At 45.4% G+C, this 61,009-nt stretch overlaps 2 protein-coding genes and 1 non-coding gene across 5 annotated transcripts; all 3 read right to left on the minus strand.

Annotated features, from left to right (window-relative positions):
* Positions 1–8,432: 8,432 nt before the first annotated feature.
* Positions 8,433–23,828, minus strand: NOP2 (NOP2 nucleolar protein). The gene is made up of 16 exons (XM_066614995.1): positions 23,660–23,828; positions 21,277–21,322; positions 20,153–20,220; positions 17,424–17,692; positions 15,743–15,786; positions 15,459–15,616; positions 14,511–14,710; positions 13,782–13,871; positions 13,603–13,690; positions 13,362–13,502; positions 13,031–13,170; positions 12,386–12,475; positions 11,158–11,280; positions 10,967–11,064; positions 10,737–10,867; positions 8,433–8,926 (listed from the first exon to the last, which is right to left on the minus strand). Exons 1-16 carry the CDS (start codon positions 23,763–23,765, stop codon positions 8,610–8,612), a joined length of 2,109 nt encoding a protein of 702 aa, XP_066471092.1. The 5' UTR covers positions 23,766–23,828; the 3' UTR covers positions 8,433–8,609.
* A 2,287-nt stretch (positions 23,829–26,115) lies between these two features.
* On the minus strand, positions 26,116–56,546 carry CHD4 (chromodomain helicase DNA binding protein 4). 3 transcript variants are annotated; one of them, XM_066618496.1, is made up of 40 exons: positions 56,466–56,546; positions 55,481–55,648; positions 52,544–52,671; positions 52,199–52,393; positions 51,688–51,806; positions 50,928–51,169; positions 50,583–50,710; positions 50,295–50,430; positions 49,761–49,942; positions 49,424–49,663; positions 48,230–48,433; positions 47,922–48,127; positions 46,766–46,897; positions 46,434–46,530; positions 44,377–44,568; positions 44,060–44,260; positions 43,789–43,926; positions 42,877–42,998; positions 42,611–42,784; positions 42,113–42,254; positions 41,500–41,631; positions 41,262–41,379; positions 40,280–40,404; positions 39,258–39,522; positions 38,974–39,146; positions 38,675–38,855; positions 38,485–38,571; positions 38,201–38,289; positions 37,975–38,108; positions 37,521–37,665; positions 37,162–37,327; positions 36,715–36,833; positions 35,898–36,021; positions 35,133–35,210; positions 34,885–35,022; positions 34,674–34,782; positions 33,631–33,763; positions 31,976–32,171; positions 26,750–26,973; positions 26,116–26,611 (listed from the first exon to the last, which is right to left on the minus strand). In XM_066618496.1, the coding sequence occupies exons 2-40, from the start codon at positions 55,575–55,577 to the stop codon at positions 26,594–26,596; spliced, it is 5,829 nt and encodes a 1,942-aa protein (XP_066474593.1). In that variant the 5' UTR covers positions 55,578–55,648; positions 56,466–56,546; the 3' UTR covers positions 26,116–26,593. The 3 variants fall into 3 exon arrangements, with proteins under 3 accessions (XP_066474593.1, XP_066474594.1, XP_066474592.1); XM_066618497.1 differs by having other exon boundaries at positions 26,750–26,925; positions 35,898–36,024; XM_066618495.1 differs by having other exon boundaries at positions 35,898–36,024.
* Positions 36,969–37,104, minus strand: LOC136643418 (small Cajal body-specific RNA 11). Its single transcript, XR_010794019.1, has one exon. It is a non-coding gene; the product is annotated as a small Cajal body-specific RNA 11 (non-coding RNA).
* Positions 56,547–61,009: the final 4,463 nt, after the last annotated feature.

Here is a 61,009-nt window from a genome sequence, read left to right on the forward strand (position 1 = left end):
TTTTATGTAAATTTATTCAAATTTTAAATATAAATTCTTTTTATCCCGGCCCCCGACACAGTGTCTGATGTGGCCCTCCTGCCAAAAAGTTTGGCAAAACCCCTGTCTTAGACTAACATGCCTACAGCACAGTATCCCTTCACCTCCCTCCCCATTTTACCAACAGCAGCTCCTTCTGACCCCCAGCTTCCATACAACTGGAAAAAGGGGGCTGCAACTGGCAAAACCCTCAAACCCCCCCCCCCCCACAAGACTGTAGACAGGGAATGGGCAGCCAAAACTACAGTATGTTTTTCTTGGTTATCCTGTTCCAGCCTCAAAACTGTTGTCAGCAGGACCCATGAGGGGGGGGAAGGTGCAGGGGTACATCTTACCTGGGCCCAGGGTCAAAAAGGGGCCTGGGAGCCGAAGGAGGGGAGCTGGAAATTTCTTAGGATCTGAGAAGATGTTTGCATATATTGTGTGAAGACTAGCATTCACATTGCACCTAAGCCTATAAAGTTTCTTTTGGGCCCCTTCCCTGCTCTAGGGGATCATAATTTCATACGATCATTGGATCAAAATTTCTATAAATTACAGTAGAAATTACAAGAAATTTTCACCCCAAAAAGGGGCCCACAAGAAACTTTGCACATCCTGATAAAAGATGTCTCAGAGGCCCTAACTGTCAGGGTGGAATGAAGTCCATTATGTCAAAGGGGCTGGAATAAAAAGAGAAATTAGCACTAATGGGCTTTTTGGTTCTTCTCCAGCTCCCCAGCCCAAGCCCCACCACTGGGATTTTAGAAAGGCGTTGTTACTTCCAGAGAGATGCCAACTTGCAGCACAGGACCTGCTCCTCCCCCAGCCCTGTTTTCAGTGAGTTAAATAAACAGAAGGGGGCAGCACTAGCCCAGTGTGCCCTTTCAAAATACAACATAACTTTGTCAGTCTTTTCAGTACACAGCCTGCAGCCAGCATTCATGCACAGTGATACACAAAAACCACATTTTCCATGAAACCTTCCACTTTAGTCTTCAATCTCCTATTGAAACTAAATATGGTATATTTAGTGAAACTGAAAGCAACTGAATGGGAGAAATTGGGACATTCAGCCTTCCTTATCAGTCTTGCCTCAATCTTCCTTCATTCCTGCTGCATTTCCCCCCCCCCCATCAAATTTCAGTTGGCAAACACCTCTAGGCAAAAACATGTCTTATTACTCTGTGAAGTGCCATGCATGGTAGTAGTGCCAATATCTTGGCAACCTTCAGTCTCGAAAGACTATGGTATCGCGCTCTGAAAGGTGGTTCTGGCACAGCGTCTAGTGTGGCTGAAAAGGCCAATCCGGGAGTGACAATCCCTTCCACACCGGGAGCAAGTGCAGTCTGTCCCTGGTCTGTCTCCCTGGCTATGGGCCTTCCTTCTTTGCCTCTTAGCCTCAGACTGTTGGCAAAGTGTCTCTTCAAACTGGGAAAGGCCATGCTGCACAGCCTGCCTCCAAGCGGGCCGCTCAGAGGCCAGGGTTTCCCACTTGTTGAGGTCCATCCCTAAGGCCTTCAGATCCCTCTTGCAGATGTCCTTGTATCGCAGCTGTGGTCTACCTGTAGGGCGCTTTCCTTGCACGAGTTCTCCATAGAGGAGATCCTTTGGGATCCGGCCATCATCCATTCTCACAACATGACCAAGCCAACGCAGGCGTCTCTGTTTCAGCAGTGAATACATGCTAGGGATTCCAGCACGTTCCAGGACTGTGTTGTTTGGAACTTTGTCCTGCCAGGTGATGCCGAGGATGCGTCGGAGGCAGCGCATGTGGAAAGCGCTCATGGCCCTGGACTCCCTTGCCTTTGGCAAGGCACCTGGAAAAGACAGCATCCCTGCTGAAGTCCTAAAATGCTGCAAAGAGATCATCGTCACTGAGCTGCATGAAATCCTCTGTCTCTGCTGGAGAGAAGGTGGAGTACCTCAAGACATGAGGGATGCAAACATCATCACGCTGTACAAGAACAAAGGTGACAGGGGTGACTGCAACAACTACCGCGGCATCTCTCTCCTTAGCGTTGTAGGAAAGCTGTTTGCCCGAGTTGTAGTGCCAATAGGGACCAACAAATCCTGCTCTCTGGTGAAATCTGAGTGCTAAAAGCAAAACAAACAAAAAATCAGCTCACATCCTCTCATTGTCCCAATAATGTGCACACAGGGACTCTGGTGAAGGTGGACTGTGCACTATGGCTGGCTGCAACAAGCAAGAATCCTACATCTTCATCTAGGCTAGGGAAATGAGTAGCAAAGCAGACAGTAGCCCTGTTCAGCACTAAGCCAGGCAATAGGGTTAGCCAAATACTCCACAGCAACGTCTTCTGGGGCTACAGCCCCTGCACTTTCTCCATTTGTTGGCAGACCCCAGCACTGAATCTGGGCAGAGCTCCCTCATTCTAGAGTCCTGGGTTCCAGAACACCGGGATAAGTTCAGTGTTTACCTCTAAAGATAACCCCTTGACAGAGAAGCATAGCATGGAGCATGTAAGCACAGCTTACCAACATGCTTGCATTCCTCCAACATCTGAACAGGGCTAATAATGCAGCCGCTCCCTAATCCTCACCCTTTCTCTTCTGATGGGTTTTGGGCAAGCGACAAAACTGGATCAGAGGGTTGCAGGTACTCAGAGGAGGATGACAATCAGTCCCCAAGCCATATTTTTTTTACAAGACAGCAGAGAAAGCACCGTGGTTTGCCAATACTCATCCAGTGACAAGCTGGAGTAAAGGCATTGTATTTATAGAAGAGGGGCCTCAGTTCAGAGAGAATGAAAAACACTGTTCTAGATCCACAGACTTTCCACAGTATTACCCACATCCCTTCACCCCAGGAAAGAAAACCCCTAGGTGCTGCCAGCTCCTACACATCTACACTATGAGAGGGGTACACTATGGCCCTCTGGATGGTGAGGGAGGGAAAGGGGAGATAAAAGGAGACTTAGAGATGGCAGAGAAATTAAATGAGTTCTTTGCATCTGTCTTCACGGCAGAAGACCTCGGGCAGATACCGCTGCCCGAACGGCCCCTCCTAACCGAGGAGTTAAGTCAGATAGAGGTTAAAAGAGAAGATGTTTCAGACCTCATTGATAAATTAAAGATCAATAAGTCACCGGGCCCTGATGGCATACACCCAAGGGTTATTAAGGAATTGAAGAATGAAGTTGCAGATCTCTTGACTAAGGTATGCAACTTGTCCCTCAAAACGGCCACAGTGCCAGAAGATTGGAGGATAGCAAATGTCACGCCTATTTTTAAAAAGGGAAAGAGGGGGGACCCGGGAAACTATAGGCCGGTCAGCCTAACATCCATACCGGGTAAGATGGTGGAATGCCTCATCAAAGATAGGATCTCAAAACACATAGACGAACAGGCCTTGCTGAGGGAGAGTCAGCATGGCTTCTGTAAGGGTAAGTCTTGCCTCACGAACCTTATAGAATTCTTTGAAAAGGTCAACAGGCATGTGGGTGCGGGAGAACCCGTGGACATTATATATCTGGACTTTCAGAAGGCGTTTGACACGGTCCCTCACCAAAGGCTACTGAAAAAACTCCACAGTCAGGGAATTAGAGGACAGGTCCTCTCGTGGATTGAGAACTGGTTGGAGGCCAGGAAGCAGAGAGTGGGTGTCAATGGGCAATTTTCACAATGGAGAGAGGTGAAAAGCGGTGTGCCCCAAGGATCTGTCCTGGGACCGGTGCTTTTCAACCTCTTCATAAATGACCTGGAGACAGGGTTGAGCAGTGAAGTGGCTAAGTTTGCAGACCACACCAAACTTTTCCGAGTGGTAAAGACCAGAAGTGATTGTGAGGAGCTCCAGAAGGATCTCTCCAGACTGGCAGAATGGGCAGCAAAATGGCAGATGCGCTTCAATGTCAGTAAGTGTAAAGTCATGCACATTGGGGCAAAAAATCAAAACTTTAGATATAGGCTGATGGGTTCTGAGCTGTCTGTGACAGATCAGGAGAGAGATCTTGGGGTGGTGGTGGACAGGTCGATGAAAGTGTCGACCCAATGTGCGGCGGCAGTGAAGAAGGCCAATTCTATGCTTGGGATCATTAGGAAGGGTATTGAGAACAAAACGGTTAGTATTATAATGCCGTTGTACAAATCTATGGTAAGGCCACACCTGGAGTATTGTGTCCAGTTCTGGTCGCCGCATCTCAAAAAAGACATAGTGGAAATGGAAAAGGTGCAAAAGAGAGCGACTAAGATGATTACGGGGCTGGGGCACCTTCCTTATGAGGAAAGGCTACGGCATTTGGGCCTCTTCAGCCTAGAAAAGAGATGCTTGAGGGGAGACATGATTGAGACATACAAAATTATGCAGGGGATGGACAGAGTGGATAGGGAGATGCTCTTTACACTCTCACATAATACCAGAACCAGGGGACATCCACTAAAATTGAGTGTTGGGCGGGTTAGGACAGACAAAAGAAAATATTTCTTTACTCAGCGCGTGGTCGGTCTGTGGAACTCCTTGCCACAGGATGTGGTGCTGGCGTCTAGCCTAGACGCCTTTAAAAGGGGATTGGACGAGTTTCTGGAGGAAAAATCCAATATGGGGTACAAGCCATGATGTGTATGCGCAACCTCCTGATTTTAGGAATGGGTTAAGTCAGAATGCCAGATGTAGGGGAGAGCACCAGGATGAGGTCTCTTGTTATCTGGTGTGCTCCCTGGGGCATTTGGTGGGCCGCTGTGAGATACAGGAAGCTGGACTAGATGGGCCTATGGCCTGATCCAGTGGGGCTGTTCTTATGTTCTTATGGGTACATATCCTCCCCTTCAGTCTTGCAAGTAATGAACATATTGCAGCATTTGTCATATATTCTCAGCCTTCCCCCCAGCACGAATCCCCATATTTGTGTCATCAGAATCCCCGTACTCTGCCATTTCTTTCTACTGAAAGTCTCAACTGGTTAATCACCACAGAAAACAAACATTCTTAAAGCTAGAGAAAGTAAATCAAAATCATAGGTAGCCTTGAGGGAAACTAAGGGAAAAAATCTACAAGAAAATTAGGGTAAACATTAACCGATCGTAGATTTTTCTTCTAATAGACGGATATGGCTTCCTATGATTTGGTGAATGACACGACTGATTACTGAATCGAGGAATTTTTGAAATTAGGAGATTTGGCACCCCAAATCTGCCACTTCCTCCACCACCCACTGCTGACGCAAACCACATCATTTGCTTCATGGATGGGCTGGCCCCCGAGTCCAGCCATAGGCAAGTCAGTCTCTTGCACGTACACACAATGGGCAGAATAAGACAGACCAAGAATCTCAAGGTAACAGAGGGGAGTATGACAACTGGCCTCAGTACTTGGAGGAGGAAGCCAAATCACCACAGTAGGTGGGATTCAGGAACTACAGAAAGCCTGTTTATGGTCAAGTTTGCCCTGGGTTTCCCTGAAGTCTGGTTAATTTACAGCACAAATTAGTTCAGTCTTAACTATAACTGCTTTCCTAAGAATTCCATCAAGTCTTTATCTGAATCCTAGGCACTGAAAACTCTGTCCCACCTACCTACTATAGCAGTGGTTCACATCCTCCTGGCCCTTTAAGACAGAGTTGGGAACCTACTAAGGATCCATAGGCAATGGTGCCTGTCAATTCCGGGTTCTCCCCACCACCACTGATTACAGGGATGTAAGAAGCCCTGTATAAACCCCCAACCTCCCTGGAGGAGGAAGAGCCAACAGTGGATGAACAGACATGTCTCCAGGGGCTCCTGAGAGACAGTCTGTTTCCCCCCAAAAAACTACAGGTCTGAAGAGGATCTGTAGATCTTTATCAGGAGAGATAAGATCTTTCCATGGTGCAGGTACCAGAGACTTTGAAAGCCCGACCGGGGGGGGGGGGGCTTTCTTCTCGGAAACCTAATTGTCAGGGACAGTATTGGGGGTGCAGTGTCTGCAATCAAGCTGCTGGCTCCGTGCTAAGATACCATATGGAAGAAAAAGCATGAAGCGTAAAGTTTAAGTTGGAAATTTAAGACAATTATGTGTTAATATTGTCCCTGGCTTTGATTGACTGATTTGGCTAAAAGCCAAACACTGAAGGTGTTAATGAGAAATTTTTTTAAGGATGTTGAAAGTGCTCTTTATCTCTGTAGTGGAATAAATCAGTCATGGATTATAATTATAAATATAATTTGGTGTGTGGACTAAAATCCAGAATTACTTGTGGACATAATTTTTATTAGACTTGAAAGAGTTTTGTCTCCTTGAGGCTGTTTCTTTTGTTTTGTTTTTCTCCATTAATCACACTGTTATCTGTAAGAAAAATTCAAAAAATGCCTGACTGAAAAAACATGTGATGGAAGTAAGGAGAATAATACGCTGTGGACATCTTGTGGATCAGAGAGAAGTTGCAAGATGGAGCCTGTTCCAGATATTTGGACTCATGATCCTCAAAAATTTGGAAAAATTGTTCACAATGAGAAGTCAGCAGTTGAGTTGGTCCTTGCAGATTCAAGCCAGTTTAAAGACTCTCTCTCAACAGATAGATGTGTGCAAGGAGCAATTGGAAGACATGAAGAAAACAGAAGATAAACAGAAGGAGAAAGCGGAAAAGAGGATGGTGAAGGATGAAATCATCATCAGAAGAGTGGATACAGAAATTAGAAGAGTGGAACATCAACAGGATCTAGAGGGGACGCTGATGGAGACTGAAATAGAGAGGATGGACAGAGTAACATGGGTGCACAAAATACAAAATTTGTTGGAAGAAGAAGAAAAACTATCCCAGTTAATTGGAAGAATGAACATACCTTATACAAGAAAGTGTGGGCTTATTGGATTATGTTATGGAGATAAATTACTAAAGATATTACAGGAGAAAAAATGGAAAGAAAGAAAGAAAAAGAAACCTGAGGGTTAAAGAAAATTGGAGGATTTTATTTAGTTAATAACTGGTTTAAATTTACTTAAAAATAAATATATACAAAATTGATATATATGAATTAGAATGAATTAGAAAAAATAGCAGGAAATGTTAGCATGCGGATGAATTGTTTTATAGGTGGTTATTATGTTAAAGAAAAAAATGTAATCAGATTGGAGAATTAGATTGGAGAAAGGTAAGGAACATATTATAAGAGATTGTTGGTTTTATTATAATTTGGAAATTAGATTACTATTTGATATTAATGAGTAATTGAACTAGTTGAGATGATAAAAAGTGAATATTTAGAAAAGATATTATAGGGAATTAGGAAAAATCTATTATATTTGATATAAGAAATATGTAAATGAGTAGAAGAGTTAGAAGTAGATGGAAGAATTGTTTTATATGTTGTTATATTTTGGTAATTAGATTTTGTTTTAATGTTAATGAGTAATTGAAGTAAGTTTATGTTTGATAGAAAGTGAAAATTTAGAAAATATAGTACTGGGTATTAGGGGAAATTTAGTATATATTATATAAATGGATAAGCTAATAAGAGGCAGAAGTAGATGAGTAGCAGATTAGGAGATATAGTATGATTAATGAGTAATGGTATATGGTATTTAGCACTCCTAAATGTATGTTATATGTTATATGGCAGGAGGTCTGGTCTAGAGGGTAGAGCCTCCGTCTGCCTGAAGATAACATCCACAAGGTCGCCAGTTCGAGGCCACCGGCACCGTGCGACCTTGGAGCAGCTGACAAGCTGAAGCCGAGCAATTCCATCTGCTCTGAGCGTGGGAGGATGGAGGCCAGAATGTGAAGCCAGATCGGAATGAAACACCTTGAATGTAGTGGTTCTTGAAAGAAAGAACCTTCTTTCAATTGTAAAAATCCCTATTTAATAAGGGATTTAAATAAAAGCCTGCCTATGTAAACCGCCTTGAAAAAAGTCTTGAATAAAGACCAAGAAAGGCGGTATATAAATACCTGTTGTTGTTGTTATTATTATTATTATTATGTTTGTATGTCTGTGCGTGTTAATTCAAAATAAATAAATAAATAAACAACAAACCCCTTACCTCCCTGTCGGTGGCAGTGAGAACTCAAACGTGAAGGACACCATCACCTATGGGTCTCTGCTGGTCACCACCTCCCTTAAGGAGGAAGGATTTTTGAAATGTGAAACCTGGGGGGGGGGGTCACAACCCCCAGTTTGGGAACTGTTGTACTCTAAGTACAAATACCTATACTATAGGTACTGAAGGTACAAATGTTAATCCACAAGGCCTCTGCAAATTACTGCCAACATACAACCCTGCATTGCTTTCCTGATAATAAAAAGAATTCTGCCCTGCGAGGTTAATATAGCAAAAGTGAAAGGACACAGCATTCTTTGGAGACATTTCAGATCAGGAGGAATAATGTCTGAAAATAACCCCACCTATGCAGAAGCCAGACTGGAAGTGGACACTGACAGTTAGGCAGGAATAGCAATAAAATCCTATGCCAGACATAGAATACAATGAAGAGATAAAATCTTTAATGACTGATGGTCTCATTCAGACAGTCTCTACTCTTAAACAGTACTAAGTCAGTCAAGATATTGGAGGTTGACCAAAGCATGAATGGGAAAGTGCCTTACACCAACCCAGCACAGAGAAGCACCAAGCAATGCCACTTGCTCTACTGGGGGCTTCAGTGCACCCTGCGCTTCTTGCTGGGGGTTGGCCGACTTCTCAGACCTCCAGGGGATGGCCGAGCAGTCTTCAAGGACTTGGACCGCTTCTGGAAGGAGCCTCGCCGTGAGACAAGCAGCTGTTTCTTCTGCTTATCACTTTTCAACTTTCCTTTAGGCTGCAACTTGGTTGCAACTGCTGCAGAAGATTCCTGTTTTGCAGTCTGTTTCTTCACAGCTGTCAACTCCTCTTGTTTCTTTCTTTTAGGTGGATTCCCAGGAGGTGCACACCCCTCTTTTGCTGTCTGCACATCTGGCTCACCCTGAGGTTCTTCGTCTGGAAGCAGAAGCAAGTATTAGACCAAAACACAGGCGAAGCAACACTGGGAGGTGGCGGGAAACAAAGTGGGGTAGGGGGGCACTAGCAAGTGAGCACAGCCAGTAAAATAAAAAGGTATACAATACTAATGCCCTATTTTGCATTAGTACCTTTGCTTACTACTGCAGGAGTGCCACAATGCACAGCATCTGGGTATCCAGGGCATCTGATTCCTGACAATTCCAGCATTTATTTGGTTTAAACAGGTTGTTTCTGCTAAAGGCTCCAAGTCTAAAGCCTAATCCCAACTATTCTACTTACCTCTATGCTTATCCAATTGCTCCATTGACAATAGAACATACTAGTAGTAGAGGTGTTTGTAAATAATTTTTCAAAGATTTCATAATTTGAAAAAAATGAAAAAGGCAGAAAGCGGTATTATGTGTTTTTATTCTAAGCTCATTTTTATTAATTTCAAACGCTTTATACTAGGTAGGTGATATGCAGCCATGGTATTATTTCTAACTGGAAAAGTAATCTACTTTAATTTCTGGAAAATATCTTAAACACCAAAATGTAGTGTTGTGTGTTTAACAAATACACCCATCTCTAACTATTATTCTAGTAAAAATGCATGCATTTTCAGTTGATTCATCTGTCTTTCAGCAGTTGAACTGAATCACATGAAACACATTTGCATTACATCAGATTAGCAGGTGTCTTTTTGCTAGTTTTAAGTTCAAGATACCACACACTGTCAGATCGAGAAACCATCTTTAACTGTTTCGTCCATTCTCGATTATATTAAAATAGATTTAAAAGATAAATGGACTATCCTAGAGCAGGGGTCAGCAACCTTTTTGTTAAAGGTTTCCCAAGCTGAGCTCTGCATGGATTGCATAACTTTGGCTTGCAGGCCACATCCAGCCAACCCATGTCTAACAGAAGCTCATAACCCTATAAAGTACTTATACCCTAATCTGCTTACTCCCAAATCAGAACCACTCAGTAGAGTGCAACTTCCTTCCTAAAAAAAGGAGCTGTATTCAAACTGTATTTTATGCAAACCATTTTTGTGCTTCACATAAACTCAAGAATGACGTATTATCACAGCCAATGCTTAGCAACTGTAGCTAATGCTAAAGAAAATCTCTGCCTAATAAATTAATGGTGTTGATACGGCACTGTTCACCAATAGTTTAGCATAGCTGGCACTAAGAGAAGTTATTCTGCTTACGGAGTTGCTAATGGATGTGACTTTCCCAGTTATAGTGCTGGGGGTGGGGGGGTTGGTTTAATTTGGTAGCAAATGGGCAAACCAATCCAATGTAAATCCTTGTGCGGTGATGCAGCGGTGCCAGCATGGGTTATGCTGCATCCTGTGAGGAATTTCCAGCTGCTGGAAGTCTCCTTAGGGAAGGGGACATTTGGCTGCTTGCACCAGGGTAAGCCCCAGCAACAGCAATGGGTCAACTTGGACCTGTGCCAGTGATATCACTGATGCATGTCCGCACTGATCCAAGTAAGTGGATCAGACCCAGGAAGAGGGTTTGAGTATAGTGCATGCCAGCACTGCTGATCCTGCCCCCTCCTGGGCCTGATCCATCCACTCCCATCGCTGCCCTGCTTTGCCCTCCCACTGCCCCATTCTACCCCTCTCCTGTGCTGGTCTAACCTACTCCAGCAGGCGTTCCCGCTGGCACACTTGGGCTTGCGCTGTTGCAAAGCACTTTATGCCACTTTTGCGACAGTGCACGCTGGTGGAATGTGTGCTCTCAACAGGATTGGGCTGTAGGATTCTGATCAAGACAGTTCTCTGAACTGTTACCTTTCAGAGGCTTGGGAATGGCATTGGAAAACTTCTTGAGTTTGGCGACAAAAAACCCATCCATATTGTGGGTGTGAGGGTAGAAGCGCCGGGTACATTTCAAGGAAGGGTGGAAGCGGCGCTCCTTAAACCTAGAGGAACAAGAAGGAAATGTCATGTTTCCAAATAGAAGAAGCAATCAGAACAATGGTCTGCTCTCACATTCCAATTCTCTGAAGCGGAGAACACACCTGGTAAATCCTTCCTTGCCAAAGTCCAGGCCTGTCATTACCAAGCGGACGTTGCGTTTCTTCAGGGCATAATCCACAACCCACTCATTCTCCTCCACCTACCAACACAGAAGAGGAGCTGTCAGATTCCCCCTTTTCACAGGGAACAGCAACTGCTGCTCTGGGCCATGGAAGAGAAGGAATAAACTCACCGTGACCGAACACGTGCAATAGACCACGTATCCCCCAGTTTCGGAGGCAGCATTGACCGAGTCAATGGCACTGAGAATCAGTTCCTTCTGTAGGTGAGCACAGCGCAAAATGTCCTTCTCATCCTGACAGACACAGATCAATAACTAGTGATCATATTATACTTTTGAAAGTTTGAAGCATGTCATGAACATTATTCAGTATCACCGCCACCCTGTACTAAGTTCCCCCTACTGGAGGTGGGAGGACTAAAGCCAAGAAGTGGCTTGCTCAAGGCCACTTTTCTACTTCTCGAAGGAAGGACACCCTCTGATATGCAGAGCAACATATTTTATACTTGGATTTCTCTAGATTTGCATTGTGTCCTACAGATTCACTTCATTCCATCAGGTTTTTACAGTACTCACTATGTCTATGTTCTTGCTTGGCAGTAAGCATGCTATCTCTCCAACTTGCCTTGGAGGCTTCCTTCCTCTCCAAGTATCCTTTGAATCTACAATTTCCTCAGTCTCTCATCTTTCTAAATCATGTCCTGCTATATACTCATTACTAAGCTCCACCCTATCCCTATGTAGAAGACCTAGAGAACTTACACTATCTTCCCTTCAGGAACCGAGTTATCCTGAATGGGATAACTTTGCAGCTTCTATTTTCTCCATTTAAAGTCAATGTCAATTTAAATAATAAAACAGAATTTTAAAAAATCTAAAGCTGCAGAGCAAAAAGCAAACTCATCTCCTTTGTAAAGGCTGTGTTCCAAAAATGTTTCCAAGTACACAGCAAATCTAAACATAGCAAAGCACTAGACAACAGTTCTAAAAGTGATTCCTTGGGGGGTCCTGGACATTAACATCCTAGCTAGCAACCTAAATTTGGCTCCTAGGGCTACACAACTACGTTACCCAGCATCACTGGTCTCAGCATGCAACACAACCATCAACTTTTTTTCTACATAGATTTCACACCAGGCAAACAAGACATCACATATTTAAGATGTGCACAGTGTGTCTCTCACTTCCTTCCACCATTATAAAAAAAAAAGATACCTACATAGATATTTTTATAGTAAATTTAATTGGCTAATAAGAGGGGCGTGTGTGCTGAATTCTTTAATCTGTCATCAGCTCTCAGAAAAGAATCCAGTGTGCAGTTCTAAGCTTCTCTTCCCCCTACTTTCTGCATGCAAATTCAGACCCCAATGTCCTCCTGCAGCAATCACAGTTCAATCACCTTATTAGTTTTGACTGTTGGGTCCTTTGAAATCACACCTGTGCCACTACACGGAGCATCAAGCAGGACGCGGTCAAAGCCACCCAGCACCTTGGGAGAGAAGAGAGATACATTCAGAAGTAAGTTTCTCCCTTTGTTCTACATGAATTCTTCTCTTTAGAGTTGTCGCCTGGAAGCCAAATGCAAACTTTTAAGTCCCTGAATGCAGCAGGAGACAAGGCTGGTGCAGTTGCTCCCTGCCAACTCTTCTCCCTGACCCACCACACTGAAATCCTGTTCACCACAGCGGTGAAGGGTGGGCACAGGTGATTGGACTGGGTAGGAGCAGTTATGGCTGCCTTGCTTCTTCCTGTTAGCTCTGAAAGCATGTGTCCATATTCAGTGTTCCCCTAATTTTTTGTGCCACTGCGCAGAGCCCTTCCATAATTGTGCGGCAGCATCTCCGGATGCTCTGCAATCACATAATAAGCCATTGCCAGCTTCCAGAACAATGAGCTCAGTTTCATGCTGTGCGGCCAAGCAGCTTAGAGGGAACACTGCACATGTTACAAGATGGCAACCTTTCTCCCCTTCCCACACCAAGGAACTTAAGGATGCCTTTGGCCAAGTACGGTCTGACCCACATATAGTCTCTTAACCATATACCTTGGGAAACTGGCGCCCATCACAGTGGCTTACGACAGTGTTTGTGACTCCCAGACGATGCAGGTTTCCTACCACACTGTGCAATCGCTCGGCATTGCTGTCATTAGCAAGTATCACACCGGTGTTCTTCATTAGCTGAGCTGTCAGGGTGGGGGGAGGACCACACAAAAACATTAGAACTGTTAGACAGTGCACCTTACCGCCTTCCAGCCCCAATCATAAGAGGCCTGAAAATTCCTGCCATTCATTTTTCCTTTGCTGCTCTTTTTCATTTCCAGCCCTGAGCCTCCATACAAAATAGAGCAGACTCCTTTCCTCAACCCTCTGATACCTATGTAGCTGGTCTTGCCGCCGGGAGCACAGCACATGTCCAGAATACGTTCATTCTCCTGGGGGGCCAGAGCCATGACTGGGAGGAGGCTGGAGGCTCCTTGCAACATGTAATGTCCAGCCAAGTACTCTGGGGTGGCACCTGGCAGTGAAGGGGAAGCACAGATAAAGCTGTGAGAAACCAGACAAGCTGCTGAGAAACTCCAAAAAAAAAGGGGTGAGGTTGGTAGTCCATCACTCACCTATCGGCACAGAGGAGTCATACACAACCAGTCCGGTTTTTGACCACTTTCCTAAAGGGTCTAGATTTACTCCACGGTTTATCAGGGCCTGAAGAAGAAATGGTGGAAGAGAATGAAGCCCTTTCACTAAGACAGGAAAGGGCTAGGAGAAGCCATGGAGGATGCAATCAAGTTCTCACCTGTGCTAGGTCACGGCGCCGTGTCTTGAGTGTGTTGGTGCGAAGGGTCACAGGTCGAGAAACCTCATTTGACTCCAGGAAGTCAACCAACTAAAAGGGGGGGGGAAGAAACACAGTATAATGATAAGAATCAGTGACATCAAGAAAGAGCAACTGGGGGGGCTAGAGTACAGCTTTACCTCTGCAAAGAGAGGAAGCTGGGCTTCCAATTCCACTCAAGGGCTTAGTAGCTGTACGAATTGTAGTCTGAAAAAGGCCAAACAAACATAAACTTGCATATGAATAAAACAGATTTGTTTATTTGTGAATTCTTCTACTTGTTCACTGTTCAGTGGTCCAGACATTGGGTGGTCTCCTCTCCACTAGGAGGCAAGTTATTTTCTTAGAAGACAGAATTGGTTGAGAAATGGATTAGGAAGCACCACCCACTTTCTCAACAACTTTGAACCCCCCCCCCCCCCCGTATGGGTTAAGGGTGCATTGGTTCTGTGTATGTAATAGTGGTGACTATGCTCTGTAGTAGAACATGACTTGATCTTTCACATGCTTTAAGTTACATATAAGCCTCTCCATCCAACTTGAAACAGCACACAGATTTATACATAGGGATATGGATAGGGTTATTTCGATTTCGTCTGCCTGCGCAATGGGATATAAAGGGACCAACTGGTAACAAGAAAAATGAATTAATTGGGCAACAAACTAATTGGTCTACTAGAAAAATAGTACCTCAGACAGTGGGAAGAGGTCCATCAACTTCCCAATCAAAAAGTCACTGTAAGAGTAATAAGCTGAAAGGTCTTGACGCAGAAGGGCCAGGTATTCCTGCCGGGAGCGCCCCTCCTCTCGCTTTGCCCCAAAGTTCTGGAGCACCTCTATGTTGTCCTTGATGCGCTGATGAATGAGTTGAAGGTCAGGTAGCTGAGCAGGTGATAAGGTCGTTAAGGAGCAACTGCAAACAGATGAAGCTCTTACACCAGGTTGAACCACTGGCCTGCTAACTCAATATTAGTGGTTCTAACTGACAATAGCTCCAACACCTCAGGCAGTGCCTTTTCTAAGTCCCAATACCAGAGAGTCTTGTAAATGGGACCACTGAGTTATGGTCCTCTCCCCAAATGTTCCACACATCCACAAAATAAGCTCTGCCTGTTGCCTGTGCAAGAGGCAACATGGCAAAACATCAGCAGTGGCTGGGGTGTTCACTTGCATGTGACAAAGCAGTCTGCCACTTGCAGGTGCAGTCTAGTCATGACAGAGTGAGACATCAGTTATGCACAAGACAGGAAGAGATTCCTAATGCTTCAAAAGAGAACTATATAAATGCCAAGTGCGCAAAGACATAATGCAGACTCTTGGGAACCCCTAAAATAGGCCTGAAAAGCAATGCTAGGCTGCCACCCCCCTTTATGGCAGATGTTTAAGTCAGAGAGTTGGTAACCTTGGGGCACCTGGTGAGGTCATAAAACCTGAGCCTGGAACTTTAGAGCTTACATCTGCATTAGAACATGCCAATGCTCTGACATGCCACAAGGGGAGTGCAACAGGGCATGAAGGTAAAGATGTACAAGGGAGCTTGCAACTGCCAGTCCAGCATAGCACCACATATTCCCACCTGCAGACATGCATACACCCCCATCTTAACCTGTACTAAGCACCCACTGAGAGGAAGGATATCTTTCTCTATCTCCTGCCCACTGGGCAGCACAAAGCGCTCATCGGCATCCAGGTTAAGCTGCAGGTCTCTGTCCTCCTTTTGCTCCTGGTCCACATCCTGCCTGCATTGCGATGGCTCTTCCTCCTCCTCCTCACTGTCATCTTCACTAAAGCCCTGCCTGCATTCAAGAAAAAGAAACATGTAAAGCACAAGATTCTATCACTAACCCCTCTACCCCAAGCATCTCCTGTAAAGGACAAGGGTCTGCCAACCAACAAAGCCTAATATCCTGAATTTCACTCACCTGTCCAACTTCTGCTTCTGGGCAGCTTTCTCAATGGGTAAGAGCTGTTTTCAGAAAAGAAAAGGACAAGAAAAGCAACATGATCAGAAATGCCACCACACTTCTTCAAGGTTCAGGATGCATATACAGAGAAGAAAGCATGGGGAAGAGAAGGTCAGGAGCATATGCACTTCAAGTCAGTAATAGTTATATTGCCCCAATACAACCATGCTAGTTCATTTTACATTAAAAAAAATTATGAAGTCAGTAACAGAAGATTGCCGGCATTTATGTAATTTTTTTTTGCATTCCACTATTCATCAGATGGTGCCTTTGTTTGGGAAGGATCCCATTTCAGGGGCTGAGCCAGACAATAAGTATGGAAACTTGGTTTACCAGGAACAGGTTGGACCTTGGTATCCGCAGGGGATCTGTTCCCAGATCCCCCGCAGATTTGGAACCCACAGAGGTTCAAATCCGCAGATTCCAAACCTGCAGATAAGGAAGACCCACTGTAGTTGCAAAATTGTGGGGATGAAGAAAAGTCTGGTTTTTAGCACAGGGGAAGTGGTTAAGAGCAAGAGTTCAACCTGCCCCTTACCTTCTCCCATGATGCACAAGCACACGCTTCTAACCCTAGCTGGGTTAAAAGCAGCAAGCAGAGGGAAGGTGAGGCACCACCCCCACCTCTCATCCCATGTACATATTCACCCACTGCACCTGCTAATGATATGGATTCTCAATACACTCGTTTGGTATCAAACACCTAGTTCTACTGTACGTGTCTCCACTGACAAAGTCATTTGTTAACTTGTACACATATGCAGAGTCCCACAATTCATCTTCTGCAAAAATAAATAAAGCTAACCTATTTTAAGGGATGTCCAAGAACAATCTATTCCATATATTTAATAGTTTTGCAATGTTAAGTATTCCTACATTCCTCTAGATCAGGGGTGCACAAACCCTGGCCCTGGGGCCACATGTGGCCCTCGAGGCTTCCCAATGCAGCCCTCAGGGAGCCCCCAGTCTCCAATGAGCCTCTGACCCTCCAGAGATTTTTTGGAGCCCGCACTGGCCCGATTGAACTGCTCTCAGCGTGAGGGCGACTGTTTAACCTCTCGCGTGAGCTGTGGGATGAGGGCTCCCTCCACTGCTTGCTGTTTCATGTCTGTGATGCAGCAAAGGAAAGGGCAGCCTTGCTTTGTGCAAGGCCTTTTATAGGCCTTGAGCTATTTCCAGACCTTCATTCATTCATATAAGTTCATCTTTAATATATTCAGTTATGCAAACTTATGCAAATTTATTCAAATTTTAAATGTAAATTAATTCCTTTTTTCCCCCGGCCCCCGACAGTGTGAGAGAGATGAAGTGGCCCTCCAGCTAAAAACTTTGGATACCCCTGCTCTAGATCTACCCAATTTTTCCCATTCACAGCAAAACATACAGAAATAAACTGGCTTGGTGACATTCTGTTCAGACCCAGTGTTAATCCAATGTCAATCCAAACTAAATCATTAGTATAATATAGAAGTTTAATACCAATAAACGATCTTTTTGTTTTATTTTTATAGCATATTTCTTCACATTCTTGGACACGTATAACACCATATGGAACTCTCTCTCCCTGCCCCTAAGTGCTAAAAATCTCAACATCTTAACCTAATGACAGCAACTAAGCCGAAGTGCCGAGAGTGCTTACCTCCTCGTCATCTTCAGAAGACAAAGCTCCATAGTCATCCACCATCCCGTTCTCACTTCCATCATCCCCCTCACTCTCCAAAAATCCCTCATTCCCATCACTGCCACTGAGGGCCACACTGTCTTCATCACTCTCTTCAGGTCTGGATCTCTTCTTCCCAGAGGCAGAAGGAGTAAGCCATCTAGCGTTGTTATCACTAAAGCCAGCTCGGCTGCCATCTTGTGACGCTGATCTCTCATTTGCACCTGTTTGTGATGACTTCTTTGTAGCTGCAAAACAGAACAAAGAAGGGCAACCTGAAGCAAGTGTCCAAAAAAGCTGTCTGCCACCTGAGGTACCAAGGCTGTGAACTGGGACTTACACCTGTTCTTTTGGAGTGTCTTGTGCTTTACAGTTTCCCCAAGGAAAATGCAAATATTTGAGACACTCACACAATCAAGTAGTTTTTGAAAAACAGCTAATAGGTATTGCAACAATGAAACAAAAGGATTAAATAGTTTGGAGGCCCTCACCCCATCTCATGCATGTAATCCCAAACTTCTTGGAGGAAAGTTCTCATCATATAAATGTGGTAAGCTTGAAATGCCTTCTGCAGCATTTCTTGAATAGAGGATTATAGCCTGGGAATGCCAAATTTTAATAGGCCTGCCACATGCCCCAGGAATTTAGCCATAGGGATAAGGTAAGTGAAGCCCACCTCCATTGCTTCTTAGCAATCCCCCTCCTCCTACCAAGGACTGAAAAAAGCCAGGTCCCTCTTCCACTCACTGAAACCATGCCTTGCACAACTTCCCAATCTATCCTGCTGCGTTTCCAACTGGAATAGGGCTGCAACCAGCGGTAAACCCACCCAGCTGCACACCCGGGGCAAAGGTCCGTGATTCCACCCGCCCCATGCAAAGTGGTGCCTCGTGCAGCTCCAGGACCGACTGGAAAAGCCTCCTAAAGCTTCCCCGTGGTCTTAAACTGGGCTTTCAGCAAACCAGAAGCACCGTTTCCAACCATGTAAGGAGCCTCAATGAGGCTTCTCGAGCAGTCCTAAAAGCACGCAGACTCAGTGCCCGGGGTATTTGTCCCATTCACAAAGTGCTAGGTCAGCTGCTGGCTGAGACCATTAACCAACAAAAATTTGAGTTGATTAATTGAAGGGGCACATTTTAATCTATAAAGGCCAAAAGAATACAGCATACAGTACGTGTTTATGTTAGAAAGTCACAAAAATCATGCTTGATATATATTCCTAGGTTGTGTCTGGCTGGGATCAAGATGGAATCCTTAGGAGATAATAGATGTAATGTAATTCTCCCAGGATCTGATGAAGTAGGCTCTCACTTATGGAAGTCCACACAACAATAAACGTGCTGATCTTCAGAGTGCCACTCTGTTTCTAACACTGATAGTGGAACTTATTAGAAAAGTAAGACTGGTAAATGATATTAATATTATTGAATTTTGCAACAGGGGTTGATCAATGGGAGAATACACCGTCCATATTGAATTGATGGTACCAGTCAAAGTAGTGCAGGCACAGAAGGGGCAATTGGCCGTATCCCCCAACAAAGAGGAAATGGCTTTTCTGATATAGAAGTAGCTCAAATGGACAGAATTACATGCTAAGGGCCCAATCCTATCCAACTTTCCAGCATTGGTGCAGCCACAATGCAGCCCCGAATTAAGGGAACAAATGTTCCCTGACCTTGAGGAAGCCTCTGTGACTGCCTCCCCACCACAGGATGCTGTGCACACCCCATTGGCACGGCTGCACCAGCACTGGAAAATTGTAAGGGCCCAATCCTATCCAATTTTCCAGTGCTGGTGCAGCTGTGCCAATGGGGCATGCACTGTATCTTGTGGTGGGGCAGCAGTCACAGAGGCCTCCTTAAGGTATGGGAACATTTGTTCCCTTACATTGGGGCTGCATTGCAGCTGTACTGGTGCTGGAAAATTGGATAGGACTGGGCCATTAGTGAAACAGACAATTAAGAGATTCTTCATTTTTTGAGAAGCAGGTAACCTTTTATTCTGAGATGAAATTTATGGAAATGAGAAATGGCATCAATTTGGTTCTTTTGGCAAGAAATAAAAAAAAAATTGACAAACAATAGTACCTTTTGGGGATAAGTCTTCCTGCATAGAACTTTCCAAATACCAAGGCAAGCTGAGGTGAAAAGGTGTGAATAAAATAATGTAGCAGGGGGTCAAAGAACATTGCCCTGCTCCTCCCATGAAGTGGCACAAAACCAACCATGACAGGTGAGGGAAATGAGATCCTGTGAATGATGGTTGGGGCGGCAGCTTTTTAGGATATTTTCTGCAGAGACACTGGACAATTTAGCTGCCAATGGCTTGGATCCAGGGAAGCAAAGAAAAGCTCCAGTCATGCAACAGGGCTCTTTTTGCCACCATTTGTTCCTTTCCCCTGCACCCCCCAAAAAGACACTTCTAGGACTCAAGAGGCCCTCTGGAACAGAATGATTACAGCCACAGGGGCTCAGGTTAGAGAGTGGAAACAAACGCTGTGCTCATGAAAGCAGCAATCTGGATCCCAGTCCTTGCCTGGAGTGGAATGCCCCTCCTGGTCTCTACAAGTAACAAGAATGAAACAGTTGTCTTGTAGCTGTTCTCTACGTCCATCAGCACCAGGCACTGAACAGCAGCAGTGGAGTCCTGATCTCTACAAAGAGGAATGTGTTCAATGTCCACCCTAGCCCTCTCAGCCACTCCCTCACCTGTCAATTCCTGGAGCTCATTCTTGCCTGTTTGGGGCTCTGCCAACTTGATTCGCCTCTTTGCAGCTCTAAAAATAATAAGAATGAGCAAAAGTAACCGGGTCAAACACAGTAAAAATACTAAGGGCAATAAAAGTTAACTCCATTTAAGGCTGCACTTCTATGTTCACAATACACCAGTTGGGCAGCATTGGGTTTGGTACAAGACTTCTATGCTAGCATCTCTTGATACATATCATGAACCCCACACCCAAGCAACCATGCTTAGACCAATGTACTGTTGTGTCACTACACCCCTACCACTGGCACAACTCTAGGGGGGAGAGGCTAATATGAGGCAGCATCAGGGCTACTATGAGGCAGCATCATGTTGGGAGAGGAAAGGACTTAGGCTAAATCTTAATTAACCTAAACTTGGGTTCTGGTCCCTATGCTAGCACACCATTTCTGGTGTACACCGACCCCAGAAATTATGCAAGTTAAAACTCTCGGTGAACTCAATGGAAAGCCAAAATACTGCTCCCTCTACACCACCATGACAGAGCACAGCATTCAGACTAATGTGGCAGCCAACTGCAGGATTCCCACACCAGCATATAAATCCCTGCCACAGTGTTCATAATCAGATGACAGATGAATCCATCTTGAACTGAACCAGACTACTGGTTTACCTAGCCAAGTATAATCTACACCAACTAGCATTTCCAGCAATTCTTTAACTGAAGATAACCAGGAATGAACCCGGGGCCTTCTACATATAAAGCATGTGTTTTTCATGTTGATGCTCAGTGATCATTGGCAGCTTGTGTCTACTGATTGGAAACTCTCACACTTCCCTCAGTATTCTCCAAAATGAACCTACATTAAAGGTCAAAATGTAACCAATTATATAATTAAAAACCAGATAATCAACTATTATCCCAGGGAACCGCTCAGCAATCACTTGGTAGTAGCGCTCTGCACCCAAAAGATCCCAGCATCCATCTCCAACATTTCAGCGCAAGGCTGGGAAGCTTCCTGTCCAAACCTCTGGAGTGCCACAGTCAGTTGTTAGATGGACCCCAATGGTCTGGCTGAGTTCTGGACAGCTGTCTATGCGAACAGCCTTGATCTCTGTCACTCACCTTCGCCGAGCATTGCTAGAGAGCTTCCTTGTGCCATCTTCAGGAGCTGGGGGAGAGAAGAAATCCACAGGAAGCTGAGTAATATAGAAAACAAGAGCAGGAAAGCCTCAAGCACTTCCAGCTGTATTGAGGACACAGGTGAAAGTTTACCAGGTATAGATGTTAGGCTGACCTAAGAAAGGCTGTTGTTTTAAGCAACCTCCATGCACTCTGGAGAGATTAGACTCTTTTAACCTTCCCTTTCAACCTCCTTCTAACCAGCCTCCTCATTTGAAGGAAGTCAAGGATTTTTGTGAGAGATTTGCCCGGTATTCTTCCCCTGACGTGCATGTCGAAACAGATCGCAGCATGATCACTATTCCCCAATGGCTCTGTAACATTGACATCTCTAACCAGGTCCTGAGTACCGCACGATATTAAATCCAGTCACCTGTGCTCTGGTGGGCTCCATGACTAGCTGCTCTAAGGCACAGTCATTTAGCACATCAAGGAATCCGGTCTCCTTTTCGTGACCAGAACACAAATTGATCCAGTCAATATGAGGATAATTGAAGTCCCCCATGATTACAACCCTGTCCCTCCTTGTCACCTCCCTGATCTGTTTCCTCATTTCAAGGTCCCCTTCCGATTTCTGGTCTGGAGGATGATAGTACGCCCCCAGTATTACATCGCTCCTCAGGCCTGGTAATTTAACTCACAGAAATTCTACGGTGGAGTCAGACCCACCTTCAATCTCTACTTTGCTGGATTCTATCTCTTCCTTAACATAAACAGCCAACCCACCTCCAACACACCCCTCCCTGTCCCTCCTGTAGAGTTTATAGCCCGGGATTGCGGTATCCCACTGATTCTCTGCATTCCACCAGGTTTCCGTTATACCCACTTTGTCAATGTTTTCCCTAGTCACCAGACATTCCAGTTCTCCCATCTTTGCTCGGAGACTTCAGGCATTTGCATAAAAGCATTTGTACATGGAATGCCCCAGGATGGGCTGCTTATTCGCTCCTTTGTCTCCACATCCTCTCATTGTGCCAAACCGTCTATCACATCCCATCACGCTACCATTTCCAATTTCTTCTCCTACTCTACCTTTGTCTTGTTGTTCTCTAACCTCCCCATCCTCGTCCCATAGGGATGAGGAGTCCCGAACCGGATGCCCCTTGGCTCCTGTCGGCCTTTCCCCAGGGATCAGTTTAAAAGCTGCTCTGCCACCTTTTTAATGTTATGCGCCAGCAGTCTGGTTCCATTCTGGTTCAAGTGGAGCCCGTCCCTCTTGTACAGGCCCCGCTTGTCCCAAAAAGTTCCCCAGTGCCTAACGAATCTAAACCCCTCCTCCCTACACCACCATCTCATCCACGCATTGAGACCCCTGATCTCTGCCTGCCTAGCTGGCCCTGCGCATGGAACAGGTAGCATTTCCGAGAACACTACCTTTGAGATCCTCTTTATCAAACTACATCAAAGATCCATCAAGCTACTGATAAAAATGTTAACAAGGACTTAGCCAAGGCCAGTTTTATAGCACTCTGACAAAAAAACCCTTCCAATTTGATGAGGAAGCCACACCATAAGACAGACTCATCACCTCATATTGCTGAGGCCAATAGGCATAGCACTTATCAAAGTTACCTTAAAGACTCAGAGCAGAGATGGAATTCAGACTGGATACTTCTCTACCAGTATTCATATAGTACAATTCAAAACACATTTACTCAGAAGTACACAGTATGTCAAACTATGTTCCCAAACTGTGAGCTGTTGGGAGCCATGGAAACCAGCCAGGAGAGCTGTGGAATCCTTGTGAAAAACCCACCTATACAATATAGGAATGTAGTCCTAATGGGGAGCTGCAGCCAATGCCCAGTAGGACAAGGAAGCCACCAGTCAAAGAAGTTTGGAAACCACTGAAGTATGCGGTTAAGATACCAGCTGAAAGTACCAGCAAAATCAAGAGGTTACTTCTAAGTACATCCTCTGCCACGACAAAGTGGAGTACAGAGCACAGTGCACCCAGTGGTGGTCTACTGACCAACTTCCTGCAGATCAGTACCTGCTAGTTACTAAGAGCCCAAGCCTATGCCCGTCTACTCAGAAGTAAGCCCCATTACGGTCAATGGAGCTTACTCCCAAGAAAGTGCGGTTAGGATTGCAGCCTAGGATTCTTAAAGAGTGCTGAATAGGAGGGTCTTGGTCTGATACAGTCAAGCACACTTGATGTGCCTAGAGGTTCATGAACATGCACTCTGGCTACGCACGTTTCAAAACACATCGCGATGCCACAGCAATTCTAGCAAATTCAGTGGCCCACGGGAATCCGTGCATCCCTGTGCGCCCCACTCTGCCCACAGCAGCGGCATGCCTCCATGCGGGCCCCACAGCTTACCAGGGGGCAGGAAGCGGGACAGCTCCTCCTCAGCCCCGCGCTGCTTGCGAGCCTTGCGCCCCGGACCGCGCTTCACCTTGCGGGTGGGGTCCAACTTGCGCCCCATAGCCCCGGCCTGCCCCTCTCTCTACGCAGAAGGAAGCCTCGCACGTGGAGAGCTGCCCAAGGAACGCAATTTCCTTCCGCCCTGCGCTGGGCTCCCTGATTGGCCGAACGCTTTTTTTTCCTGCTCGCAGCCTGGCGCTTGGCTGGGTGGTTCTGGTCTCATTCCATTCGAAGGACTTGGCTCCCCCTCCGCAGTGCCCCTGTTGGATTGGCCAATGGCTTCCACCCGCTGCGACCAATGAGCAGAGAGAGACGACAAGCTGCCTGTAGGTTCAGGCGGCTTTTTCCCGGGAGCTGAGAGCGGGCGCTGCCCTTCCAGCTCCCGCAAAGGGACCGGCTTGGGCGAAGGTGTCGCTTTCAGGGCATTAGGTTCCTTTTCACTTCCAAGCACAGCTCGATCAAGGTCTACTCATTCCTGACTGCAGATGCTTCTACCGCAGTGAACATCTGAGGTTAAAAGCATCTTGTGCTTTGGTTTAAACTCTTCTTTTATAACAGTGGCAGCAGCCATTGGCTCTCCTGTCTCATGCCCTCTATTTTTATATGCAGCTAGATGATCCCTTATCCAGAACATAAGAACAGCCCTGCTGGATCAGGCCATAGGCCCATCTAGTCCAGCTTCCTGTATCTCACAGCAGCCCACCAAATGCCCCAGGGAGCACACCAGATAACAAGAGACCTCATCCTGCTGCCCTCCCTTGCAGCTGGCATTCTGACATAGCCCAGACATCCATATTATTCCAGAACCCAGACATTTTTGTCCAAATTTTTTTTTTACTTTCTGTACTGTGAGCACTAGAAGGCTTTGTGTTCATTCCTACACATACCGCAGGTACAGGCTATAAGTTTTCTCTGCTTTGGTGTGTACCCATACAAGCTTTGTTGGGAGAATGTCAGAGGCCAGCAGACACCCATATGGGCAACAGTGAAAGAGCAAGAATTTTTATGCAATTCATATTTATGCAATTATTCCAAAATCCAGACACCTTCCCACCCCAAGCAGTCTGGATAAGGGACACTAGCTGTACTACCTTCATCATTTGCTTCATTGCTTGTTTGCATATGAACAGTAACAAGAGATGCCTTTACGGCACAGTAACTAGCAGTACATAGATGAACAGTAGTAAATTCCCTGTAACTCAAATCAGGTAGCAATGGTTTTTCTAGGACAGAGTTCATTCTCTAATACAGCATTCTTCCATGTTGGCGTCATAACCCTAATAGGGTCCTAAAGCCTCAGTTGTGGGGTTACGGCGACTTACAGGAATGAAAAAGGTTGACAACCACAGGACTAGAACACCACCAGGTAAAGGGGGAGGCACCTGGGGTACATCTTCAGGGACCAGGGTCCCAAGTCCTGCTCAGGTACCTTGCAACTGTACTAAAATAATTTTTACTAGTGCCAGGCTTCATGGTAACTTTTTTTACTTTCTCTAAGAAGAATTTTTGGCTACAGTGAACAATGGTAGGAGGGCACAGTGGGGGTGAGGAGTGGATAGCAACAGGGGCAGAGATGGGCAGATAGCAGCCCAGGAGGACCCCACCAGTATTAATGGTGGGGTCAGAGTCTCCTGATTTGTTTATTAGGGTCAAAAAGGTTGAAGCCTACTGCTCCAACAGATTCAGGAAAGTTGCTAAAATGAGGAATCCTGCACTTGTTTTACTATCTCTCTTACCCCAGAACTACTTATGAAGATTACCATTCTACAGCAATGTGCTTGGGAGCAAGCTTCTTCACATGTAGTAGGACTTTCTCTTGCTAACATATACAGCACTTGTACAGTATGATCTGATGCATAGTTGCTTGTGTGGACTGCTACTGTGGTTTGTGACTACTAGCTGTTTTGTCATCTATGAGGAGTAGTTGACAAGCAATAACTACTATTACTGGAAAACCAAGCTGGAAAGAACAGCAGCTAGCAGAGGAAGCCAGGTAGGTACTTTATACTTAGTGTGATTTCCATTTCTGCAGCCAGTAAAAGCAGCATTAAAGAAAACCACTTCCATGAAGTCCCCTTTATACTACATTCAATGACAAACAGCTGAGATCAAAAGCCACTGTACAGGATGAACAATATGTACTGTTCACCTCAAACCCCTACGGCACATAAGCAGACTTGTAGCCAACTGTGTTATATACAAAGCAGCTTTTTATGGAAGACCACAGTGTACATTTCAAACAGAACCTGACACTCTTTCCTCAAATTGGAGCATCATATGTAGGCTTCAAGTCTACAATCCCAAGCTAGAAGACTATTCCTGTTTCTTCTACAAGTAGAATCTCCACTAAGTCAGAAGACACACAAAATTAGAAGAAATACATTTAGCCCAAGTACTCTGACAGAGCCAAATAAAATACAAGGAAACCTTTATTTTCAACTTTTATCAAGATTTTTTTGTCTTTTTTCAGCTGTTGCAGAAGACAAGTCCAGTCAGTTTTTGTATTAAAAGGATCTCGATGGAGGTAGCTGTGTCTGTCCTGACTTTTGCTTGCACTCATCTTGGTAAACAAACTCAAAATAAAATTAAAATCAAGAAAGAGTGGGCCAAGGTGGTGAGTGTTGCAGCCAGGTCTCTGTGTAACAGATGTGGCACTGCAGCCTCCAGTCACTATGTACAAAGTTCATTCAATGTCCCCTCTCACCCAAGTGCAATTGGCAGCCTATGGAGGATTACACTTCCTCCTCTCTCCAACCATGTCCCCCATGCAGAGAGGACGTCATCCGATCAGGAGTGCCAGGCAGAGGAAGAGGGAGGGCAAAATTCAAACAAGGGTATATGTATGTCACTTGAGCTGAATCTCGGGGTTGGCAGCACTGGGAAAGCATCTCACTGCTGCTGAGCCACCTATGTAGAGAAAGAGAAAGAGAGAGGACAGTTTAATACAGTGTACTCCCTCCAGAACCCACCTTGCCGGGCCCCCTCCCCCCAGTTCATGACCAAGGTTAGGGTGGAGAGAAAGCAAAAGCAGGGCTGGATACTTACCTGCTGGGGAGGAGGTGGTGGAGGTGGTTCACTGCTACGGTTTGCCAAGCGGCTAAGGATGTTGCGCTCCGACATCTGGAGACGCACAGCCACTGGAGGAATGCGGGCAATTGTGGCAGGCAGCCGCGTCACATCGGCCTTCATGTCGCTCAGCAACTCCTCCAGCTGCTTCAGCACTGGAAGAGAACAGGCAATTCTGGACTTACCTGCGAATTTCCGTTCTCCTTGAGAGAAGGAGAGAAGCTAGTGTTAGGAAAGGCTCCTCCTCCAGAGCAAGAAAGGCAAACTAAGTTTAAATCAGAGGAGGAAGACGGGTCACTCCCTAAACATCAGCAGCCAGGAGCACTTCCATACCCAAGGTACAGCTAAACATACCCAAGTCATAGCTACCAGATGCAGAGAGTGCACAAGATGGGAACTATCCCCCCATAAGCAATAGTCCCCTAAAATGTTACAATGCACCAGAGAGTTGTGAGAGACCAGCACTGGTGGAACCACCAGCCTACTTTTCCTTAACAGAAATTCACAAACCAGCCCAAAATTTCCTTTTCCCCTAGAACAGTTAAGGTTGGAATGTTCAACCAGTATGTCCTGGGACACAGACACACAGAAACAACAACCTGAAGGCTGTATAACCCTTTGGAAGACCTGTCATTCATTCAGGACAAAAATAATCTCTCCTAGCATCTGGTGAAATCTGGGGAGAGAGGGTTATGTCTACCAAAATGCAATCGAAGTAGTGGCACTTCCTATAAGAATATGCCAGGATAATCTTGGGCACCTGCACGTTACTAGATGACTAGGCCAGGGTAGGGCAATCTTTCATGAAGCAAGTATGCAAGGGAAGCTATAAACACCTTCCTACACAGGGAATACTTCTCGAAAGAGACACAGAGGACTCTTTGTTGCCTAATGAGCATGATCTTTTCCATATAATACTAAACCACTCTAGAGGCACTATGTATACAATGGTAGACCACAGCTAAAAGAATGAGAGAATAAGCTCTTGCATCTCAGGAAAGACAGAGTTAGAGGCCAATCTCCAAGAATGCTCATTCAGCTAGAGGCTTGTCTGTGCATGCTATGCGGTTCAAGTCTTGAAGACAAGCCATCCTGAAGGAAATGTAAAACCTCTTCAGCTCCATCCAAGAGAAAGTTATTACTGGATTTCTGGCACCAGTCAATTAAGGCTTTCTGGATTATGTGGGTGACTATTAGCCAATAGGCATCTGGTTGACTTTCTTGAATATCTATGGATCCTGTGCATGTCTTACTCCAACTACAAAGTAGTAAGTTGCAGAACATCTAAGATTTCAATGAAATATAGGACCTCCATGTTTCAATGCCTTTGAAAGATATCAGGTGCTTGTTACTAACAGCAAAAAATAGAAGAATCAAGTACCACTGCTGAGGATTGTCTTCTACCTATTGCTGGCAAATCTTCTGGACAGTCTTTAGAAGATGGGTTGGCAGAAGGAATAAACACTGTAGTCCATTCAATTTCTCATGTAAACTATTTCTGGTTCTCTCCCCAGAAACCTTAAGAAAAGCCCTACTGATCAGGCCAAAGGCCCATCTCATTCAGTATCTTGATTCCCCAAAGTGCCTTTAGGAAAAGGCCACAACCAGGAAAGAAAGCTATACAGTTATCTGTCTCACTTTGCTCCTCTGCAACTGGAATTGAGGCATGCTGCTGCTAGACCTGGAAGCAGCACACAGCCATCATGACTAGTAGTTATTTAAAGGCCTGTCCTCCATGAATTTGTCCAATCCCTTTTAAAACCATCCAAGCTCATGACAATATCTTGAGATAATGAATTTCATAGACTGTAAAGTACTGCCTCTTTTTGTCTATCCTAAATCTCCCAAACAGTAAATCTTGCACCAAATTCAAGTAGCTTCTCGGATGAATGAAGCATAAAATAACCAGCACTGAGGTTCCGAAACCTGGCTTTCACCATGGAAAAAGATTTATGGGCTCAGGAACCAAGCTGCCGATTTGTCTGACAGTCAAGACTTGCAGGTGTTTTCAAGTCCTCTCAGCTGTTTTGCTATAGGAACTTAGGCATCTTTATCCATGAGAAGAGAGTAGTATATTTTAGACAAAATTCTGAGCAAATGGCTTTTCACTTATATGCAGCTTTCAATTGGGTCCGACACTGCAGGAAAACCCTGGATCAAATGCAAACAATGCCGAGTGCCAGCCTGCTCTTACATTTATGTCCTTGTCCCTTTCAGCATCCTAATCTAATGCTGTCATCAGTGAGGCTATCCAGCCACTAAGGTTGGCACTAGCTGTTATCACTGTGTACTGGTAATTTCCCATCTCAGGTCAGTTGGCAATCTGTATTTTAAAGTCTAGTAGGAAGATCCATGGTGAAACTTTACCCAACAGAGGGAGAAAATAGAAGTCGTCAATTCTAGGAGCTTGGCTAGGCACTGCATGGTAAAGGATTATCACTAGCATGCTTATGGATGTCTGCCTCTTGGCAGAGAACAAGATCCCCAGCCTACAGAAGGTTTGCAACCATTCCCAGGTAAAGTAGTAAGTAACAATGTACATTTCTGGCAATAGATTAGAAATTCATCTCTGTTCAGCATAGAAGCAGCACGTGGCAGAACAATTTCTCTGGCATTGTTCTCAAGATGAACAGACAAGGAGGTCTGTTCCCTTGCCTCAAGAATTCTTCTAGGTATATTAGAAACTTGATGAAGATCCTAAGAGTAAAGGAGATGCCAAGAAGATAGACACAGAATTGGTACTGTTGATCCCAATAGCTGAATTGAAAGGATGAGACTAAGCTGGGTCACATAATCTGAGATGAGACAGAATCAAGAGTCTACATAGAACTTGTGCTTTATCAAGGAACTAGTTGACATGGTTTAGGTCTAGTGGGGTGAGGGGGGGTGATGAACAAAGAGAACTCTAGGCACCTTTTCCGGAAGATAAAGGAACTGTTGGATACAAGCCAGGAAAAGTCTCATTTGGTTCTCCAGTAAATTCCAAACACCTTGGTGCTTGAAACAGATTCCTGTAACTACAGGTGGTTTGGGGGACAGACTTTTTTTTTTTTTTTTGGAGTGTGCTCAGGTTTATATTTGATTTCGTTGCATATGGCCATGACATTGTTAAAAGTGACATTTGTCTACTAAAGAAGAATTTTGAAGAGTAAAATAGAAGGAAGACATTTGGAAAAATTTTCTTCGCCCTTTGTTGAGTAGAGAAGGCCTTAATTTCAGTGTCTGCTAAGACTGCCCCCAGTTACATAGCCAAAGATCCTTTCAAACAACCATGCTGGAGACCGTGAATCTTAGCGATGGTATGTCTAGCATCAGATGCATCAGCAAGACTCCCTCAAAGGAGCCTGGTTTTCCCTGTTCAATCAATCTTTGTTGAAGATCTTATCGGCTCATACAAAAGTGGCTCTGGTAAGAATGGACACCATGGAAGAAAGTTGTCCTTAGGAGGAACCCAATTGTCTGTGTAGGGTAGTTTCAGACATTTGTACTGGTCTACTGGCAAGGCATCAGTTTATCAAGAAAGCAATGCTCTGAATGGAAAGGTCACCATAGAACATCTGCTTTAGGAATAGCCTAATCCTGTAATGTCATCTTCAGAAGCGGGAAACTAGTCTCCTTCCTTTGAGACATACAAAATTATGCTTGAGACATACAAAATTATGCAGAGGAAGGATAAAGTGGATAGAGAGATGCTCTTTCACTCTCACATAACACCAGAACCAGGGGACATCCATTAAAATTGAGTGTTGGGAGAGTTAGGACAAAAGAAAATATTTCTTTACTCAGCGTGTGGTTAGTCTATGGAACTCCTTGCCACAGGATGCAGTGATGGCATCTGGCCTAGATGCCTTTAAAAGGGATTGGACAAATTTCTGGAGGAAAAATCCATTACGGGTTACAAGCCATGATGTGTATGTGCATCCTCCTGATTTTAGAAATGGGCTATATCAGAATGCCAATGCAAGGGAGGGCATGAGGATGAGGTCTCTTGTTATCTGGTGTACTCCCTGGGGCATTTGGTGGGCCGCTGTGAGATACAGGAAGCTGGACTAGATGGGCCTATGGCCTGATCCAGTGGGGCTGTTCTTATGTAACCTACTAAATGCCCTGTAACAGTGCCCGTCTCTAGGGAGATAACAATAAGAACAGGGTCTAGAGCAGCAATGCTTTCAGGACCTGCCAAACTCTTTGTCTATGCCTATGCACAGAGCACAGCAAGCATCTTCCCCAAATGCTGCCCCTGGAGTAGCTATTAAAAAAAAAAGAGCTACAAGAGCTGAACTCTTGTAGATTCTCATTGACCCCAACATGGGTAAGCTGAGAAGGAATAGAGGAAAGGGGAGAAAAAGTGAGACCCAAATACAAAAAAGTATCAAAAGTCATTTTGATCCACTGAACAAAGGTGCAACTGATGCTCTTGCTCTCTCCCCTACCTCACTACCATGGGAAGAGGAAAATATGGCCCCTTGCCCCATCCCCACAAGGAGGACAAAAGGTGACCAACTCCAAGACATCTCTAGGGATTTATCTCCCAGGACTGGCTGTCCACTAGAGGCCCCTTTAGACATCACCTAGGCTTTCTGAACTTCTAGAGCTACTTTTTCACCTTTTTAGTTAAGTGCGATCACACCAGCTTCCACTGACTTCTTGAGAAAGGTCGGTATTGACAAGAAAAAGACAAGGGCAGAGTTTGGCAACAGCCCAAATGTGGGTTCTTTGGCCATGCCTGCTGGCAAGAGACTGAAAGGGAAAATCCTCCTTTAGAACCAGTACCAGAAAAGGCTTGAGCAAGGGTTGACTAGTTAGCTAGCCCTGTTCCCATCTTCAGCTCTCTCTGCTCCAAAGTCTTGCGGTTGTTTTTGTTTGCTTGCTTTATTGGGTATGGGAGGTGTTGCTTGGTGGGTATGCTAAATAAAGAGCCCTACTGGAGGCTGCCTTTCACAAAGGCAAGAAGTCACTTGGAAAGCAAGGAGATAAATCCATCCTCCCCTGGTTTAAAAACTGGAGTCTGCCTTCCCTGCCCTGGAAGAGGAGCTTTTCCTGTAATGTAATGTTATTGTTGCCCTGCCCTGCCCTCCCCTCAAGCAGAGAAAGAAGGTGCAAACTTAAGAGACAAAAGCAATGTTGGGAAGGGGAGGGGAGGGGGCCAGCGGCACAGGATACAAATCCACCCTCATTCAGAGCAATCTGTTATGGCCTCCTCACCTTTGTGAAGCACTGCATTGGCTGGTTTGTTCCCAGCCATAGACTCCTTGGACAGATGCTGGTGGCTCTCAGCTAGGCACTCCACCTCTGCAAAACGGGTGTTCAGGGCCATAGAGGGATGTGATGGATCTTCCGACATATTCAGATAGGCAGCTCTCCTTAGCTGCTCTTCAATCACCAATGCCTGTTCTAGCAGCTGCCAAAAGATACATTTAGGCACGAGAGTCAGGTTTTACGTCTTCAGACTGCTGTACCAATCAGGGACTGAGAAAAAGGGCCTTCTCTCACCTAGGTCTACTCATGATCTTATACAGGGTCTATGGCTATTGTAGTAATACTTACACTTCAGTTCTTGTCCAACATAAAGAACACTAGAGTAGCCAATACTCTATGCTATGTGGAGCACTATTTTATGGTACCTGTATTGTTTTTAGTTGTACTCTGCTTTTAGAATTGTTGTGATTGAAAAGCTGGTTAAATACCATAGAGATACACCCTATAGTTGATGGTTTTAGTTCACCCCTCACTCCTTGCAACTGTAATGTATAACACAGCATTCTGGAGACTGCTGCATGGCACTAATCTTCAGTAAAACATTCAATTTACCAAGTTTTGTGAAAACTTATATTCATTTGCTACTCTAAACTATATCTCTCTCCAAGACTACCACAAAAATATGGGCACAAGCATATAGGAATGCAGGCACTTTCAACAACCCACATGGCAAAATGTGCCAGGTGAGGGATGCCTACATGCGTAATCCATATGCTGTACTTTCTAACCAAACCAAATAGCTAACACTGCACACAAAAAGCCAGTCCCAAGCACCAGTGCAAGCTTCAACACAGGCTTTCATTGATGCTTTCGAGGTCAAAAGGTAGAAACAGATCCAACTCTATTGTATCTGCAACTTGACTTGGAACACCTTGAAAGAAACACAACATACACCCCACCCTGCTTGGAGGTACTTTAGCTCAGAGGCAATTTACATTCTGAAAATTACCATTTATCTACTACAGGGTCCCCAACTGCAATGCCTGGCTTCAAGTCCTACCAACTAGAGAGGACAGACTACTCAGCTTCTAATTGTTTTTAAAAAGCAATTAAGCGACTGGTCAGTTACAGGTTGAGAAATGGAAGACAACACTACAACCTGAAAGAACAAATCAAAACTCAGGTACAGTAGATAATTTACTTAAACTGGCATTCCTAATGATTTCTGAGCTGTACACTCTTGTCAGAGAAAAAACTGACAACCAAAAGAGGGAAAATGTTTCTACCTTAATTATAGCCACAAGTTCTATGGCGTAATCCAGCAGTTCCTGAACTTACCAGGATCACAGCACCCTCTTCTTCCTGGATGCCACCAACTTGGATTGTGCAAAATCTTGTAGAAACTGCACAAATCAAGATGGCGGTTCCCAGAAGAGCAGGAAGAAGAGGCCACCAGGGACATCCTATGGGGCCCCCTGTGAGTTCACCACAGTGCCTACGGGTCCTGCAGCACACAGTTTGAGAACCACTGATATAATCTATTCTTAAGTTTCCAGAAAGCCTTTAGAGGAAGATGAGCCCCTTTCTCCCTTATAAGAAACCCGACAATTCAGTAACTGTTCATCCCTGAGAACTCACACTGCGGTTAGAAAGATTCTCACCTTAAACCTCCTGGCCAAGAACTTGTTCTTGATCTCCAAGAAGTTACCCCTGTTCATTTCACCCTTGAAAGGCTCATTTAGAATGGCGTAACGAGGATCATTCTGGATGTCTTGCCAGCGAGCATAACCGTGGCTGAAGATTGATCAGGCTCAGAAGAAATAACTTTGGAAATGCACAGTTCGGCAACTGATATTGCTGTCAACATTTATCCTTGAGTCTGAAAAAAGTCTAATCCCACCACTAAGAGGTACTGGTATTGTGTTAATTTACATAAAGGAAAGAGTAGCTTATACCTCAGCCACACTTGCAAAGTGATATTACAAAGATGCAAATCATGTACCAGGCCCAGAATCTACTCCCAGAGCCCCAGATCAGACAAATACAATCACTAGCCTTGACTGTTCACTTTCTCTGGCTCAGCTTTCCTTATCTTACAGCTCCTCCTGCCAAACGACTGCTGCAAAATTTGCTGGAGCACAACCTCCCTGCACCAGAGAACATTCCTCTGCTGGATGAAACTCCTGAAAGGGGTGCATGAAGTTTGCCAGCTAGAGCAGAAAGACTAGTCACCATTAGAGGTGAGCAGAGGAAAAGAAAAGCACAGGAACAGCAATTGCAAGAGGGCAAAACAGGGAATACGGAAAGCAACGAGAAACTAAATAAGCAAAGGCAAAACAGTGTGTCCATGCAAGGAATGGAGTGTATAAACCTATCAATATATATTTACTTCATTGCAGGGTACGATTGATCCCAGAGTATCATACTTACATGTGGACAGATCTGGGATCAAACCCAATTCAACCAAGAAAGCACATTGTGTGACCTTAAGCAAGTCACTCTGAGCCTAGGTCACCTTATGAAATAGTTGCATGGCTTAAGTGAAGTAACTCTATGTACTGTACCTAAGCTTCTGGAGGCAGAAGAGTAGGTGCATACAGGCAAAGCTGCAGAAACAACAATGGGTCCCCTGCATAGAGACTCTGCACAAGGTCGCCTTAAAAATCTTGAATTGGGCCAGTCCTGAAGATACTAAGAAGGATACTTTATTATTCCTGCCAGGAGCCAGTAATCATGGCGCCGATGCCAGATCTCATAGGTCTTCTTGGTAACAGTAGCGGCTCGCTCCTCATTTTGCCACAGGGAGTGCAACTCTGTAAGAGAGGGAAGACATCAGAAAGGATTTCTCACAGCTGAATAGCACACACAGTAGCTACTCTCCACATGCAGTTGCTATTCTGTTAGCTAGCTAGTACCAGTGAAGCCTCCATCTGCAATGTTGAACATGAATCGCTGCTTCATGGCCTTCTTGTGCCGGTCATCGGGAGTGTCTTTAAGCGTCTCTCCATTCTGCAGCATCACTATATCCTTCTTTTCATCCTCCTTCTTCTCTTCTGAAAAAGCAGCAGGAGACTCATTGAAATCTCATCAAATCTCTCTCTACAGAGAATACATCTAGAGCAGGGACCATCCTGGCACACCAGCCATGCCATAGCATGCTTACCCTTCTCATCTAGGTTAATTGTTGGAGGCTCAGTAGGTGGTTCTGCTGGCACCTTCTCTTCCACCTTCTCCACATCAGCTGTAGGAGGGAAACACTTTTCAAACTAGGTATCGAGTACTGTGAGCAGTAGCAAATTCAGTTCCAAACCCAATTAATTTTCTCAGCCCTCAGACCTCACCATCTACAACACCAAGGAACTCATGCTTTAGAGGCAGTGATTCCCAAAATCCTTCGCAGGAGGGAAACACGCTTGAGTCTTCACAGGGGCAGGGCTGCAGCAGTGATGCAATCCCCAGGATCACACAGCTGCTGGGACAGAAGGGGGGTTTACTCACCAGCAGGTCTGGCAGGCTTCCGGCAGGTGGCGTGGGGGTGTGGGGAGCCACATAGAGCCCTCTAAAGGGTTCCCTAAGCCTCCAATTGACTAAAAATTGCGATCAAAACCACTTCTGGTTTCACAATTGAAAACCAGAAGTTGTTTCAGATAGCAATTTTTAGTAAATTGGAGGCTTAGGAACCATGCAGAGGACTCCATGGGGCTCCCCCCCCCCACACACACACCCGCAGGAAGCTGGTCGGACCTGCTGTGAGTAAAACCTCTCTGTCCCAGCAGCAGTGCTATCCTGGGGATCATGTCTTCCCCCACTCCCTGCCCCTTAAAGTGGCATAGACCAGGGCTTCCCAGGCTGGTGGGTTTGGAAATCACTGCTCTAGAGTTGGAATACTCCTCCAGGCACATCGGACACCTATGAGCAGTATTCATACCTTTGTTTTCCATTTCCATTGGTTCCTCCTTCACCTTTGGTTCATCTGGTTTTTTCTCCTCCGTTTCGACAGCATTCACAGGGGATTTAGCCTCCTGTGGGTGAGTTTCTGTAGGAGGGGGACCCTGCTATGAAGGGAGAGGGGAGAAAATGGAAGGGAAAGAAAGAAGAGACTTCACAATGGAACAACAGACTACGAAGTAACCTATAAAAACTAAACTAACCTCCTTGAGCAAATGCTGCAAGTCCAGACAAGAAAAGAGACAGCTCTCTCCATCTTTGGGTGCTAAACTCTGTACAGGTGTGTGCCACTTAATGACGGGGATATGTTCTCCGATTCTCACTGTTATGCAATTAGGTCATTAAGTGAACATTCAGTCCAATCAATTGCCTTTATTGTTTAAAACAGACACTCCCTGCTAGACATTAGCTGGCTGCATAGGCTACTGGAGAAAGATTGCCTCTTCTCTGCATTAAGAGCCTCTCTGTTGTGTAAACAGACACTCTGCTGCAGGCTATGGGAGACACAATTGCCTCATTAAAAGCATCTTTATTGTGCTTTGACCACCTTCATATGTGTGGACAGTCATTAAGCAGCACATGCCTGTATTCTGCATTTTTAAAAAATAGGTGTGTATCTTGCTAACAGGATTCAGAGGAACAAGCAATTAAAACAGAGACAAAGGAGACAAAATGACCAAAGAGACAATAGCAGGTAAAAATGAGAAAAACCTCCATCATCAGATAAGTGTTCAAAGATCAGGAAAAGGAATTCAAATTCTTATTGACACAATGAAGAACTCCTGACGGATACTCACTTCCATTGGGACTTCATTTTCAGCAGCAGAAGCAGCACTAGGACTGGTCTCCTTCTCAGGTTCTGTGGGCTCTCCTTGTTCCTTGACACTAGCTCCTTCTTCCGCTTTCAGCCCCTCTTCTATTTTGACACGCGAGAAAATAAAGACATTTTATCCTCTTAGACTCGTAGGCTGGAGTTTCTCCAAATGCAACCTATGAGCCTTCAACACATGAACATCTTAGAATCACTCTCCCCTCACAAGCTTCTCATATGAATGTCCTCTTGCGCCTTTGAGAGCAGTTCAGCACTCTGAGGAACTCTCCTAATTTAAGAGTCAATTTTATCTATGTCCGCCCCAAGCCCCCTACCACAATTTTGGCAGAGGGAGCAACAATAGAAGGCTGGACATGGCTCTTCAGGTTTTTTTCTTTTCTTTTTTAATGATCACACATCTGAAGGCTCTCACCAAGTGGCAGAACAGGGGCAGGGGTATTAGGTTGCGTGTCTCCTGGAGTAGAGGGAGTTGGAGTTTTGGGGGAAGGTGAGCTGGGTTGCAAAAGCTTCTTATTCTCTTCTATCTCTGCCAATTCTGGCATACTCCAGCGCCCATTCACGTGTTCAAATTCTTGCACCTAAAGAAAAAAAAAATGAGAGTCATGGGGACTCCTTTTACTACTTTAAAATCAGAGTTAAGGATCCCCAGAAGAGTTGTTGGGAGGCAAAAATATCTCCCATTAGTCAACCCCAGGCATATAAAGGGCCAGGACCTGCATATGGACAAGGAAGTCTCAACAAGAGACATGGGAAGTTCATTTTAACACCCACCTTCTTGCGTATGAGAGACATGACCCCAATTCGCGTAAGGACATGTTGTCGAGACAAGCCCTCACGGGGGACCCCATCAGCAAACGTTTCTGCACCGTCTGCTCCTGGCTCACACAGGTGACGCATGAAGAGGGAGACATAAGCCCTGTGAAAGGGAAGGGGAGTCTCATTTCAGATCAGTCTTGATACTAAACACGAACAGAAGTCAGCAGTCCTTTGCCAGTCTTTAGCTAAAACATCACCACATGACACTCTCTTCATGGCAGCCATTTCTCATCAACATCAAAAGGAATTTATGAGTAGGTTGACCTTCATTTCAGGCACTACCTGAAAAACTTTTCCCACCAATGGTTAAGCAGAATTCATTACCATAACTCCTGCCCTCCCCTTTCCCTAGGCTTTAGAATTTGACCTATATCAAACTTGCTCCTTCATCCGTGCCCACCCAACTCACTTAAACTCCTTTTCTGACTTTCCACGAAGGTCCCGCACCAGCCACTGGGTAGTAAAGGCATCCTGAGGGGGCATCCCATAGCGCATGATGGCATTGAGGAAGGCCTTCCGTTGACGCGCATTGAAGCCCAAAACCTGAGGGGGAAAGACCAAGAAGACGGGGAGCTTAGATACAGAAGCAGCCTCAAGTATGTGGGCCCAAATATCCCATGAAGGATTCCACTTGCCTCTATGTTGCCTCCCACACGGGCAAGAAGTGGAGGTAAGGGCTTGTCTTTATCGTTCCTTAGACCTTTGCGGCTAGGACGGCGAGCAGCTGGCAAGACAAAAATGTATTAAACTGTGCTGCTCTTGTACAAGGCAGTACAAACATCACACAGATTTGGTACTTTACAGAGAGAAAAACCAGGATGGAAGGTTTTTATATATCTTCACTAGCTCAGTTAGCTCTTCATACTACTTTCCTAAAACAGAAGAATGAAGCTCAAAAGTTGTACCAGCCCCACCATACCTTCCGACCTCTCATCAAAGTCTTCATCTCCTTCCTCAGAGGCCACGGAATAATCAGACTGATTATCTGACTGGTCATCCTGCCAGTCTAAAAAGAAAAGGAAATATCAAAGTAACTGCCTGAAAAAAGCCACACCATTCCCCACCCCTACACCCCATTTCAACACTTTTTCTCCTTGTTCTCTATATACCTCTGTCTTCCTGGGAGCCATCATTGTAGTTGACCTGCTTGCGAATGCGCTTGCCTTTCCCCAGATTCCTGGCCAGATCTTCCTGCTGCTGCTCATAATGGTGACGAAGCAGTTTTTCCCAATAGTCTGGATCTACCGACTCTTCTTGTTTTATAATCTCCCGCTCAACCTCCTCTTCCTCCTGCCACAGAAACATCAGAAACCTCTGCCCTCAGTGCCTGTCTTCCAGCCACCAGCTCTCAAATCCTTTGTAGCAGGGAACAAAAGAATCAAGATGCAGCTAGCCAGTTCACACTTACCCCCATTTCCTCTTCACGCACCACATACTGGGCCACCTTGAACGAGCTGAGATACTCATTCATGCCCTGCAATTCGGCATCCTCCGTCTCATCCTGATTTCGGTCCAGCAGACGTTCGATTGCTTTATCATCATAATGAATGACACTACCATCCTCACCCTCTTTGTTATCACCTGCAGGAAGGAAACACACATTAGGTATATTGGAGGACCGGTTGACAATTTAAGAGGCAGAGAAAAAATTGCAATGATGGGGAGCAAAGTGAAGTTATTAACTGTACTCACTTTGTGTTGCGTTGCGTAGGTTCTTACCACCTTCAGTAGCTTCATCTTTGAAAAGCTCTTCAGTACCAAACTTAAGAATGTCATCCAGTTCTTGCTTAGACATAGAGCCTGTCTTGGAGCCCAAACCTGGTCTTACAACCAGATGGGTAAGCATCATTTTCTTCTTGGCCACTTGTGTGATTCGCTCTTCTACAGAGGCTCGTGTCACAAAGCGATAAATCATCACCTTCTTGTTTTGCCCAATTCGGTGAGCACGACTGAAGGCCTAGTAGAGAGAAAAGAGATTTTTAAAAAGCCCAACTCACACAGTTTTCCACGATTCATGATTTTCTCTTATCTTCTTGGAATCCTTAACATAAGAACAGCCCCACTGGATCAGGCCATAGGCACATCTAGTCCAGCTTCCTGTATCTCACAGCAGCCCACCAAATGCCCCAGGGAGCACACCAGATAACAAGAGACCTCATCCTGGTGCCCTCCCTTGCATCTGGCATTCTGACATAACCAATTTCTAAAATCAGGAGGTTGCGCATACACATCATGGCTTGTACCCCGTAATGGATTTTTCCTCCAGAAACTTGTCCAATCCCCTTTTAAAGGCGTCCAGGCTGGACACAATCACCACATCCTGTGGCAAGGAGTTCCACAGACTGACCACATGCTGAGTAAAGAAATATTTTCTTTTGTCTGTTCTAACTCTCCCAACACTCAATTTGAGTGGATGTCCCCTGGTTCTGGTGTTATGTGAGAGTGTAAAGAGCATCTCCCTATCCACTCTGTCCACCCCCTGCATAATTTTGTATGTCTCAATCATGTCCCCCCTCAGGCGCCTTTTTTCTAGGCTGAAGAGGCCCAAACGCTGTAGCCTTTCCTCATAAGGTGCCCCAGCCACGTAATCATCCTTCAGTTTCTCCACCTTCTCATGGCTTATATGTGTCCATTAGTTTCATCCTCCCAACACTTTTTGCCTGAGAGAATCAATCCTTTGTGATTTTTATCCAGCTGATCAAGTTCAAGCTCACCTGGATGTCATTGTGAGGATTCCAGTCAGAGTCATAGATTATCACAGTATCTGCAGTGGCAAGGTTGATGCCAAGGCCGCCAGCTCTAGTGGAAAGTAGGAAACAGAACTGCGGAGCACCAGGAGCTGGAAAGAGAATGAGATATAATTGGTTTGAAATACATAACCCTACATCTTTACAGAGTTCTCTAATAGTTCACCAGGGCTGCAGTAACAAGTAACTGACATCACTAGCAAAGCTAGAGGGGTTTCTTGCAAATTCTTGCTAAGGAAAACTAAATGGGAGGGGATCAGCAAATCATGGTTTGTCAGAACTATGAATGTGGTCCAAGTCCATGTGCTCCCATGTTCCCTTCCCTCCTCAACTCCGTGGAGCTGAGACACTGACATCTTCGCTGATCCAAGCATCATAGCTCATGCAAAGCTGGGGACTGTGGTCTGACTTACAAAAGTCAGAATGTTAAACCAGGGTATCAACTCTGGTTTGTAAAAGACAATTACAGCACAGTCCCCAGCTTCATATAAACTACACAGCCATGCTTTAACAAATCAGGATTCCCAGATGCACTAACAGAGATGGCAAGGGGTGGGGAGAGGATAGACAGCATGATTAGGGTTATTAATACGGCCTAAGGTTAGTTGATTATGTGAATCAACCCATTGTGTTTATGATGAGAGTATACAACACCACTCCATCTGTGGTGGAGCCCAGATCATGGAATTCCCTCCTACAGGTGAAAAAAACACCTTTGCCAATTCAGTTTTAGCACCAGCTGAAAGTTTTATTTCAGCAGGCCTCCCCTCTTCACTGTGGTACTAATTGGTGTTTCTATTTGCTGCTTCAGATCTGTTTTTGGTATTACTGATTTATTGTTTTTTTTGGCAATTTTATGGTTTTTAACATTACACTGTTAGCTGCCTTGAGCACCTCCCTAACAGGAAAAGAAAAAGTAGAACACAAATTTTTAAATTGATATTCATACCATTGAAGCGATCAATAGCTTCCTGGCGCATGTTTCCTGTGATTCCACCATCAATTCTCTCATACTTGTACCCTTCATGTTCCAGAAAGTCCTCCAACAGGTCTAACATCTTGGTCATCTAAGGCCAAAGAAAAACCAGATTTGAGAAGTGCCCAAGATACATACAGCTAACCTGCCACCTTCAGCCTCCCTGGTAAGCAGCTCCTAGTTACAGGAAGATGCAGCTGATCTTGCTTACCTGAGAGAAGATCAGTACTCTGTGGCCTCCCTCCTTGAGGTTCTTCAACATCTTTTGGAGCAGCAGCAGCTTCCCAGAGGCCCGGATTAGGGCACTACCATCATACATCCCATTGGGCATCTTTGGTGCTTCCTGGATGAAAAAGAATGAGAGAAGACCTTCAAATTATTTATTACCACTCCATCAGACAGATCTTAGTTCATCCTATAGGTACTCCAGTCTAAGTTCTTATCTATGCCTCTCTAGCAGATCTCTATTTTTTCCAGATGCCCTACTATGCCTTTACCGACCAAAAAGCTCCAGATGGTTCATAGAAGGGGGCGGCTCAGCAAGAAATAAACAGCCTGTCACCTAAGCATTTCAGACTCTGAGCTAGTTCACAACCTTTTGAGATGAACCTCAAGAGATAATGTCATTTGAGACAAGTTTATACCTTGACAGCTGACAGTAGTTGTTGACAAAGCAAATCCATGACTGTTCAAGATTAAAAAGAAGCTACAAAGGACAAAAAAGGAGCAAGCAACAGCCTGATTCTCAGTGCACAAACCATTAACAGAAAGCAACACAGTTTTCATGTGTACAAGGAGGAGATTCTATGGGAACCAGAACTTACCATGGCAGCCACAGGAAAGAGATAGGGGTGGTTGCAGCATTTCTTCAGGTCCATAACCACATTGAGAAGAGAAACTTGGTTGCCACCACCTCGGGCGTTCAGTGCTTCAAAGTTTCTTGTTAGGATATATTTATAGTATTTTCTGCAAAAATATTTGACATATTTGTATCACTGATGTCTTTTTCCATAAGATTGCTCTGCTGAGTAGTTAGGCACACTTGCACTGTCACCCAAGTCACTTGCACTCAAGGTGGACAACCAGGACAATAAGAAATACATACTTCTAAAAATAAATACATTTTGCAGCTGCATCTGCACAAGGGAAAGACTGATAGTAGTAAACAGTTTAATTGTAATCAGTATCCTGAAGCAAGCAAGCAAAACCCCATAACAGTATAGGAGAGAATGCACTAGTCTCAACCTTATAGCAGATTCTGAAGCAACAAAAAAGGATGCCAAGTTCAGTCCAAAAGAAAATGGACTACTTCCAACACTCACTTCTGCATAGGGCTTAACTCCACTCTGACAATAAGTTCCGTCTTAGAAGGCATGTTCTTGAAGACATCGGCCTTAAGGCGCCTTAGCATATGTGGGCCTAGCATATCATGCAGTTTTTTGATCTGATCTTCCTTGGCAATGTCCGCAAACTCCTCCAAGAAGCCTTCCAGATTGCTACAAGGGAATTTAGATAAGACAGTCATGGAAATAGGAATCACAAGATAAGAGGTGGTCTCCATTAGCTGTGTAAGCTGTGTAGGACTTACTGAAATCTCTCAGGTGTCAAAAAGTTAAGCAGGTGGAACAGTTCCTCTAAGTTATTTTGCAGAGGCGTCCCTGTGAGCAGCAGCTTGTGTTGAAGAGAGTAACCATTCAGCACCCGGAAAAACTTAAGAAAGCAAAAAGAAGTGTAATTTGTTTCAGTGCCACACATTTCCAGAAGTGTAGAGCTATTGTATTTTTGTGGAATAGACAAGTCCATACCATCTCCACTCTTCTCTGCTTATACAAAGTTATAATTCAATTACATTTTAAAGACTATGCATTAACACCAGCCTACATAGCATCACACTGTTCCACTACAATAATAAACATGGGCTAAAATGAAGAATACACAGGTCTGTTTTTAAGAAACAGTCTTCAGATAATCTTAATTCTAACTTTTGCTGGTAATAGCAACAATCCTTATCTGATATACTCTACAGGGCCGTAATATTAATGCATAGAACTAAGAGTTAACACAACATATTCCAGGCCATCACAGAGAGTTAATGGAGCTTAAGACAGTTGTTAATATGCCCACTCACAAATGTAGCAAAAAGAACTGCAGGTGACAAGTAGTCTGAAAAAGCAGTCAGGATGATGTAGTAGCTTGGTAGTTGGATTTAGACCTGGAAGATTCAGGTTCAAGTCCCCACTCAGCTATGAAGCTTCCTTGAGTGACCTTGGGCCAGTCACTATCTCTCAGTTTTGCCTCCCTCACAGGGCTATTGTGAGGACAAAACAAGGGAAGGAACCACGTACACCACCCTGAGCTCCTTGGAAGAAAACTAGTATGTATGTATAAACAAAGAGAACAAAAGGTGCTTAAGATTAGTCAGTGTCATAAACACCAGATACGGCATTGAAAGGGTTACAGATCTGAAACAACAACAACAACAACAACAACTTGTCCCTACCTTGGACTGGTTATTCTTGAGTCTGTGTGCTTCATCCACTACAAGGCAGGCCCAATCAATAGAGCCCAGAATGGCCATATCAATAGTAATCAACTCATAGGAGGTGAGTAATACGTGGAATTTCACAGAAGCTTCTTTCTGCAAATGCCAGAGGACACATCAGTCTTTCAAAGACAGTCAGAACCAGAAAAATATATTATTGCTGGACACTAAAACCTTCAGGGTTCCAAAATTCTGACAGGCACTAACCCAATTTAGTTTGCCATAATACCTTCATCTTGGAGGCCTTCTTTCCCCCGCGTATAGCATTGTCTTCAAAGGAAAATTCATTCTCGCGTATGATGGCTCGGCTGTCTTTGTCCCCAACGTAAGTCACCACATACATGTCTGGAGCCCACATCTCAAATTCTCTCTCCCAGTTGATGATGGTGGATAACGGAGCACTCACCAAGAAAGGTCCTTTAGAGTGTCCCTGTGGTCATACAAAACCATTTGTGTTAAGACTGAGGAAAAGCCTCAGACTGTTAGACTGTTAAAATAAATATTTTAGCATACTACACACACTTGTTAAGGAATGTTGGTGCTTACCTCTTTGTACAGAGAATACAGAAACACAGCTGTCTGTACTGTCTTCCCTAGACCCATTTCATCAGCAAGGATAGTATCTGTGCCTTGAGCCCAGGAGAAACGCAGCCAGTTGAGTCCCTCCAGTTGATAAGGATGCAGAGTTCCTCCAGTCACATCCAAATAATCAGGTTGTCTATCATACTTCACTGTTGGCTATGGAGGGGGGGGGGGAGAAGGAAGAGAATGAAAAATGTTTCATTCTCTGTCATTATTAGGCAAAAGCAAGCTGCCAAGCCTTGTCCCCCTAGGTCAGGGGTGCCCAAACCCCGGCCCTGGGGCCACTTGTGGCCCTCGAGTCCTCTCAATGAGGCCCTCAGGGAGCCCCCCAGTCTCCAATGAGCCTCAAATCTGGAGATTTGATGGAGCCCACACTGGCCCGACACAACTGCTCTCAGCGTGAGAGCGACTTTTGACCTTTCATGTGAGCTGTGGGATGAGGGGTCCCTCCACTGCTTGTTGTTTCACATCTGTGATGCAGTAGCGGCAGCAAAGGCCAGCCTTGCTTTATGCGAGGCCTTTTATAGGCCTTGAGCTATTGCAAAACCTTCATTCATATATATAAGTTCAACTTTACTATATTCATTTATGTAAGCTTATGTAAATTTATTCAAATTTTAAATGTAAATTAATTCTTTCCCCCCGGCCCCCGACACAGTGTCAGAGAGATGATGTGGCCCTCCTGCCAAAAACTTTGGACACCCCTGCCCTAGGTCAACCTGTTGCATTTTGATAGTTACCATATCCTAGTTTTAAAATGTAATCATATAAATAAAGCAGGATTTGAATATGATAAATATTTTGGTATTGGATGAACAAAAATCAACTGATAAATTATTTGGTTGAACTTGTTTATTTTTGAGGTAAATGTTATCAATAATGTTTGAAAATATTCATATGAGTTAGAATAATTGTAAATTAATTATATTACGTAATATTGTAATAGTTTTATATTTCATTTCATTTGTAATTTAATACCAAGATATTTTAAAAATGCAACATTAAGGATGCTTAATCACAAAAAAGACACAAGCACTACTCAGTGAAGGGTTTGATACAATCAGCATCCCATTTAAACCAAGTGTTGGTTGCTGGGCATGCAATAATAGCAAGTCAACATGATGTAGCCCTGAGCCACAGGTCCCCAATGTGCACTGTTGAATATACAGGTTACAGGAATCCATATACAGCACCAAACACATGGAATGGTAAAGTTGTGCTTTGGTTTTTAAACACAGCCCATACACCCACAGCATCATGTTTAAATCATGCATATGTCCTTCTGCTTGTGAAATCTGCTTGACAAGGATGGGGCAGAGGTGAAAGCAGATAAACATTAGAGCAGGAATACAAATAAGAGGCAGAGTCATAGGGAATTTGATGCCGTGTATAACAGACAGAACAAAAATGCTGCTGGGAGAAGCATCAGACCAATCTCATCAACAGGCACTGTGCCAATTCTGTATAATCAGCAGGCTGCTGGCACTATACAGCAGCTGCAGCAGAGGTTGGTAGCTCAGTAGCAGGGATCCACTATTCTGACTAAGCACTCTTGCAGAGCAGTAAATTCTCCTTCACACAAGGCTAGTCATTCGGATTCTGCACACGCACTCTCTCCTGCTCCACCCTCCGCAATCTTTCAAAAGAACTGTCTTAAAGGACATCACACCCAATTTTCTTCACAGCCCCATCTTGCTATACTGTGAGGTACATTTCTATGGAACAGACCAAATACTGAATCGAGAGCTCTCGCTCTGTTCTGCCTGAGCAAGGCTTCTGTTCTGCTGCTACTTGGCACCATAAAAACTGGTTCAGGTCCAAGTTTCCACATGGTGCACTATAGCAAAGGAAAGACAAAGACTTGCCTGGATGGTCAATGCATTACAGAAACGTCGCTCTCACATCAGCATATAAAGGCATCCAAGTGCCGAATGTGCTCTCTTCTATGCTCATTACAAACTGCAGAGCCAAAACAGCCCCCTCTCCTTTCTTGCCCCGCCATCTCTGAAACCATAACTTACATCCACTGTTGGTGTCTCTGGGGGCCTCTCCAATTTCCGTAACTTCACCTTTTTAATTTTTTTCCCAGGTCTTCCTTCTTCACCCCTCATCAATTCTCTTTGGGAAGGGGAGAGAAAGTCACATAGGTTAAATAGATTCTGAGCTACCACAACAGCAGGTAGATGGAAAACAACATTACTAAAGAGAAATTCCAGTGATAGCAAGGCATCCAGCCCCAATCCTTTCACTGAACAAACACCAGGTCTCAAGATGCTCCATTCACATTACCAACACAGTAGGGGCTCAATAATCCAGTCGTTTCTCTTGTGGAGAATGAAACTCATGCTCTCACCTGTGGTTCCAGTATCCCTGCTTGTAGATGTCATAATCCTGTATCTCTGCTTCTTCGTTCTCCCAAGAAGCTTGGTCATAAGCCAGATCCCTCCATTTAATAAGATAGTGAACATTCCCTTTTTTATCCACACTAGAGAGAGAGAGAGAGAGAGAGACAGATAAAGATCTCATCCAAGGAAATCTATTTACAGAAACAGGAGATGAAACTGGCTTTTGCACTTTCCAAAAGGCATTCAATCAATGACTGAAACCACAGTGGGTACAGATCCAGCTTCTACCTTTAAAGTGCTGAGACAGGAACAAAGTTTAGAGCCTGCTCCAAAATGACCAATCTGCTCAAAATTAAGATCAATCACAAGGAGCAGGGCTTCTACGCCATCCTAGCCCCACAGTTAAGGAGTGAGCTCCTGGAGTAGGCCTGTTCTTCCTTCACTGCATTCCCAAACTGAATACAAAACACACATAGTCTGGGAAAGCATTTGGTTGAGTCTGGTTGTACTGCTCATTTTGTGTAATTTTTTTACATATTTTGGGCTGTCTTGCTACAGAAAGGCAATAAATGAAAGATTTTATTTTCAAAGGTCTTCCTTAACTAGACACAGTATTTTATTCTGCCTTCTGAGAGTTTGAAGACTTCAGGGCCATTTTCACTTTAAGAACACAATCATGCATCGCTTAACAACAGGGATAGGGACCACCCACCCCCATCATCAAGTGAAGCTTGACACAATGTGAAGCCTCTGCAGGCAAGGAGATGCTCCACTCCCCTCACCTCTGGAGGCTTGTCTGAGCTTCCCACAGACAGCATGAACCCACTTGCTGCCTCTGCGAAGCTCAGACTGCCAGAATCGTGTGAAAGATGCGACCTGCGGTTTCATGGAGGAAACTAGAAATCACGTCTCTTGCGCGACTGGGGCAGTCTGAGCCTCACAGAAGCAGTGAGCAGATGCGCGCTGCCTCTTCGAAGCTCAGACGGGCTTCCAGAGATGAGAGGAGTGGAGCTCTCCTTGCCTTCGGAGACTTGGGGTGGGCACCCTGCGACGACCACATGACCAGTGGTGGTCGTCACATATGCAATTCAGCATTGGGCAGAATGGTGTCCGCTAAGGGGCGCACGCCTGTAGTGAAGTAGTCAAGGAATCCTGAATTCTCACCTATGGTTGAGAATCCGATGTATCATCATCCATTCTGGCTTGATCCCATAGCGATAAAAGCGCTCCTCCATTTCTGCAAACTTGGGATCCTTGTTCTTGCGTTTGCGGCTCTTCTCTTCTTCCCCACCAAAGTCTCCTGCAGGGGGCTCATCCATGTCATTTTTCCGTTGGTAATTGCGAAACATTACTTGACAATGGAGTTCCAGCTGGGGGACAAACATATGTTGTTATACAGTCTGAGTGTGGTGTTAGTCAGTTTCTTTGACCTAAACGGGAGCAGGGGTGGGGAAGATTCCCTTTTTGCTTACCTGCAGCTCAGACACCCATGAGCAATGCCAATAAGACATGCCTGACCACTTGACAAAAAACTGTCGCTCAGGTCTTCCCTCCAAAGGCTTAGGAGAAGGTGCATTTGGGTCCGCATCTGCTGGTCGTGGCACTGGTGTGGGTAGTGGTGGCTGCCCCCACTTCCAAGTCAAGATCTTCTGCACTTTACCCTTCAAAGGTGGGCACTGGAGAAGATGGACAGAGGAATTATGAAAACTCAATTCAGAGTTTCTTCCTGTCACCATTTTCTGGGGCTTCCAGATGTTTCACTATCTGCTACACAGTCAGTCGGGCAAACTCAACCATTTCTATGTATTGTCACCAACTGCTCTAGCTTCTGTAGCCTGAATTTTATTTCTTTTCAGGGATTAGTCATCCTAGAGAAGAGCGCAATCCACAGACTCACACTAAAAATAAGGTCTTATTGTACCCCAGTTATCTTAATTGGTCCAAACCCAGTAAGGCAGACCAGGTCTGGAATTTGCAACTGCCTGACACTGAAACAGCAGAAAGACAAGACTCCTCTTAGCTCAGTCCCTGACTGAATATTTTTTCAGAAGAACATGCCTCCTAATAAATGGACAAAAAGAACATTCCAGTGTTCAAACTACTAGAATGCAACACTATTTCTATGCCACGTATCTTCAAGCAGAACAGTACAATGAAACATTTTAGGTAGTACAAGTGTTTTGTTTTTTGTTTGTTTATTCCAATGTGTATTCTTTCCTGACAAGGAGACTTAACATAAGTATGCCCCATATACCTTAAAGAGCAGCCCAATCCTGTCTTATGGTCTTCAAACCAACACAATCTTACACCAAAAGAACACTTGCGTTGCAATCCGATTTCTTGTTCTGTTTGCAAAACTGGGCACAAATGTTCTTGCTGCTTTCACTATGGTCCATAGTTATCTTGTAGTTTACATCCCAAGGAGAATACTTTTTTTCCCTGCCTTTTAAAAAAATAGTTTGCAAAAACTGGTCTCTGCAGCACCAGATAAAAACAGCAGTCATCACAAAATTTAATCTGTTCAGTCTATTTAAAAAAGTGATCAAATGTCTAATTCAGGATTAGAATGTAAGAAGCCAAGGTTCAAATGTTCTCCCATTCCTGGACTCCCCGAGTCATTACATCAGCTTAGTTCCCCCATTTGTTAAAGAGCAAAAAAAACTCACAGTACAGCGTGGGCAAAGCCACTCTCCATTGGGAATCTCTGGCAAAGGGGGATTCAGACAGTGGATATGGTAGGATGAAGGACACGCATCACAGCAGAGAAGCTCCCCTCCATCTTTGCAGACACGGCAGAACTCCATGTGGTGATCATCCTCCTCTTCTGCATCTCCTACAGCATCCTCCATGTTCTCCTCACCCTCAGAGTTATCTTCTTTGGCCTCCCATTGGATACCTTCTTTCTCCTAAAGGGTAAGGACACTGTTAGATCAGGTGCTGAACTCAGCAAACTGTCTATGGCTACCGTCCTAATGTTCTAGCCACACAGAACTCAAAACTCACACAGTGTGGGCAGCTCCACTTGCCCTCTGGTGCTTTCTCCATATCTGGATCCAGACAAACCATGTGATAGGCACGAGGGCAAGTGTCACACAGGATGATCTCTCCCCCCTGTTGGCACACCTCGCAGTAGTCCTGGTGGTCCGTTTCATAGCCATCAACAGCTGCAGTAGAATCCTCTTCTCCTAGTGAAGCAGGATAGTGGACAGAACATTAACATTCTTCATGGAATAAAAGTAGACCCCAAACTCATGGCAGAGGATTCATAATTTGGATAGCTATAGCTGCAAAAGGTAAGATTTCACAAACTGCTCTTGTACACTATAAAAATGACCCAATAAACCCTTGCGATCCCCTCAAAAAGTATGGATCTCACAACAGGACATCATCCCTTGAACAGCCCATAATCCTCCGCTGTACAGCATTTCAGATATTCTTTAGATTCACAACAGTAAGTTCCCTAAATGTATCTGGTCTCTGCTCAACGAAGATCTATTCCATACGACTTCCCATTTTAGATGGGGCAGAGTTCAGTACCTTTCTTTTTCTTCTTCCCTGCCTTTATTTTCTTGCGGCTGCGGCTACTACGACTGGTAGAACCATCTGACACTGAGTAGCTGTTGATGCTTGCATCATCAAAGTCTGATTCAACATCCAGGTCATCATCTTCACTCTGAGCGGCAAGGGGGGAAAAAAAAAGATGAAATTGTCCCAAGAGACCACTATGGTTCGTCCAGCCTCCCACGCCATACTCTGCAGGAGATCAAGTTGGCAGGAGCAAGATCCAACCCTCTGCACCCTCTTACCAGGAAAAGAAAAACTCACAGATGATCTTTTACGCTTGGAACCAAATCCTCCTAGCTTGATTTTCAAGGGTGCCACCTTCTTGGTTTTGGGTTTTTTGATGTCAGGAACACGAGGACTAGCCTTGGGTTTTTTCCGAGCATTGGGGCCTAGGAGAAAGACCATCACCATTCCATCATTAAGTAGTACCTAGATGTCCAATTGTGCTAGACATTATACAAGACAAAGTTGTCAAAGAGACCTTACTAAAGTAATTAACCAACATGTCTTGTAGCATGCTCTATATTGCCTTTGATCAGAGTTATTAGAATGAGGTCTCTAACACGTTCCCCTCCTATCCCAGCAAACCATATGCATTCCTCTCACCTTTGCCTTCCTTGGTCTTGGCCTTTCGAAGGGGCACCTCCACAGGGGGCTGAGGAAGGACTGCATCAACATTAGCAACCATGCTCTCCACCACTGCTACAGCAGCTGCAGCTGCAGCAGCCACCGATGCCCCAGAGCTCCCTTTGAAGGGGTTGTTTGTGCTAAACTCTCTCCACTTGGCCCCCAGCACCATCATCATTTTTGAGACAGCGATTTTGGGATTCTTGGCAGCAATAAGCGGCCTATTAGAGGGGGAAAAAAGCACATTGCTGCACGTGTTGGACTCCGCAGGAAGCTCTATCTAATTCAGAACTTCTCTTCAAGACCACTTACCACACCATTCCCTTTACTACCTGAAACCCATCACCATACACGAGGTTAAATACTTCCATGAATAAGCGAAACCCATTTTTAGAGCCAAAATCTACTACAAACAGAAGATTTTTCAGATTAATTTAAGAGCTATATAACTGTTGGAACAATCCAACAAACCTAAAGCACCAAGTCCTCAAGCACAGAATACTCTAACACTTCATACACTATCAACTGTCCCTAAACTTTCACAGCACTTTATTCAGCAGCCCCCCAAATGGTAGGCCAGTGACCTTAGCTCATATTACAAATGAAGAAGAGGGACAGTAACTCATCTAATGCAAATCACCAGATTAACAACTAAGCTGTTCTTCAATAATACACCATACCTGTTCCTGAATTTATTTTAACTTTTTTCTCCAGAGATGTAAAAGTCAGAAGAACACACCTGACAAACTGGCTGAAAGCCTTGTAATTGGTAAGAGTGCGATAATCCTCCTCTGTGAAAACATGATCAATATCCTCCATGCCCCAGTCTTCTAGAAGCTGAGCCGAAGATTTAGGCTCCTACAGAGGACGACAGAAGAGATACCAATCTTAAAATGACATATACTCCCAGCAAAAAGGCTTTTTCCAATCCTTTGTGGGGAGCCTCTCAAGGTAGGTGGGATCAGAAGAGACACTGGGCATAAAGAATATTAACATAAAATATACACAAATCAACCCCTGTAAATATATATAAATAATATTCTGTAACAGAATATTAACATAAAATATACACAAATCAACCCCTGTAAAGCAGGACCAGGCATTCCCTTAGGCTTCAAGAAGAAAAAATAATCCTCTCTCAGAAGAAATTTGTTTCTCTCCACCACTAACACATGTAAAGAAATGAGGGAAAGCAGCACCTGGAGCAGCCGAAACACTTATTAGGGCATCTGAGACATTTCCTTTCTCACCTTGGAATCATCATCCTCATCTTCTTCCTCCTCCTCCTCCTTGCGCTTGGCTTTGCTCTTCTTCTCTTTCTTAGGTGCCAGTTTTTTCTTCTTCTTCTTGCCAGGAGTGTAGTCACTTCCTTCACTGTCCGAGCGCAGCAGCACCTCCTCCTCCTCCTCTACAAACTCATTCCCTTCACCAGAGCTGTCTCCTAGCTGGGTGGGGAAGGGAAGAAAAAAGCCAACACACTTAATCAGCACCAACACCTTGCTCTTTCCAAAAGGACCTCAAACCCCAATGTGATCAACATGCAGAGCCAAGCAGTTTTTCCCTCTCTTAATCTCAAGTCCTGAACTGTTCCTCACCTCTTTTTTCTGGCGCTTACTGAGCTTGGGCACTTTAGGTTCCTTCAGTTTCTTGGGCTTCTTCTTCTTCTTGATTTTTGGCATCTCTGCCTCAGATAGCAGCTCTTCTTCTGGCTCTTCTTCTGGCTCTGGGGGAAGACAAAGGTAGCAGGGGGATGACAATTCATTTTCAAAGACCAGGTGTTGCATCACACCCCATGGCTCTCCCACTGCCACAGACCACACTCCACTTGTACAGGCCTGTTGCCATCTCACCATACTGTCAAGTCAGGCAGTGTCACAACACCTTTGAGCTTGTGCCCCCTCCTCCACACCAATAATCTTTTTCACAAACTCTCGGACAGGGCCTACAGCTTTTGCAATCAAAGATCTGCGGCTGAAACACCAGCCCAAGACCGGCATTAAGAGGCGAAACAGAAAGGAAAAAAAAATCTGACCCTCTCCTAAAATCATGTTCAGAGAGCTTTTATTAGAAAATAGAAATTCTTCTTGCATTTGCATATTCCCAAAGCAGATCTGAGGGGGTGGGTAAGTAGGGATACAGTTAACCCAACAAATCTAATGCAAATCAGAAAGAGTCCTTCATCAAGGGGCAGTCAATGAACCTAGATCTTGGACGGTAGAGGAAAGCACCACCTGCTTAAGGACTATCCCTTCCGGGAGCATTACTTCTCTATTCTCCTTCATGTGTTCTTGCTCACTCCACTCAAGAACCACTGACATACAGTCAGCCTGCTGCATATATTTCCCTCCCCTGCACCCCTTTGCCCTATTCCAAAAGAAAAAATTTAACTAGATATTATTTAGCCCAGGAACCTCAGCAGAATAGGAACAGGAGCATATTTATAATATTCAATAGCAAAGCACTGCTCCTTCACATGAAAAGTCTTCTACAAACTGGGAAAAGACCCCAAGAGTCACCTGCTATCAGGGCACAAACAAATATTTTCTCCCCCCCCCCCCGCCTCAGAATCGCCCAAAAGAAACCTTTAGAACTTGCAGCAAACTTGACAGGCAGCTACTTAAACTCCCCATCCTATCTACAGGGCTGCTATTCAGAGTCTCCATACAATCACCAGGTGCTTATTCAGGTGCCAGTCCTCTTCCAACTAACAACCACCTTCTCTCTATGCAAATATAAGCTTTAACATCTCCCCTCATTCCCCCCCCTTAACACATGTCACTCCTCACCCCCACAGACCTCACTCCCATCTGTTCTTCTTCACCCCACCCCCAAAAGCCCAGAGGGGCACTGTCAGCCGACAGCTTCCTTTGTGACAGGATCCACAGCAAACCAGCCATTCTGCCTCCCTCCCTCCCCCCTTCATCAGCCACCCCCGCCCATTACACGCAGCCAGAGTCACTAGCTCTCCCTCCAAGGGAAAATGGCCTCCTAACCACAGACACTGGGCAGGATGGGGGAAGCCACAGGTCACAGCAGTTGCTGCAAGCATAGGACAAGGAGCAGAGGGGAAACTACTCAGGGTGGAGTCCTGCATTCTCAAACTTGTAAATACATCCTGTGCCAGAAATATTTTCCTTGCATCCCCTCCTCCAGCACAGCTCCCTCATCCTCCTCTCTCCCCCCCCCCCACATATATATCAGGCACACACAGACTCTGAGCCCCAAGCCCTCTGGATGCAAGTATCCTCTCCATCCCTCTTTCTTATAACATCCACAAATACTCCCCAGAGAAGTCTCCCTCTTTGACCCATGAGCTCTCTCACACACAGACTGCAAGACTGCTCTTCCTTAACACTCCCTGCCCCCCCAAACTTTGAAAGAGAAGAAAGAACAGCTGACACTGTTGAGGTACACAAGGACCAACTGCGAACAAAAAGAACCTTTTGCTTTACCAGCAACACAAGGTCACCAAGCACTAAAAGCACTTCAGAAGCATCATATGCTTAGACCTCCACAGTCCAGAACCCAATTTGAGGGCACCGCCATCCCTCTGATCAAAAATGCAACTCTTCTAAACATGACCAAATCAACATGTCAAGTAACATACATTGCTCACATCTCATCACATTTGTGCAGGTCACTTCCAAAGCAAAGTCAGGACTAAGGTGAGCAGCTGTCATGAGACCCACAAGTAAACTACACTGGGTGTGGCCGAAAAGAAAAAGTGGGTCACAGGATAGCCCAGGGCACAGATCATTTTGGACTGACATGTCTGAACTCTCAAGTGGGCAAAAGAAAGCCAGGCACTCTTGTATCTCATATGTCCTTCTATCTGAAACTTTGTTTCCTATCAGAAACAACAATCTACACTCTTCTGAACCTCCCTTCCCAGTAAACCAATTGCAAGGTTTCCTTCTCCGCCAATAACCAAGAAATGAACTCCATCACATGTCTAAAAGGGATGCTGCGAGGAGAGGATAACATTCACACATCCTTCTGCAATGTACAAATCAGTTCCTAACAAGCAAACAAACTTTCTCTCATGCAATGTCTCTTTGCATCCACTCTTCATTCAAACACACAGCTACATTTCAGAGCTACATACTCAGAATGACTGAAAGAGAGCTGCAGGAAGCCTCTCCAGGCTGAGGCAGGAAGCAATGGAAACTGACAGGCACGACAGACATCCAATGCCTCAGCAGCAGAAACAGTCAGCAGTTCAGCCAAAGCCCAAATAAAAGTTCTGAACAGTTTTTTGTTCTCTCCAACTCCACATCCCAACTTTGTATCTCAGCCCACCTGGAGCTTTGTGGCGCAATCATCGGAAGCGCCAAAGACCGGATGGAAAACCAGGTGCGTCCGTGTCGAACCCATTAAAGGGGGACGTGAATTGAATGGAGCCGAATTGAATGGAGCTTCCTGGGTCCCCCAATAAGAGGTGTGACGTGGCTCAAACATACGCTGGAAAAGTCTTCCGCTCCCTCCACGCAGGGAAAGGACATCAGAGCGCCCCAAAGGGAGGCAGCGCGTACCTTGATGCTGGTGGATGCTGTTGTTCAGCAGGATCTCCATCTCCTCCTCGTCGCTGCCGGCAGAGCAGGGCGAAGGGGACCCCATGCCCGACGCCATGTCCTCGACTCAGAGGACAGTCCTGGGGCCGAAGCAGCTCTGCTCCGCTCTGCTAGCAACACCAGTAGCTGCTGAGGGAAAAGAAGAGGGAAGAAGTAGTGAGGCTGCAGGTCGTGGCCCTGCTGGGACGGAACAGTCAGCTGGCTCTGGGGCTGGCACTGGGCCTGGGCACGCGCCCGGCAGGGCCTCCGGGGCCGATGCCGCCCCCAGAAGCAGGCTGACGCGGGCCTGGGGCTAGCCAGGCGGTGCACAGGAAAGCAGGGCTCTGCGCCCCCACCCCGGAAATCCTCGGTGCTCTCCTCGCAGAAGCCTCCACGCCAGCCGGGCTCCAAGTTTCGTGCTGTACTTGTGATGGGGGAGGCGGGAGGGGCCTGGTGCGGCCGAGTGACACAAAGGGCGCGGGCAGCGCAGCCCCACTTGGCCCCCTCCTGGCCGTGCAGGGGCAGGAGAGGGGGCAGGCACCTCCGCGGCCAGCTGGGAGAGGAGAGGGAAGGGCGCTGCGCTGCGGGGGCGAGGAGGATCGTGGCGGGGAGACGGGGAAGCTTGTGGGGCGGGGGGGAGGGGAAGGCCAGGTCGGTGTGTGGGGAGGGGGGCTCCTTCTCTCGCCTTCCTTGTGGGGGGAGGGGGCGGGGGCACGAGGACTCCCCCCAGCACGTGTGCCTGGCTGTGGGGCGGCGAGGGCCCCCCAGGGGCGGGGGTGGCCGATCTCCCAGATGGGACCGAGACCCCCCCCAGGAGGCCCCTCGGGGGGCCCGGGGCGGGGGTCCCTGCCCGAGCGGGCGCTGCCGGGGAGGGGGTGGCTCAGCAATGGGGCGCTGTTCCTGCCCCGGGACCCGGAGGCTGTTTGAGGGCCTCTCTCCTGCCCGCTCCTCCCCCTTCCTCCCTCACCCGACTCGGGGCGCCCCGGCTTCTTATTTCTCGACGCCGCTGAAGGGAAAATGGCTCCGGCTCCGGCGCCGCCTCTTAAAGGGGAAAAAAAGCCCCAGCCTGGCCCCTCCTCCTCCTCCCCCCCCACACACACTCCCGCCTCCATCCCATAATATGTCCCGGTACCATGGCGACGGGTCCCACCCCCGTCTCCTCAGCAACCCCCCCTCAACTAAGGCATCCCATAATACTTTCCCTGTCCACAAAACTCGCTTAGAGCACGGCCCCGCATCCCATAATAAGTACTCTCCTCTTCTTTCCCCCCCCGTTCCAAAACATCCCATAATAATTCTTGCGGGGGACCGTCCAGTAATACACTCTCCCCCCATACGGAAGCATCCCATAATACTCGCCCTTACTCACACATACCACAATAGTCACCCTCCCCCCACAGAGGCATCCCATAATAATCACTCTCCTTTCTCCCCCCTCCTCCCTCAGGCACCGTCTCACTGCCCTAAGCATCCCATAATAGTAACTACCTACCCTATCCCCTTCCCTTGCTCTTTCAACCCACCCACAATAATCTCCCCATCACTCACTCACTGACACATCCCATAATATTCACACAGCCGTTGCCAAGTCTGACATCCCATAACAAGCTCTCCTCCCTTTCCATCCAACCCCTGCCTCCCTGAAATATTCCATAAGAGCCCCAGTGACATCCCATAATAGGCACACCCAAAACATCCCATAATATTCACCATCCCTCCCTCAGACAGGCATCCCATAATAGTCCCTGTCCAGTGAGGCATCCCATAATATGTCAGCAACTCTTAGCCACAGCCTACAATGCTCACACTTACTTACTGCATGCCTTGTCCTTCGCACAGCCCATAATAGTCTGTGCCTCCCTGGTCCAGTCAAACCAGCACGGACCCTGCTGAACGGTTCACAGCACCCAGCAGCCCCTCCAGACCAGCATCTCCCTACAGCTGCCCCCAAAGAAGCGCTCAGAATACAGGTTCTAACAGCATCCCATCCCCCATTGATATGCGCAGACCATAATAACCACTGGGGGCATAGGGCCAATGGCACATCCCATAATACTCTGGCACAGGCTGCCAGGATTCTTTATTCTTCCTTCAGATGATGCAGACTGTGCATCCCATAATCTTTTGTACACTCCAACACAGACCTTAGAAGTCAGGCCCTTATAGTCTAACTATAAGGCCTCGAAGCAGATTTCCCCTTTGCACACACATGCTTCTCATGCTGAGTGACAGCACAGGAACATGGCATGGCATCCCCACATACGTAGGAGCTATCCCTATGAGTAACCATAACACAGTACACAAATAATCTCATTACGCTAACATGAACATCAATGATAGTTAAGCATATTAGCGCCTCTAAAGAAATACTCATTCAAGTTTTTAAACACACCTAAACATCTGAAAACACAGCCCATGTGCTTTCAGACATTATGTCTGTCATGATTTTAAAAAAATTACATGAACATTGGGATAACATTGGGCAAAATATTGCTGTGTAGGCATGACATAGAAAGCAATACCACGAGCATTTCATTCAGATGCCATTTGATAAAGCGTCATTCTCAGATATCCATATTGTCTGTTAAAAATTGACGTTCCTTAAAATCATCCCATCTACAATTGTACGTGGATATTCAGTAATTTTAAGTGTTAAGAAATACAGATGTCCCATAAAACTATCAACTGCCATGAAGTAAAAGGTGGTCCCATAATACAGTCAGCATATTGTTTACCTACCAGAATACTCCATATCAAATGTGATCCTCAGCATTCATGGGGAGCAAACTATCAAGCACTGCACTGCTGCTGTGCAAACCCTATTGAAATGAATTGGTTTTTTGCAGCTGTAGTGCTTGGTAGGTTGCATCATAGGTTGTAGTGCTTGGTAGGTCATGTCTGTTCATCCTCTAATGACAAGCATCCTTTAAAGACAAACATCCTTCTCTGTCCATTATTATAATCTGTTAAGTTTTCTTATTGAATACATTAACTATCCGCAAGATACCTATCCCATAGAAAAGATGCTGATACATCAGTGTTTCTCAACCAGTGGTACAGATACCACCACTGGTACTTGAGGTGGCATCTGGTGGTACTCACGGGACCCCTGGACACCTACTGCCCAGCAGGAGCACAATGCAACAAACAACTATAGGAGGCTCAGCTTGGCAGGCAGAGCTCCAAAGCATGCTTTTCTGTGCTCGAAAAAGCTGTCCTGTCCACCCTGAGCCTCTTACTGGTAGTTTTGCATTGCATCTGGCCTCCCAACCCAGAAGTAACTGGCGATGATGTCATCACTAGTTACTTCCTGTGGTACTTTAAATAGGTGAACCATGTGAAGTGGTATGGCAGAGGGCAAATGTTGAGAAACACTGTGTTAGATATACAGTATATGGGTATTTCCTTGGAACAGGGTATTTCAATTTGTTACTTTTGAAGCAGTCCACAAATACAGTGGTGTCACCAGCGTGAGCACTGCTTGGGGTGGATGTCACCCCCCCCCCCACCATGCAACAACCCCCATACTCACCGGGCACCCGGAAGTGGTTCAGTGGTGACATGACTACATCATCACGTCATCGAGCGCACTGCTGAATGCCATTTCTGGCATTTGGAGCATCGAGAAGTGTGGCAGGCCCCGTTCGCTGCCAAATGAGGCATGGGCCTCTGCTTGGCATGGGCTCAGGTGGTGCGCCCATCATTCCTCCAAGGCACATCACCCAGGGAGGATCATCCCCATCTCCCCTACTACACTACTGCACAAACATAAGAATTAGTGCAAATAACGTGATGCATTTAGAAAAACAATATACATACTGGGCAAGGGACAGGGCGTTCAGGGCAGAGAAGCTGAAGTATCAGAGACAAGGGCAGCCTAGTATAAGATTCCTGAAAAATATAGTGCTGCAGATAAATGACTGCTGCTTTGAATGCTTGTCAGAGAGATAAAGCAGGGTATAAATAAATAAATAAATGGATCAGTCAGTCAACTGGTCTATAATTATGGTCACATTCTTGAAACCACTTAGAATTTTGTGAACCCCATTCATTCCAGTGGGGTTTATGAAAACACAAGTGATTTCACGGTTATGCCCACACATTTACTATAACAGTCCAGTGCCCATCATATGTACATGCATTGGGATTTTAAGACAGATGGTAAAGTTTTGTTTCCCCTGGAACCGTGATTGCCTGAGTTGTGAATTTCATTTTTTTAAGCTGCTTTGCTACTTTCAAGTGTATGTAGCTAATTTTAATAGTACTTTTATTATTGCTTTTGATGACTTCTTAAATGTTTTAAGTGCCTATGGGGCAGCAGCCTAGACATCTCACAGTCAGTATAAACAAACTATGACATTCACGCACAGCTGCCCAGTCTCAGTGTTCCGCAATCAAAGATGTGACATTTCTTGAAGTACAGAACCATTTTCAGCAATACACTAAGGCAGGGGTGTCCAAGCTTTTTGGCAGGAGGACCACATCATCTCTCTGACACTGTGCCAGGGACCAGGAAAAAAAGAATTAATTTACATCTGAAATTTGAATAAATTTACATAAATATATTAGAGGTGGAACTTTTATGAATGAATAAAACTATCGCAAGCTATTTCATGATAGCTCAAGGCCTATAAAAGACCTTGTGCAAAGCAAGGCCAGCCTTTCCTTTGCTGCTGCTTCACAGGCATGAAACAGCAAGCAGCGGAAGGAGCCTTCAGCCTGCAGCTCCTGCGAGAGGTCAAACAGTTGACCTTTGCGCTGAGAGTAGTCGCAGCCAGCATGGACTCCAGCAAGTCTCTGGAGGGCCAGAGGCTTATTGGACACTGGGGGCTCCCGAGGGCTGGACTGGGGGTCCCCAAGGGCCACAAATGGCCCCCAGGCCAGGGTTTGGGTACCCCTGCACTATTGGGTCATGGGAAGACCAGACAGTGGGAGAAGAAATATACCCAAATGCACTCCTATCTTACATTTGACAAACTACTAAGAGGGATAGAAAATATAAACCTTCAACATGGTGTCCTATACAGCTATATCTTGACCTCTGAATAATTTTACTGTGAAATGAGCACATTTATAATATCACATTCAGTAAATCTACCTATAGGGCAATCCTAAACGTGTCAATGGGCAATTTTCATAATGGAGAGAAGTGAAAAGCAGGATCTGTGCCCCAAGGATCTGTCCTGGGACCGGTGCTTTTCAACCTCTTCATAAATGACCTGGAGACAGGGTTGAGCAGTGAGGTGGCTAAGTTTGCAGACAACACCAAACTTTTCCGAGTGGTGAAGACCAGAAGTGATTGTGAGGAGCTCCAGAAGGATCCCTCCAGACTGGCAGAATGGGCAACAACATGGCAGATGCGCTTCAATGTGTCAGTAAGTGTAAGGTCATGCACACTGGGGCAAAAAATCAAAACTTCACATATAGGCTGCTGGGTTCTGAGCTGTCTGTGACAGATCAGGAGAGAGATCTTGGGGTGGTGGTGGACAGGTCGATGAAAGTGTCGACCCA

This window comes from Tiliqua scincoides, chromosome 2 (genome assembly GCF_035046505.1).
Source record: "Tiliqua scincoides isolate rTilSci1 chromosome 2, rTilSci1.hap2, whole genome shotgun sequence".
NCBI lineage: Eukaryota > Metazoa > Chordata > Lepidosauria > Squamata > Scincidae > Tiliqua > Tiliqua scincoides.

Excerpts from the sequence above, each read along its gene's own strand:
- CHD4 (XM_066618495.1), bottom strand. The coding sequence starts at position 55,577 with ATGGCGTCGGGCATGGGGTCCCCTTCGCCCTGCTCTGCCGGCAGCGAC. Across the intron at positions 52,672-55,480 it reads CAGCATCCACCAGCATCAAG|AGCCAGAAGAAGAGCCAGAA; the intron begins GTACGCGCTGCC and ends GTCTTCCCCCAG. Across the intron at positions 39,523-40,279 it reads ATCCTCACAATGACATCCAG|GCCTTCAGTCGTGCTCACCG; the intron begins GTGAGCTTGAAC and ends TCTCTCTACTAG.
- NOP2 (XM_066614995.1), bottom strand. The coding sequence starts at position 23,765 with ATGGGGCGCAAGTTGGACCCCACCCGCAAGGTGAAGCGCGGTCCGGGG. Across the intron at positions 13,691-13,781 it reads GGCGCCGTGACCTAGCACAG|GCCCTGATAAACCGTGGAGT; the intron begins GTGAGAACTTGA and ends TTTCTTCTTCAG. Across the intron at positions 8,927-10,736 it reads CATTCCCAAGCCTCTGAAAG|ACGAAGAACCTCAGGGTGAG; the intron begins GTAACAGTTCAG and ends TTCTGCTTCCAG.